Source organism: Schistocerca cancellata, chromosome 8, assembly GCF_023864275.1.
Source record: "Schistocerca cancellata isolate TAMUIC-IGC-003103 chromosome 8, iqSchCanc2.1, whole genome shotgun sequence".
In the NCBI taxonomy this organism is placed as follows: Eukaryota; Metazoa; Arthropoda; class Insecta; order Orthoptera; family Acrididae; genus Schistocerca; species Schistocerca cancellata.
The window spans coordinates 148810999-148883087 of NC_064633.1; positions in this window are offsets into that span (position 1 = coordinate 148810999).

Genomic DNA, 72089 nt, shown 5'->3' on the forward strand with positions numbered 1-72089 from the left:
GAGGAAGAATAATTTGTCCAAAGGTTTAAACAATTTGCTATCGTACTTAAAACTGACTGCGAGAAAAAATGCAAACCGCACATTTTCACAGTAGAGCATAGCACAGCAATTTCTTTCTCACAGTCGGTTTTAACAGGAAACTTGCACATTGCTGTTAAAAAAAGACATTTTCGAGAGTTTAATAAATTAAAGAGGTTAAGTCCACGTTTGACTGAATGGTCGTTATATTCTAGTGTAAAAATGTGAAGTAAATGTAAAAAAAAACTTAAATGTTTTTTGGCAACATTTCGCCTGTATATGTTACATATACATTGATATGTTATGTGTATTAAAAATACAGTCAGTGTCCGTCCGAGCATTCAGTAGCGTACCGTGTAAACATTTGGAGAAAAGCGGTCAAGTACTTTTCCACATATTTCATAACAACGTCGAACAATGACTTGTCTTCATGTAGTACTAACAGTTAACCGCTCCATCTCTCACTTATCAGTCGCTTTTTATGATGAACGATGATGAGTAAGCAAGCTAGTAATTTCACGATATGTCTGTTACATGGTGCTGTAGACGTATATGTGCCGCGCACGATTACCCGAGCGGTCTAAGGCGCTGCCGTCATGGACTGTGCGGCTGGTCCCGGCGGAGGTTCGAGTCCTCCCTCGGGCATGGATGTGTGTGTTTGTCTTTAGGATAATTTAGGTTACGTAGTGTGTAAGCTTAGCGACTGATGACCTTAGCAGTTAAGTCCCATAAGATTTCACACACATTTGAAAATTTTTGAGAGATGTATGAGTAGAAAATACAGGGTGAGTCACCTAACGTTACCGCTGGATATACTTCGTAAACCACATCAAATACTGACGAATCGATTCCACAGACCGAACGTGAGGAGAGGGGCTAGTGTAATTGGTTAATACGAACCATAAAAAAATGCACGAAAGTATGTTTTTTAACACAAACCTACGTTTTTTAAAATGGAACCACGTTAGTTTCGTTAGCACATCTGAACATATAATCAAATACGTAATCAGTGCCGTTTGTTGCATTGTAAAATATTAATTACATCCGGAGATATTGTAACCTCAAGTTGACGCTTGAGTACCACTCCTCCGCTGTTCGATCGTGTGTATCGGAGAGCACTGAATTACGTTGAGATCCAAAGGGAACGGTGATGGACCTTAGGTACAGAAGAGACTGGAACAGCACATTACGTCCACGTGCTAACACCTTTTTATTGGTCTTTTTCACTGACGCACATGTACTTTACCATGAGTGGTGAGATACACGTACACACGTGGTTTCCGTTTTTAATTACGGAGTGGAATACAGTGTGTCCTGACATGTCAGGCCAATAGATGTTCAATGTGGTGGCCATCATTTGCTGCACACAATAGCAATCTCTGGCGTAATGAGTGTCGTACACGCCGCAGTACATAAGGTGTAATGTCGCCGCAGGCTGCCACAATACGGTGTTTCATATCCTCTGGGGTTGTAGGCACATCACGGTACACATTCTCCTATAAAGTACCCCACAGAAAGAAGTCCAGAGGTGTAAAATCAGGAGAACGGGCTGGCCAATTTATGCGTCCTCCACGTCCTATGAAATGCCCGTCGAACATCCTGTCAAGGGTCAGCCTAGTGTTGCGGAATGAGCAGGTGCACCATCATCCTGATACCACATACGTCGACGCGTTTCCAGTGGTACATTTTCGAGCAACGTTGGCAGATCATTCTGTAGAATCACGATGTATGTTGCAGTGTTCTCCGATACACACGATCGAACAGCGGAGGAGTGGCACTCAAGCGTCAACTTTAGGTTACAATATCTCCGGATGTAATTAGCATTTTACAATGCAACAAACGGCACTGATTACGTATTTGTTTATATGTTCAGATGTGCTAACAAAACTTTTAAAAAAACGCAGGTTTATGTTAAAAAACATACTTCCGTGCATTTTTTATGGTTTCTATTATCCAATTACACTAGCCCCTCTCCTCACGTTCGGTCTGTGGAATCGATTCGTCAGTATTTGATGTGGTTTACGAAGTATATCCAGCGGTAACGTTAGGTGACTCACCCTGTATATACAGTGCGGGTATATAGGTGAATAATGACCGTGTCCTTTATTTTGCTGTATGTAGAATCTGAAAGCCTGCATTACAACTTCTAATTATATTTAAATAATGCCTCGATTCATTACATTCGTGCAGAAGTATAGTTTTTAGAGGTTTCTCTGACTCATCTGGTACTTGTGAAATTTTGCCACTAGAGCAACACATGCCAACCGATATTTCTTTCCATTTTAATGCATTGCAGTGCCTACATTATTGATTAAGCCCCCTATAATGACTAATTTATGATTAACATAGTCAGTTAATAAATCATAATCAAACGCAGCTTCTCCAAAATCCTCCCGCTTCCACATGTTAAGGTCCGACTCTATGTTTTTCATAAAATCTACATTTAAATGATGCCTTCATAGTGAATCTTTAATCGTCTTGGCAGCTGTAAGAAAAATTTGATAGTCAATTTAAAATCCGATGGGCATGTGACTGTTCAAATGTCTCTGTAGCTCTTAAGACCGCCTGATATTCCGCATCCAAGCTGCGGCGATCTTGAGACTGCTCTGTAGTTTGTCGGATTCGAGTAGTTTTTGCAACTTGAACTCTCTTAGAAGTATACGCTAAATCAGACTTGTGCGAGACTTACAGTTACAGTATTAAATATTGTTCTCGATCTTAACGTCCTATTTTATTGATGTAGCTCCACCAAAACTCTACGGCCCTTCAGGGCGGTGTGGTAAATCAATATAAAAAACCACACGCACGGTCACGGAATAATCTATGGACACTAAAGCGTCACCGGCCATCGCGCCGGCGTCGTCTTTATTCCATTCATGTATAGCGTATTTAAAAATGTTAACAACACTCAAAAAGATGCTATTTTCTAAATTAGCCTATTGGTCCAGTATCGAAGTCCTTTTTGTTTGCAAAATATGAAGTAGAAGATTTTATTTTTTTATCTTGTTTATATAGTTGAGAGTATGTAGAATCCAAGTTCTCTACCTCCAGAACCCTCGGAACAACGTTTTGTGGCCAAGAAACCAACAAATTTTGGCCCAGGTTTTCGTCTGTTACTACGAAACCTTGCATCCTACTCAGAATATTACCCTTACCTAAATGAAAGAGCGTTAAATTTTACTTCGAATGACCTACTTAAATGGCACAATTGGTGAAGTCTTTTGACTTTAATCAGTTGCCGAAATTCGTTAATTTTTACCAACTTGGTCAAAGTTATTGAATGACATGAAACTTCCAATGGGGCACTGCTCTCTAATGAGCACAAATGTGTTCTCTAAGTATATCTTTTCAATTTTCTTCATTCATGTGTATTTTCACTCTTTTTTATCCACGCCAGGAGTGGGTTGCTCAAATGGAAAGCAAATACACTCCTGGAAATTGAAATAAGACCACCATGAATTCATTGTCCCAGTAAGGGGAAACTTTATTGACACATTCCTGGGGTCAGATACATCACATGATCACACTGACAGAACCACAGGCACATAGACACAGGCAACAGAGCATGCACAATGTCGGCACTAGTACAGTGTATATCCACCTTTCGCAGCAATGCAGGCTGCTATTCTCCCATGGAGACGATCGTAGAGATGCTGGATGTAGTCCTGTGGAACGGCTTGCCATGCCATTTCCACCTGGCGCCTCAGTTGGACCAGCGTTCGTGCTGGACGTGCAGACCGCGTGAGACGACGCTTCATCCAGTCCCAAACATGCTCAATGGGGGACAGATCCGGAGATCTTGCTGGCCAGGGTAGTTGACTTACACCTTCTAGAGCACGTTGGGTGGCACGGGATACATGCGGACGTGCATTGTCCTGTTGGAACAGCAAGTTCCCTTGCCGGTCTAGGAATGGTAGAACGATGGGTTCGATGACGGTTTGGATGTACCGTGCACTATTCAGTGTCCCCTCGACGATCACCAGTGGTGTACGGCCAGTGTAGGAGATCGCTCCCCACACCATGATGCCGGGTGTTGGCCCTGTGTGCCTCGGTCGTATGCAGTCCTGATTGTGGCGCTCACCTGCACGGCGCCAAACACGCATACGACCATCATTGGCACCAAGGCAGAAGCGACTCTCATCGCTGAAGACGACACGTGTCCATTCGTCCCTCCATTCACGCCTGTCGCGACACCACTGGAGGCGGGCTGCACGATGTTGGGGCGTGAGCGGAAGACGGCCTAACGGTGTGCGGGACCGTAGCCCAGCTTCATGGAGACGGTTGCGAATGGTCCTCGCCGATACCCCAGGAGCAACAGTGTCCCTAATTTGCTGGGAAGTGGCGGTGCGGTCCCCTACGGCACTGCGTAGGATCCTACGGTCTTGGCGTGCATCCGTGCGTCGCTGCGGTCCGGTCCCAGGTCGACGGGCACGTGCACCTTCCGCCGACCACTGGCGACAACATCGATGTACTGTGGAGACCTCACGCCCCACGTGTTGAGCAATTCGGCGGTGCGTCCACCCGGCCTCCCGCATGTCCACTATACGCCCTCGCTCAAAGTCCGTCAACTGCACATACGGTTCACGTTCACGCTGTCGCGGCATGCTACCAGTGTTAAAGACTGCGATGGAGCTCCGTATGCCACGGAAAACTGGCTGACACTGACGGCGGCGGTGCACAAATGCTGCGCAGATAGCGCCATTCGACGGCCAACACCGCGGTTCCTGGTGTGTCCGCTGTGCCGTGCGTGTGATCATTGCTTGTACAGCCCTCTCGCAGTGTCCGGAGCAAGTATGGTGGGTCTGACACACCGGTGTCATTGTGTTCTTTTTTCCATTTCCAGGAGTGTATATAGTAATGGTCAATACGTATCTACGCATAAGTATTACAAAAGTTTGTAAAAATGAAGAAGTAAAAGAGCATGACAACATTAAGAAAACGATATAAATATCAGAGACTAACATTATATCTTAATTCCGCGAGGGGCCTTTGGGAGACTGGGGCTGGTCTCGGTCCAGCAGCTGGTCATCAGAGGCCATTGCGGCAACTTGCCAAACATCCTCGTCCTGGAAGATATCTACGGTTTCTTCCTTATCCTTGTGAAGCCAAATTTCTGGGGCGTTATCACAAGATATGCCACAACAGTATTTGCACATAGAGGAAGAGTTCAGTTCAGATTTGCGACATTCGACATCCACATACTGCCGTGCATCCTGTTTTGCATGTGCATAAAACGATCTTCAGTAGTGTTTGCGGTGCCGTGTCTTTGTCGTAACCACGGGTAACAAGCCTGAGAAGAGTTTCTTCCAGGCCCAGTGGCATGAATCAGATTTCTTTCCCAGGAAAGATTGCACTTCATTGTAGCATCACAATGAGTGCCACCTTGCTGCGTCCGATGTTGGCGGTAGCCTTTGTTTGGAAGATTTTCTCTGGGCAGACTTTACAAAGAGTTCGGACTGAGCTCGTCCTAAGTCACGCAGTTGGAATTCCCATATAGTGCTAACACCAGATTTTCTCCTGCCTGTGATATTACGTTTTGAGAGACTGAGAGTTTAACAAATCCAGCAGCTTGCACTCTGAGCTGTGGCTGTTTCTCCATAAAGTTTAGTAATTTCCCATTTTCTTCGCCATAAGAAAAAGAGGCGGTGGTATCATATCTTGTGAATGCATGATTGAAAAGGGAAAATGTTTGATCGAAATTTAAATAATTACTGGAGTACGACACTCCTGCAGATTTCCCTCTTCCCGGTTCATGGAACTACATGTTGCTGCATTTATTTTCTCGACCCGTGACGAGAACGAGCACGTCAGTGTCGCCGCTTACTGCTGCCACACTGTCAGACTCTGCAACTTGGGAAATGGCTATTTCCACAATTAATGAAACTGCATCTTCCTGTTGCACTTGAATACCGATATTCTCAAATTTCCTCATAAGGATCACCATCAAGTGGTTCTTGTTGCTCCTATTTGCGAGAAAATTCTCCTGTGCGACTCAGAAATTGTATCTTCATCGAAAATGATAACTGATAAGGAGCCTGGCATTTTTAAACGACGAAATCTTTCAGCAGACTTTGTTCCCTTTTGCGACTCATCCTTGGGAAGACAAAATTTCAGAAGTTTAAGATCTTGTTTCCCGATCAATGCGCTTGTCAGACTCCGTATCTGTGCAGGGTGCTACTGTCATGGTTCCTACCAAAGAATGGAATTTCTTCAACCCGTCAATCGTGCAGATGTTAAAATGGCGATACCAGAGATGAGCTGGATAAAACCTCCACTGGTTATGTTAGGATGCTCAAGTCGAAGAATCGAGGTCGTCTCAAATAGAAAAGGTTCGATGTATGGAACTGCGAATCCAGTTGCACTAAGAGTATTGACAACGAGTCTAGATGCGAATCTTCTGTACATGAATGTACTGAGCCCAGTCAATAGTGAAGATAGAAATGGCAGTGGCTTTACTGCAGAGATCACTGCATGTGCCATCGTAACGCATTTCTTTCCATTTATCTACAGTTCATCGTTCGTTTTTCAAAATCAACAACTCAAAGATATGTAGTAATGATTCGGGGATCACTGATTGGACGTCTGGCAAGAAATATTCAGGTTGGGGACATTTCAGTTTATCATAGACGTGTGTTCGGGTGTCCTCACGAAATACATCGGCAGCAGCGCGTACGGTTCTCAGACACTCTTCTCGTGGATCTGATAGTTTGCTGTTATAGAAACTAACATACAGTATCTTATAGCCTGTACTTTTGAAAGACATTACTGTGCTCTGTCAACAACCCCTATACAGGGTGAGTTGGTTGGTTGGTTGTTTGGGGAAGGAGACCAGACAGCGTGGTCATCGGTCTCATCGGATTAGGGAAGGAAGTCGGCCGTGCCCTTTCAGAGGAACCATCCCGGCATTTGCCTGGAATGATTTAGGGAAATCACGGAAAACCTAAATCAGGATGGCCGGACGCGGGATTGAACCGTCATCCTCCCGAATGCGACTCCAGTGTCTAACAACTGCGCCACCTCGCTCGGTACAGGGTGAGTCACCTAACATTACCGCTGGATATATTTCGTAAACCATATCAAATACTGACTAACCGATTCCACAGACCGAACGTGAGGAGAGGGGCTAGTGTAACTGTTTAATACAAACCATACGCCGGCCGTAGTGGCCGAGCGGTTAAAGGCGCTACAGTCTGGAACCGCACGACCGCTTCGGTCGCAGGTTCGAATCCTGCCTCGGGCATGGATGTGTGTGATGTCCTTAGGTTAGTTAGGTTTGAGTAGTTCTAAGTTCTAGGGGACTTATGACCACAGCAGTTGAGTCCCATAGTGCTCAGAGCCATTTGAACCATTTTTGAACAAACCATACAAAAATGCACGGAAGTATGTTTTTTAACACAAACCTACGTTTTTTATAAATGGAACCAGGTTAGTTTTGTTAGCACATCTGAACGTATAAACAAATACGTAATCAGTGCCGTTTGTTGCATTGTGAAATGTTAATTACATCCGGAGATATTGTAACCTAAAGTTGACGCTTGAAACCTCGGACGTTCAGTTGCGTGTTGTAACAAACAAGAGCCATGTTTACGATGACCGTGTTTACGAGTGTGGCTGTAGTGCACTGTTGTGGTTTGGTCTAGCTGTCACCGTGTCCGCATGTAGCGCTATTGTTATTCTGCATTCGTCTCCGCAGGCAGACCAACTGTAGTACACCGTGTTACCAGACGTCTGTGATAGTGTAGTGTTGTAGGAACTGTGACCATGGTGTATTCGAACTCTGAAAAGGCGGAGATGATACTCATCTACGGCGAGTGTCGACGAAATCCAGCTGAAGCCTGCAGGGTGTATGCAGAACGGTACCCGGACAGAGAGCATCCGACGTGCCGCACATTGCAAAACATCTACCGCCAACTGTATGCAACAGGTATGGTCGTAGCACGCAAACAGGTCTGTAACAGGCCCGTCACAGGAGAAGCGGGTGCAGTTGGTGTGTTAGCTGCTGTTGCCATGAACCCAAACATGAGTACACTGGACATTGCGAGTGCCGGTGGACTGAGTCAAAGTAGTGTCATGCGCATACTGCATCGTCTCCGCTTTCACCCGTTTCATGTGTCGCTACATCAGCAATTACATGGTGATGACTTTAATCATCGAGTGCAATTCTGTCAATGGGCATTAACAGGGAATGCGTTGCAGTTCTACCTGTTTACCGATGAAGCGGGTTTCACAAACCACGGGGCAGTGAATCTACGGAACATGCATTACTGGTCCGTGGACAATCCTCGCTGGCTCAGACAGGTAGAGCGACAGCGACCGTGGACTGTAAATGTATGGTGCGGAATCATTGGCGACCACCTCATTGGTCCTCACTTCGTTGCAGGGGCCCAAACAGCTGCAACATACATAGCGTTTCTACAGAATGATCTGCCAACGTTGCTCGAAAATGTCCCACTGCAAACGCGTCGACGAATGTGGTATCAGCATGATGATGCACCTGCAGATTCCGCAATTAACACTAGGCTGACCCTTGACAGGATGTTCGACGGGCGTTTCATAGGACGTGGAGGACGCATAAATTGGCCAGCCCATTCTCGTGATCTTACACCTCTGGACTTCTTTCTGTGGGGTACGTTAAAGGAGAATGTGTACCGTGATGTGCCTACAACCCCAGAGGATATTAAACAAAGTATTGTGGCAGCCTGCGGCGTCATTACACCAGATGTACTGCGGCGTGTACGACATTCATTACGCCAGAGATTGCAATTGTGTGCAGCAAATGATGCCCATCACTTTGAACATCTATTGGCCTGACATGTCGGGACACACTCTATTCCACTCAGTAATTGAAAACGGAAACCACGTGTGTACGTGTACCTCACCCCTTATGGTAATGTACATGTGCGTCAGTGAAAAAGACAAATAAAAAGGTGTTAGCAAGTAGACGTAATGTACTGTTCCAGTCTCTTCTGTACCTAAGGACCATCACCGTTCCCTTTGGATCCCTACGTAATTCGGTGCTCTCCGATACACACGATCGAACAGCGGAGGAGTGGTACTCAAGCGTCAACTTGAGGTTACAATATCTCCGGATGTAATAAACATTTTACAATGCAACAAACGGCACTGATTACGTATTTGTTTATATGTTCAGATGTGCTAACAAAACTAACGTGGTTCCATTTTAAATGGTTCAAATGGCTCTGAGCACTATGGGACTTAACATCTGTGGTCATCAGTCCCCTAGAACTTAGAACTACTTAAACCTAACTAACCTAAGGACATCACACACATCCATGCCCGAGGCAGGATTCGAACATGCGACCGTAGCAGTCGCGCGGTTCCGGACTGCGCGCCTAGAACCGCTAGACCACCGCGGCCGGCTAGGTTCCATTTAAAAAAACGTAGATTTGTGTTAAAAAACACACTTCCGTGCATTTTTGTATGGTTTGTATTAACCAATTACACTAGCCCCTCTCCTCACGTTCGTTCTGTGGAATCGATTCGTCAGTATTTGATGTGGTTTACGAAATATATCCAGCGGTAATGTTAGGTGACTCACCCTGTATTTTACCATGCTTCCGGAACTGTCCGATTTTTATGTTTCATACATCTGCCTCCCAGTCATTCGTGATTTGGTCATTTAACTGTGCAGCGCCTTTTGGTAAAGACGATTTAATCAATTCTAGGGTACTGAACCCCTTCCGACAAGCACTGCTCACTTCACCTTCAGCCAGACCAGTTAATAACTTACGATGTGCTGCGATTTTCCTATCCTTACTGGATTGCAGTAGTGTTTTCAGTCCCTTCTGTTTCACATTAACCACATCACCATCTGCCAAAATACCGTCGCCTACAAAAGAGCCCTCCGTATACTCTTGACCACTCATTTTATCTACACTGACCGTGAAACAAAAGTAAACTCAAACGAGGAACGAGAAATATGGAAGACACACGGAATTTTGTAAGCACAACACAGGAAAACTGGGCTCGGCTAACAGTGGAAACAATAACGAAGGAACGGAGGGGATGGCAGCCTGTGCTGTTTAAGACACGTCAACAGCGGGAGATGTATAGATACCTCTACACTCGAAGGTGAGGCAGATTTATGTCATCCTACTGGAAGTTTCAATTCATTGAATTACTTTGACATACAAAAAAACATCAAAATGGAATTACTTTAGCTTTCAGGTTTATGAACGCTTAATAGTGCCTGAAACTGAAAAAACTTGATGTTTTTGTAATATGAACTTTCATACTCTAGAACTTTGATAACTTGACATATTTTATTTGGAGTAGTCGTTTTTGAGCTACAGACATTGGAGCCGACTTTTCATCTAAGCTGATAAAAATTAAACGAATTTGACAACTGACTGCTGCCAAATGCGTGCACAGATCATGACCTTTAAGTGGGTTATGCGAAACAAAATTTAACGCTCTTTCATTTTGGCAAGGGCTACATTTTCAGTGGGATGCAGTTTCCGAGTAATAGGCGAAAACCTTAAAAATGTTCCCAAAATTTCTAGGTTTTTGTGGGCATAAAAAGTAGTACCAATTGTTTTGGAGGTCGAAAACGTCGATGCAACATAATCTCAAATATATACACAAAATAAAAAAGACAAAATGTTATACGTCCTTTCCTGCAAGCAAATTGCTTATTTGGTGACCGCGTTACTGTACTTTATGGTCTTCCTCAGGGTCCAAACTTACTCCACACCAAATACCATCGGAATCGTGTTAGGGGCAGAGTCGTCAAAAATTAAAACGATGAGCTACTTTTTCACATAATACTGTTGGTGTTAGAATGGAAGTATGGATTAAAAACGTTGAGAACTCAGCAAGTAGTGTGTTGATCACACTGTTTCATATGACGCAGAATATATCAACCAATAAAAGCATTTCGACAAATAATAAATATGTTCAAAAGAGAAAGAGTAAATAGCTTTTTCAGAGAGTAAAAATTTTTCCTTAATTTGCGTTATGTTCTTCAAATAATTAAGTATGTTATATTACAAACTTTTAAAGTAGCCTATCTTTTTCAACATGGTTCAAGCTACCTCATGCGAAGTTTCATGAATGTCGGATCAGCGATTTAGTAGTGAAAACGTTAGAGACAGAGCTACTTTCGCATTTATAGCATTAGTATGGAATTATGGATCGGCTTCGGTTAAAGACATTGAGGATTGCGTAAGCATTGTGTTCTAACTGTTACACACGGCTGTGCTCGCGTATCAGTAAAATGAAATGAGACGTGCGTATGGCTTTAATGGCTGGGAAACCACGAATCAGGTGTTCGGGAACTTTTATTGTACTCCACTTCGGTGACTTACACGTCAATTATTATAAAATGATAATGGGAATAACAAACATTCAGACGCGAGCAGGAAGAAAAAAATCCGACCCATGCGGAATTGAACCAGTGAATGCATCGTGGGGAATCTAATACGGTAACTGCACGACTACAGCGTATAGCGCAAATCATAGTGCAAAAAAAGTTATACTGATCTCAAGACAATTAGCGACTAAAAGGTGACGGGCTCGTCATTGATATTAGTATGGAAGTAGGGATTAAACACGTAGAGTATTATATAAGCACTTTATTCATTACGTTTAATCGTGTTATGTAGAATACACCAAATAATAAAAGCATTTTCACGAATATGCCAGCCGGCCGAGGTGGCCGAGGCACTACAGTCTGGAACCGCGTGACCGCTACGGTCGCAGGTTCGATTCCTGCCTTTGGCATGGATGTGTTTGATGTCCTTAGGTAAGTTAGGTTTAAGTAGTTCTAAGTTCTAGGGGACTGATGACCTTATAAATTAAGTCTCATAGTGCTCAGAGCCATTTGAACAATTTTGAACGAATATGACAAGGTTCAAAAGTCAAAGAGTAAATACCTTTTCCAAGGAGTAATTATTGTTGCTTATATCGCGTTATATCTTCAAATCAGTAAGTATGTTGTACTACCCACTTTCTAAAGTAGCTTAGGTTCCCCCTCAACGTTCAGGCTATCTCTGTACCAAATTTTATCAGAATCTGTTGGTCCGTTTAGTCGTGAAAGCGTAACAGAGTTGATTTCGCATTTGTAATATTAGTATGGATTATGGATTGTCATTATTTTTGAAGATATATACCTTGAAGTTGCAGGTACGCAGTGTAATATAACAACGCAGCGTCGCCAGAGAGTGCTCGGCATCACCGTTAATCGCTTCTTGAGCGCTCTTTGATATTGCAAATCTTTTCTCCATTTGCCGCCGCAGTGCTGCGACCGCTAGCGTGCGAGGAACACGTCGCCGCATCGGCGGCACGGCTCCAGCGGGTCGCAAGCGGCTGGCGGGACGCGAGATAAACCAATAAACTAGGCAGAATACTTTTCCCCGATATTACGGCCGCTCCCAGCCAATGGCGGCGCGCGATATTACGAGATGTGAGCCGCGACACGCATGCGCGTGGCTGGCGAGCGATGGATGCATCCGGCCCTCGTTCCTTACTGTGTGTGTCGTGTGTAACAACGAAATGAAAACAGCGGGCACGCACTCACAACGGCCGGAGGGAGCAGGTTTAATAAACGGCCGCCTGCAGAGATAAAACGGGCCAATACGTGAAGGAGAATATAAAACAATACAGCAGTTATGTAATTTCCAAGAAGGACAACGTCACTTCCGCAAAAGCTGTTGAGATAGAAGTATTTTTATGGTGTTCCTCACTAACGACCTGTTTCGGCTTTTGCGCCATTTTCAAGGTCACACTATCCTTGCTTTAAGCGCGCTCCAGATACATACCCTTAACGCTGTCGTATGATAAGTGGAAATAAGGAAGTACACTACTGGCCATTAAAATTGCTACACCAAGAAGAAATGCAGACGATAAACGGGTATTCATTGGACAAATATCTTATACTAGAACTGATATGTGATTACATTTTGACACAATTTGGGTGGATAGATTCTGAGAAATCAGTACCCAGAACAACCACCTCTGGCCGTAATAACTGCCTTCATACGCCTGGGCATTGAGTCAAACAGATGGCTCTGAGCACTATGGGACTTAATATCTATGGTCATCAGTCCCCTAGAACTTAGAACTACTTAAACCTAACTAACCTAAGGACAGCACACGACACCCAGCCATCACGAGGCAGAGAAAATCCCTGACCCCGCCGGGAATCGAACCCGGGAACCCGGGCGTGGGAAGCGCGAACGCTACCGCACGACCACGAGATGCGGGCGTGAGTCAAACAGAGCTTCGATGGCGTGTACAGGTACAGCTGCCCATGCAGCTTCAACACGATACCACAATTTACCAAGAGTAGTGACTGGCGTATTGTGACGAGCCAGTTGCTCGGCCACCATTCACCAGACGTTTTCAATTGGTGAGAGTTCTGGAGAATGTGCTGGCCAGGACAGCAGCCGAACGTTTTCTGTATCCAGAAAGGCCCGTACAGGACTTTCAACAGCCGGTCGTGCATTATCCTGCTGAAATCTACGGTTTCACAGGGATCGAATGAAGAGTAGAGTCACGGGTCGTAACACATCTGAAATGTAACGTCCACTGTTCAAAGTGCCGTCAATGCGAACAAGAGGTGACTGAGGCATGTAACCAATGGCACCCAATACCATCACGCCGGGTGATACGCCAGTATGGCGATGACGAATACACGCTTCCAATTGGCGTTCACCGCGATGTTGCCAAACACGGATGCGACCATTCGAAAAAATGACGTTTTGCCAATCGTGCACCCAGGTTCGTCGCTGAGTACACCATCGAAGGCGCTCCTGTCTGTGATGCAGCGTCAAGGGTAACCGCAGCCATGGTCTCCGAGCTGATAGTCCATGCTGCTGCAAACGTCGTCGAACTGTTCGTGCAGATGGTTGTTGTCATGCAAACGTCCCCATCTGTTGACTCAGGGTACGAGACGTGGCTGCACGAACCGTTACAGCCATGCGGATAACATGCCTGTCATCTCGACTGCTAGTGATACGAGGCCGTTGGGATCCAACACGGCGTTCCGTATTACCCTCCTGAACCCACCCATTCCATATTCTGCTAACAGTCGTTGGATCTTGACCAACGCGAGCAGCAATGTCGCGATACGATAAACCGCAATCGTGATTGTCTACAATCCGACCTTTATCAAAGTCGGAAACGTGTTGGTACGCATTTCTCCTCCCTACACGAGGCATTACAGCAACGTTTCACCAGCAACGCCGGTCAACTGCTTTTTGTGTATGAGAAGTCGGTGGGAAAATATCCTCATGTCAGCACGTCGTATATGTCGCCACCGGCGCCAACCTTGTGTGAATGCTCTGAAGAGCTAATCATTTGCGTATCACAGCATCTTCTTCCAGTCAGTTAAATTTCGCGTCAGTAGCACGTCATCTTCGTGATGCAGCAATTTTAATGGACAATAGTGTAGAATTACTTTATGTTCACATAATTTAGCAGACAGCCAGTAATTACTGTTTATTACTGCTTTGGATAACGCTAATTCACTAAGATATACTCCTTCTACTGACAGTGTATCTACAATTCTCATATGCCGGAAACGCAAAGGGGCCGGCCGTTGTGACCGAGCGGTTCTAGGCGCTTCAGTCTGGAACCGCGCGACCGCTACGGTCCGGCCACGGGCATGGATGTGTGTGATGTCCTTAGGTTTGTTAGGTTTAAGTAGTTCTAAGTTCTAGGGGACTGATGACCTCAGATGTTAAGTCCCATAGTGCTCAGGGCCATTTGAACCATTTTGAAAGGGAAATGATCTTCAACACTCACATATAATTATCTCTCAATTCACTATTATGTTATCTGGTACCTGTGCCTTGAAGACAGAAACTTTGTGTCAGACAGCCTTAGGATGGAAGACGAAGTGCACAATACAGTAGGTACTTGTGTTCAGTGTGTAGCACATGAAATCCCTCCGATTTTGGAACCCCGGTGTGTCAGTCATTGATGAATCTGTGATATCTCTCTGATGGCATTTCATCTTCTTTACGTTACCGTACGTTTCTGACTTGCGTTTCTATATCGAACGTCCATGGTAAATTGGAACTCATTAGGTTATACAGTGATGACTGTAATATGTGTTGTTCATGTTCTGATGGCCAGACAGGTGAACAACATACGTAATTTTACTTCAAGGCCATCCAGCCCATGTAGCAGGGAATAGTATCTCATTATCTTTCGGCACCTTTTAGAATCTTTTAGAATAAAATGTCATACTGGTTTATAATAAGATTTTCACATTATACTTGGCGCCGAGAATTGACGACGATAGGGGAATGTGGCATACATACTCTCCTTGTAAATGTTTCTTAATTCTAGTTATAAACTGATGTGAACGTTATTAAACGATAACATGTGTTAGTTGGATAAAATCACTGTATAATTGTTTTTTCCGATTGTTATGTGAAACTCTAAGTGCAGTTTGGCTTAAGTGTGGGGGCATTAACTGATCCCTCGACCGGAAGGGGTCAAGTAATTTGTAACACAGTCAGTAAGTTATACTGTTGTACTGTGTATGCTCTAGTGAAATGTCATTTTTCTAATATTTTTATTATTATGTACAATTGCGTCTGATGTTGCGGCTGATAGTCCTGAAATCAATCATAACAGAATAAAAGTAACTGAAGATATTTCTGCAACAGGGGCAATCCTAATCTAAACTCTTAACCTGTTTGTGCATTAGTGTGAAACAACAGTAAAACATCTTCATAAACGTGTCCCTTGAGAATGAGATTGTGTTTACATATTTCGTTATCTTGGACATCTATGCACAAGATTTTTTGATTTGATTTATGACGCACATCTATTGTTAGTATGTTCTGTCTGTCCCAGGAGCGTTTGAGAACGTTGCAAATCCACAAAATGTTTTGAGCTGTACAGCCATTGCTGAAATGATTTTGATCTTCTTGCAATTTGTTCATGCCATAGTGCCCCTCTGCAAGAAGTAATTCAAAATGTGTAAATGTGTTGTTGTAGGATACTACATTATAACCATTCTTCATGTTCATACGTGCACTATCTATGACTTGAGGACAATGGAAAAAATACGCTTGATGTGGAGAGTTCCAATACATTACTGCAAATTATTTGCCCTGGTTTCGCCATTTTCATTACTTGTGAATTCGATTCTTGGCATGAAGCGGTGCTGCAGATCCATTCCGTAACAATTCGTCTTCTTATAGATGTTAACGACCTGTTGGGCCTTCAGTTATCACCTCTAAGGATGATGTAATGCAGTTCTCTTGCCCTATTGCTTGCCAGCTTTACTCTACTTATCAGCTCCAGCATGAAGGGATTGCAGACTGGATTAGTTACCAACGACGTGGCACAGTAGTTAGCTCACTGGATTCGCGCTCGGGAGGACGACGGTTTAAACCCGCATCCGACAATCCTGATTTAAGTTTTCCGTGATTTCCCTAAATCTTTTTAGGCAAACGCTGGGACCTTTGAAAGGGCACGGCCGTTTTCCGACTCCCTTCCCTCTCCTTCCCTAATCCGATGGGACCTATGACCTCGCTGTTTGGTCCCCTCCCCCAAATCAACCAACTAGCCAACCGACTAATGGATTACTCTTGTAACCCCGTAATGGATACCACATTTCCTCAGAATGAAAAATATTTTATTTTACCTTATCAAAGACCTTCTCCAAATATACGAGTGGGACATATGTTTCAATGTTTTATCTAAATCTACCCTTTATTATTAGCCACAGTCCTAAAATTTGACTGGGGTGCATACACTTCCGCAAAATCAGTTTTGACTCCTCCCGAACTATCCTCAATTTTTGCTAACTCTCTTCTATAAAACTTCTCGTGTGAGTATTTTTAACAGAAAAAAATCCTACTGTATTTGGTTGTATTTTTCATACCTACATGCCAACGGCCTTGTCGTAATGGTAACACAAGTTCCCGTCGGGAGTTCAGCGCTGTCGGGCTTGGGTAATACTTGGATTTCTCACGTCTGGGTCTACCAAACGCTTGTTCGTAAGCGGGGAGCACTCAGACCTTGTCCGCCACCGGTAACTGAATTGCCATAGTGACAGATTGTCAATCCACTGGGCACGGGTTCGATTCCCGGCTTGGTCGAGGAATTTTTTCATCCCAGGGACTGGGTGTTGTGCTGTCCTCATCATCATCCTATCATCCTCATCGACTGCAGATCGCCGAAGTGGCGTCAAATTGAAAGACCGGCGCCTAGCCAACGGTCTGCCCGACGGGGTCCCTTGCCATAAGGTTAAATAAATAAACTCAGACCTTGTGAGGCCAATTGAGGAGCTACTTGACTGAGGAATAGCGGTTCCGGTCACGAATCAAACACCAGTAAGAGATCATTCCTTTCGCATTAGTGCAAAATTTCTTAGAACAGATATTCAAGGACTGAATTTCCTCCATCATCTCGATTATCTTCTTGTTTTTGTCTTTTGGACAATAACAAAAAGTATCCAAGGTTTGTATGCATTTTCTGACCTAATTTTCTGATTCCATTTACCAGTTGCCTGTTGCGTCCTTAAGTTCTGTGCTTTTCTTCTGTGCGCCGGAAATGTTTGTTAGTGTTGAAATGGGGTTGTCCTATTTTCCATGACGATTTTCAAGGAGTTTTGGCAATTAATTTGAATCAAGTTGCGAATCGATATAGTCATATTCTTTGTAAGACTGCGACGCCAGATATGTTGGTCAGAACAAGCCAGAGAGCAGTCAGTGTGTGTGTTGAGCAGACTGGAAATGTTAGCTTACAAAAGATGGAAGCTGTAATGGAGGCAGATTTATTTAAAAGGAATTTTGGAATATTACGTTTTGAGGGAAGTTATTGAGCGAATGAGATTATATTAATGCGAAAATGGCAAAAGCCAACTTGGAAAGTAATCCCATTTTTTATGGTTGTAAGTATGTAGTTTGCTATTGTCAGAACAATGCCATATCTAGCTGAGACTGGACACTCTGAGGTAGGGGCGCAGAAATGAAATAAAAATATTATTTAATATGATTATCTTTTATTTTGAGTACAATTACATCGAAATTTTAAAAGTAGTAGGCACACTATACTTTTCGGAATCTTTCATGTTTTTCAGCAAGTCTTTTTTCCCATTTACGTGTTTATAAAACTCCATGCAAGTCAGCTTGTAGCTGAACTGGGACTGTAAGACTGAGCCCAGTCCCTGGCAGCAGTCGATTTCTTTCATCAATCCACTGAGCAGAGATCAGCGAAAATAGTCGTTGTGTGCGAGAAGAGAAAACAAATACTCGCATAATTTTAGCAGTCCGCACTTGCGTTCAAGATTTTCTATTTCCTTCAGAAAGCAAATACGCCTTTCTTCCAGAGAGTGTTTAGAATTCCGTTCTTTCGAATCACGCTCAGTTTCTAAAATGCTCTTCAGATAAATGTATTCCCGTGTATTCCCGAAAACAATAGTTCCTGAAATCTTCACACCATTTTTACTCAGATATATAATAGTGTTTTCAATCATCAATTAATCTGTGGTTTCAGATAGCGTCGCCTACTCAAATACATGTACTTGAACCATGCTTGTAACAGTATTCTGTAAAATCGGAGCAAAACTTGGTGTCGAGGTGATGTTGGGAGAATGACTGTCCCGATACATCGGGGCAAATGGCGACCCTACGTACGGCTGAAGATTGCAGTAGAAATTTTAGAATGCAACATATGGTATTGTCTTATAGTTGAAAGAAGTATCAAGGAAGGCAACTTTATACAGAGACCTATTGAGAAATGTTTCGGTTAACTCTTCTACGTATGAGAACCTTATGAAGAAATGTATTGTTGTAATGTCTTAATGAAGCATAATTAAACTTGGAGTTTTTGTTCTCATTTATCAGCCGTTAATACTAGTTCCCCATCTTGGCACTCTCGCATTCCACATCGCGAGCTGTGTGCTAAGAACTGCTTTACATCGCAAATACGGGAACTGAAAGTAGATTTTTGACATTTACAGCATTATTCCTAATAGCAATAAGTTACAGAGGAGACGAGCGTTCCATGTGCACACTTAAGCAAATAAATTTAATTACCATCAAAGTTGGTGTCCACTGCAAGGCACAGTGATTACCATAGTGTATTTGTGAAAAAATGCCATTTCAATTTACAGGCTTAATACAAATAAAAGTTTTTTGTAAAGTGATACCTTGTGAATTTTCAAGTATTTTTGTCAGAAAATCGGATCGGATAATTTCCATGCTCACATGCTGTGTAATTGCAATAGTAAATATGACACGGTGATTGATGCAAGATTAAAGATAAAGATTAGCAATATTCAGACCCAACATTTTAATCTGAATCATTTTGTTGTGCAGTCAGATAGCATATGTAAATTTCATTGAAAGCGGATTGCTTTCTCGCAGACGAATTGTTTGATATACCGACTGGTCTGCATTTCGCTTCGTGTAGCGTGAGCTCCACACATTCACCTTCAGAATTAATTTTCCACATAGTTCTGTTGTCGTGTACCTAAATTTCCATAATTCCGTATCAAATTAAGTTTTACACACTTCTCAGATACCAATAGTGAGAAATTTTCAGTGTGTGTGTGGTATTTGCGTCACCGTATGTATGATTTATATCCTTTTACATGATTCTTTTTTTTTCAGGTATGGGTAACTTCCGTTCAGTGTAACCTCTCAGTTGCTGCTCACATTCATTATTTTGAATTTTTACCGTTTCTGTGGCAAGTATCTTATTAGTTATCCATGGTGGCCAATTTCCTGCCGTTTTCTGTACTAGCACCTTACCTCCACATTTTACATAATCCAATGTAATGCAGTTCTAACGGATTTTTACAAAAATAACACCCTGAAACATTAATCTTTCCCTTGTCTCTTCTTGCGTCACCCTCAGTAGGCGCACTTTCAGCACGTCTGAGTACCATGCAGATGCCCAGTTTTGAATTCCGAGAAGTAGAGGCTACAACTTCCCTAAAGTTGAAAATGGCTGAGAAACAGGTATTCTCATACCGAATGCAAACTGTGTCATAAAGCGGAGAATCTCATAGCGCACTGGAATTTATCTCAGAGTTACGTTTTTTCTCACTCCTCCACACGTTACAAAACATATGAAACAGAGGTTTCTTCAGCTCCCTTTACTGCCGTTTTCTGATTGTACGAGGCTTATTTTTTAATTAAGAACCGTTTTCAAATTAAAAAAGACGTGCTAAGATATCTCAATAATTTTATTTTTACATGAAAGCCTGTACCTAATCTACTTTTCTACATAATTTACGTCAATATTGAGGCACTTGTCATAACGTTGTAGTAGTTTTTGAATACCCTCCTCACAGAAGTCTGCCGCCTGACTTGTTAACCACTGCATCACCACTGTTTTGATTTAGTCATCGTCCTGAAGACGCTGACCGCCCTGGTGTTTCTTCAAGTTCAGGAATAGACGGTAGTCATTGGGCGCAAGATTGGCGCTGTACAGAGGATGATCTAGAGTTTCCCATCGAAAAGATGTGATGAGATCTTTGGTCTGATTCGCCACATGCGGCGGGCATTGTCTTGCAGCAAAACGATGCCCGTGCTCAACTTTCCACGTCTTTTGTTCTGAATTGAACGGCGCAGATTGTGCAATGTATTACAGTAAGCTGCTGCATTGATTGTCTCATCGCGAGGCAGAAATTCCACAAGCAATACTCCTCTTCTGTCCCAAAAAACTGTGCACATGATTTTCCTGGCATAAACTGTTTGCTTAAACTTCACTTTTCTGGGTGAATCTGATTGCTGCCATTCCATGGACTGTTGCTTTGATTCTGGTGTGACATAGTCCACCCATGTTTCATCACCCATAACAATTTGGCTTAAGAAATCATCACTGTTGTTGTGGTACCGCTGAAGGAAAGTCAATGCACTGTCTAAACGTTTAGTTTTGCGCACATCCGTCAACATTTTCGGGACCCAACGTGCGCACAATTTTCGGTAATTCAAGTGCTCGGTCACAATGCCATACAAAACACTGCGAGAAACATTAGGAAAGTCACCTGCAAGGAGGAACTCATAAAGCGTATGTTTTCTCTCATGTTAGTGTCCACTTCCTGCAGCAAACTTTCATTAACGATCAAAGGACGCCCACTCTGTTGTCATCATGCACATTTGTGTGGCCATCTTTAAATGCTCTCACCAAATTTCTTACCATTCCATCACTCATAATGCTTTTTCTCCGTAAATTGCACAAATCTCACAATGAATAGCGATCGCTTACAGGCCTTGTAACATTATGTGATTGTCTTATCATTTTAAATCATTCACTAATCGAGCAGTCGCTCGGCAACAGCTACAGTTAGCAAATAATGTTGCGAGAATGTAAAAGGTGAACGACCTGTGACGTAACTTGTTTATTGTCGAAGCGCCGTCAGAGATGCAGTGAGTTATTCACTTTGAAAACCGCGGCGCGAAAAACAGACAGAAGAAGAACACTTTTACACATTTTTTTTTTGAGGTACGAGATATTCTCGATGAACAGCTACTCATTCTTCTCTTGTCTCTTGTGTCGGACGCGCATGTCTTGCCGCCGTATTATTATTGTTAAAATTAATATTGTTCTACATAAAGTAAATGTGTAATACTAAAAGTGCCTAGCAGTAGATTTATTGTGTATGTGAAAACGTCAAAGGAATTGTTTTCATTAAGAGAAGTGCCAGTCAAAACGTCATCCATGTTAAATGCTTCATTGCAGTGTAAGTTCGTCTATTAATTGCCATAAATTCAGAGTCAAATGGAACTGGTATATGGACTATTTATTTAATATAGAATCTATGTCTCACTCCTTCATGAAGTTATTTAATTTTCTTTATGTTTCTGCCAAATAGAGAGTTCACAGTCACGAATTCTTTCGTCGAGTTCGGACGGAAGTTGCATGCGGCGAAATATTTTCTCCACGCCATATTCTACTGGTAAATGCATGATAAACTACGGTCCCTTAGGAAATTCATGTTGAGCTATCCAAAATAATTATATTTTGAATAGGCATTTACTCTCCTGTGCAATGCAACTTCCGACTGATCAGACGATCCAACAATAAATAGCCGCACACGGTCGGCGTTCGCAAATATGTTTCCACCGCTGATTATAGCTATATGTTACAGCACAAAAGTAACATATTGTTATAATTAGAGACTACGAACGGGGACATTTATAACTGTATGTTTATGTATACACATTACGGTAACATATCGTTATAGCCTTTACCACTAAGAAATCTTAAAACAGCTCGTACTTCACAGTCGGCGGGACTCAGGATTATCGGAGGCATCTTAAACACTCAGTACACAACGTAAACAAGGAAGAATCAGACTGTAACGGCGCCAGTGCGTAGACAACAGATGTAGGTAGCCCAGTGCGCATGCTCAGAACGCCGAGCACAGCGCTGCGGCGGCGGTGTGGCAAAACGGTGCTTAATTAAAAAACACGCCTCGTATTTCAAAAGTGGAGCTGCCATCAACCCCAGGGTGAAGATCGTCCACTGTGCGTGCTTTTGAACACAGATATGCAAAACTAACTTAATGATTTATTTCTTGTTTTCCACAACTACACTGCGCAACAAAATTAAAGGAACATTTTTCGATATACCGTAATAGTGTCTCATACTGACGCAGAATCTGAAATTTGACTCAAAGGTAACTATAAACTTCCTCTGTAGTGGTACAAAAGTGTGGCGCCTTTCGACGTAACAGCAAGGCGTCAAAAACATGTGACAGAAAGGCCACAGATCACAAGTTCTGTTGAGATATAAGGTGGGTTAGCGATATCGTACTAGCACCACATTTCACCACAGCTCTGCCCATCGCCACCGTGGACGTGTCAATCGAAGGAAACTTCGCCACATTCCTTCTTAGACAGTTCACAGTGCAACGAGCAATAGGAAGACTTTCTTAAGAACCTTTACCACTGTTGACAATGCCCAGGCGGTTAAATCCATTTTTAAGGACATCGTGGGCCTATAAACTCATTGAATGTCGTCACACCACTTTCGAGTGTATCGTGACCGCAATATTTCCTCTGGTGTCTAGGCTTGAAACGCTATAGACTTTTCAAAACTATTCAAGGAAATTTGAACGTGATCTGAAGCAGCAAAGGGTGTGTAATATCCCCACAGACAATACCCTTAATCATTTTCAATCAAACCATCCACATTCATTCACTTTGGAAAAGTTATCTGATCAGATTTTCTCGTAATATATGCGGCGACAGCTCGACGACGCCAAAGTATTTTCTAGTGCGTTTATTCTTTGAAATAACAGAGATGCATATATGCATTCTCCATGGTTGTTAGAGTGGTAACTAGGACAGCTTCTGGGGTATCTGTAGAGGGATTGACGTGTTTCTGAGAGATACATATTCTGCTTTTCTTCTCGCTAAAGCTAGCCAATTAACATTTGTGCCGCCAGCGGTTTGTTTGAAGAGAAAGAGACTGTAAACGGAAAATAAGTAAGGTGTGGAATCACCGGAGATCTGGATATGTAATGGAGATAGATGTAATACACAATTTCCTCCATAAATAAGGTTTTGACTTTTCTGTTCTGGAGTGAATGAACGAATGAGTTTTTTCGGAATCATTTGATGATCACGTTGGCCCTGTAATTAGTGGGGAAGTTTCAGCTGTGTCGAAGAGAGCCTGCAATCACTGAGTCTGTGTTAAATCGTCCAAAAATGCTTTGTACACATCTGGAATTCGCAATCTTTCGTAAAAGGAACAAATTGTCCAAACGATTGATTCTCCCGACTGACTGCAGTGTTTAACAGTAATAATAAATGTAAAGATCCTTACAGCAAGCCAGCCGCTGATTACCAAGACGAAGGACTCCACCAAAGATTTCACGTAATAAAATATTGTATTAAAAACTGTACATAGATACAGGAAAGAAAGAGAGAGAGCGAATGAAAATAGAGATAATACTAATAATCCTCCATTAGTCTAATTTTTCGCCTGTCTTATGACGGATCAGCCAAGAACGAGGAGGGCCTTACTTTACTGTATAGATTTATGTGTGAAGGTGAAGTGATCTTAAAGGCAACAGATACACGTCTATACAGACAAGACATTGCACAGAGATAGCGGCTAACTGCATTCATAATCTATTCTTAGATAAAGAGACGGCAACTTATTATCTGAACATTTAAAAAAAGGTTAAAGGTGTTCACGCTTTTTCAGGCTTGCTGTTTCGGCCCTCTTGTGGCGTGATCACGGGGGAGTACGACACTGACATATTCATGAATACTACGGCAAACGTGACACTCTCGCTGTCACCTGTGCACCTTTGCTGAATACTTTAAAACAGTATCTCTACAGAGATATACAGTCATTGATTCCTAGGTGTTAGTGTGACAGGCCACCATTTGGACAGCGTTGAGCTAAGCGGAGCTCCATCACTGAACTAATGACTGTTGGTCCCCTGCGAAGCCAAGGGTTGTTGAAAGAGGTGCCGATGAGGCTGCTCCCTGGGAATCAATGATTGCCTGTCTCTGTACTATAACATTTTTAAAGGACCCAACAATAATATACGGCTGGCACCGAGGGTATTGCCGAACTGGAAGTGTTACAGGGCCCCTTGGCCGTTTTATTTAAGCACACCTCTGTGATCACGCCCAGGATGGCGCGGAACTTGAGGGATGAAATAGATTAAACGACGTTTGCTGTTTCGAATCATGTTCAAATAATGTCGAATGGTTCTGCACAGTTCCTAGTGGCTCCACCCTGTACACGCGTGCAGAAATTGCGGTCGCACTGTGCTCCTAAGGGGTGCGATGACATTCAGTGCTGTTGCAAGCCCACGATGGGTTGAATCGTCCGGAACAGGGCAGGAGAGGGAGGGGGGGGGGGGCGTGTCGTTGTCGGAAGTGGCAGTGTCAAAGGTTGTCAAGAACATCGAGCTGTTGCTCATCACACTGCGACTGAGACATGTGTATCAACGCGCCAAGAGAAGGAGTCATTACGTTGGCGCCCTCTATGCTACCTTTTGATTTCTTTACGCGTTAATACAAGGCAGGGTGTGTCTTAAATGTTTTACTCGGCTATCCACAAGAAAACTACGTGTTTTCTATCCTGGTCTTCGCGGTAGAGACCTCCATCGCAGAGGCATAAAAATGGGTGAAAATGGGCCAGAAATGTGTGGTGACATCCCCATAGAGTGACAGGTCCCCGGTGGCGTTGTGCAGAGTTGTGCTGAAATTTGATGACAATGCGGTATCATAAACCTGCTTCACTCCTCGCGTGAACTCCCAAGCGCTGGCCTTTTTTATGTATTTGTCGATATCTTGCTGTCTGATGTGTCACTGAGCCCAAAGGTGACGTCAGAAGGCGTTTCGTTTGTAGTCACCTTCGATGCAAATTTCCAACATCTACGTCACAATATGAGACAGTTACAGGGCTTCGAAAAAGTGATCCTTTAAATGTGTTGCGTAGTGTAGACGAGGGCTAGTACAAATCCTTGCCTATCAAAAAAGATATTGAATTTAACTGATGAAGGAGAAAATATAAAAATTCAGTAAGTGAAGCAGGCAAAAACGAATATGAGCGGCTCAGAAATGAGATCGACAGGAAGTGCAAAACGGATAAGCAAGGATTGGTTCAGGACAAATATAAGGATGTAGAGGCTTACGAGTATACCACTGGCGGAAAGATAGACACTCCCTAGAGGAAAATTAAAGAGGCCTTCGGAGAAAAGAAAACCACTTGTATGAATATCAAGATCTCAGGTGAAAAACCAGTTTTAAGCAAAGAATGGAAGGCAGAAAAGTGGAAGAAGTATATAGAGTGTCTATACTAGGGCGATGTACTTTAGAGCAATATTATGGAAATGCAAGAGGACGGAGATGAAGATGAAACGGGAGATGCCATACCGCGCGAAGAGTTTAACATAGCACTGCAAGACCAAAGTCGAAACAAGGCCCCGGTAGTAGACAGCACTCCACTAGAACTACTGATAGCCTCTGGAGAGCCAGCCCTGACAAAACGCTACCATATGGTGAGCAAGATGTATGAGAGAGGCGAAATACCCTCAGACTTTAATAAGAATATAATAATTCGAATCCAAAAGAAATCAAGTGTTGACAGGTGTGAAAATAAGTCACTGCTGCAAATACTAATACGAATTCTTTACAGACGAATGGAAAAACTGATAGAAGTCGACCTTAGGTTGGATTCCATAGAAATGCTAGAACACGTGCAATACTGATCCTACGACTTATCTTAGAAGATATAGGAAGGGGAAAAGTACTTTTCTAGCATATGTATACTTACATAAAGCGTATGACTATTCTGACTGGAATACACTCTTTTAAACTCTGAAGGTGGCAGGGATCAAATACAGGGAACGAAAGACTATTTACAATTTGTACAGAAACTAGATGGCCGTTGTAAGAGTCGAGGATCACGCAAGGGGAGCAGTGGTTCAGAAGGGATTGAGACAGGGCTATAGCGTATCTCCGATGTTATTCAATCTGTATATTGAGCAAGTAGTAAAGGAAATAAAAGAACAATTTTGAGTAGTAATTAAAATACCTGGAGAAGAAATAAAAACTTTGAGGTTTCTTCATGACATTGTAATTCTGTCAGACACAACAAAGGACATGGAAGGGCAGCTTAACGGAATAGACAGTGTCTTGAAGGCGGATGTAAGATGAACACTAACAAAAGTAAAACGAGGATAATGGAATGTAGTCGAATTAAATAAGATGATGCTGAGAGAATTACATTAGAAAGGAGACACTTAAAGTAGTAGATGAGTTCTGCTATTTGGGCAGCAAAATAACTGATGATGGTCGAAGTAGAGAGGATACTGAATGTATACTGACAATGGCGAGGAAAGAAGAGAAACCTGTTAACATCGAGTATAGTTTAAGTGTCAGGAAGTCGGTTCTGAAAGTGTTTCTATGGAGTGTAGCCATGTATGGAACTGAAAATGGTCGATAAATAGTTTAGACAAGAAGAGAATAGAAGCTTTCGAAATGTGGTGCTACAGAAGAATGCTGAAGATCAGATAGGTAGATCACGTAACGAATGAGAAACTGATCAGATAGGTAGATCACGTAACGAATGAGAAGGTACTGAATACAACTGGAGAGAAAAGGATTTTGTGGCACAACTTGACTATAAGATGGGATCGGTTGGCAGGACCCGTTCAGAAGCATCAAGCGATCATCAGTTTAGTACTGGAGAGAACCGTGTAGGTTGAAAATCGTAGAGGGAGACCGAGGAATGAACACACGAGACGGAATCAGAAGGATGTAGGCTGTAGGAATTATTCGGAGACGAAGAAGCTTGCACAGAGTAGCTTGGAGAGTTGAAGACCACAACAACAACAACAACAACAGAGTAGTTTCTATGTATCATTCTCCTCTTCAGCTAAGGGGTTTTGAAAGCCTAATAATTATTCTGAAACCTTCGTGCTAATTATTAGTTGTATTTTCTCTGCAACAAATATGTGGGAGACGTTTAATATAACGTCTACAGCGTTAGATGTTCAGCAGACTATCGCAAATACAAAAATCATTTACTTGTTTATGACTCAGTTACATAATTATTTATTTATGTGACGTGAACGCTCAGTCATAGTGAATGGCATAAACTACTTTCTAACGGTCGTAACAAAAACATCAACATACAGTGTGAGTGTGTGTGTGTGTGTGTGTGTGTGTGTGTGTGTGTGTGTGGTGTGTGCTGCTTTCTTGCAAGTGTAATACCTGAAAACTCTTTAAAACAATGAAACAAGAGAGAGTGTTGGAAAAAAATATGCCTAACTGCTGCACATACGTTTATGGTTCTCGTTTCACGGTGGACGGTAATGAATATTGTTGTACCCTGTGTAGAACATTCAGTTTGTGTTACTTCGTTCCATTCACTTCTGTAAGGATGGTTAAGGTTTCAGTCAGCACGTCAGGATGCGCCAGTATCACCTCGGCGTCTCCTCTCTTGCAATAAAGGGCAGATTTTTTTCCGGACCGGATTAATATTTGAATGATAAGCGAGTGCGTTGCCGGCAGCGGAGTTAATAAACATTACAATAGATCTCGCCGCCTCGCCCCGACGCCCAGGAGTTAATAAAGCCGGCCTTAATACCGAATCGCCTTTTGTGACGACGGAATGCGATAAACCTTGATTCACTGAACTTAATTAGTGTCACAGGGCGGAGCTCTCATTGAGACAAATGTTCGTTTGCTGGTCCGGGAGTGCGGCCGCTCTTGCAACCTCGTCCGTCATAACCGCAAGCCACTTAACCAACTAATCCGAAATTCGGAGAAGCTCAGCAACGCTGCGTTGTAAGGTTTCAGACATTTTCATTCTCCGGAGTTATCATGTCCAGGGAGTCCCGTGAGAAATCCTAAGGGATTCAGAAAGTTCATTTCAAGCCTCAGAGTTTCCGCCCAATAATTTTGTTTCACCACAGTGCAGAAGAGTGCGGGTAGATGGGGAACAGTATTCATTTGGATAGATAAATATACTCTCTTTATTCGTTAAATATGATCTTTATACCTGTCATATGTTTTTTAAGGTCCGAATCTACTATATGTTTTAAATCTATAAAAATTAATTGAGAAAAGCTTAACTATATTAGCAAACTTATTTTAGAGCTATTGATCTCTGAATCGTTTTCTTCTTTCTTATGAACATGACTACTACTCAGTTCTTTATATTCTCCAACGAAACTGGAACTGTCGACCTAACTGTAGTAGTAGAATTAACTTAATTGGCTTTGTTTGAAATAGTAGTACTTTAAAATTTTAGTCCAGACTGATGGCAGCCCTCGTGTAATGCAGAAAAAAAATTATTCAATGAGATTAAATCTTGTTTCTGACAGACACATAGCACAAACGCAGATCAATAAATTGATTTCATTGATTCGAAAGTACATAGGTTTACGAGACAACACTGACTACGTAAACATAAACAACTCACGTAAAATGTAAACAATAGCTGTAAAACACATATCCGAACAGCGGCTGCAGCAGCTCTGAACAAACCATAACAAATGGTTTTTTTTTTCTTTATTGTAATTTTGCACCTCATACGAGGTGGACTGGCAGCGGAAAAGTTTACTCCGCTCTTCAGCCATAAGCAGTACAAGAAAAGAGAAAGGGAAGACAGAAAAGTAACAGACTGGTGGTTAAAAAACAGGAGATACAATAATAATTAAAAAACATGAAGCCGTTCACACTCGACGAAACAAACAAGAAAACTGTCAGCACTGTGCACAAACACTGACCAGTTAGACGACACAGGCGAACGAAGGAGCGTGGGCGGCGAAAAACACTGAGTCACAAACACGACGGCACAGGCACTAAACCGAGGGCGACGATCTCCGGCGCGCGAATGTTCACTATGCGTGTGCGAGTCCGGGGACCTGCCAAGAGAGGAGGAGGAGGAGGGGGAGTGGGAGAGCGAGAGGGGAGAGCAGAGATGCCACAGGCAGGGGAGAGAGGGGGGCGAGAGGAAGGGGAGGGGAATCCCGGGGGAAGGGGGGTGGAGGGAGGGGACGGGGGAAAAGGAAAGAGAAGGGAAGGGAAGAGAAGGGAGGGACGGTGCCTAAAGGAAAGGACATGGGAGGTGGGGGGTGGGGCAGGGTCAAAGTTGATAGGAGGGGTAGATGGAGGGGATGAGGACATCATCAGGGAGGGGGAGCTGGCGGAAGCCACCTTGGGAGAGGGTAAGGAGGGTGGAGAGACGGAGACCGGGTGGGACGTGCCAAAACAGGCGCGGCAGTGGGCGGGGGTGGGAGAGGATGGGGGAGACGAGCAGGTGAGGAGGATCGAGTTTGCGGGAGGTGTACAGGATCTGTATCCTTTCAAGGAAAAGGAGGAGGTGGGGAAAGGGGATGAGATTGTACAGGATCCGCGTGGGGGAGGGGAGACGGATGCGATAGGCGAGGCGGAGAACATGACGTTCAAGGATTTGGAGGGATTTATAAAAGTAGGGGGGGGCGGAGATCCAAGCTGGATGGGCATAACAAAGGATAGGGCGGATGAGGGACTTATAGGTGTGGAGGATGGTGGAGGGGTCCAGACCCCACGTACGGCCAGAGAGGAGCTTGAGGAGACTGAGGCGTGAGCGTGCCTTGGCTTGGATGGTCCCGAGGTGGGGAGTCCAGGAGAGGCGACGGTCGAGGGTGACGCCAAGGTACTTAAGGGTGGGAGTGAGGGCAATAGGACGGCCATGGTGAGATAGAAATCAAGGAGGCGGAAGGAAGGGGTGGTTTTGCCTACAATGATCGCCTGGGTTTTGGAAGGATTGACCTTGAGCAACCACTGGTTGCACCAAGCGGTGAACCGGTCAAGATGGGATTGGAGAAGGTGTTGGGAGCGTTGCAGGGTGGGGGCAAGGGCAAGGAAGGCGGTGTCATCGGCAAACTGGAGAAGGTGGACGGGGGGTGACGGCGGCGGCATGTCCGCCGTGTACAAAAGGTACAGAAGGGGGGAGAGGACGGAGCCTTGGGGCACACCGGCGGAGGGGAAAAAGGTGTAGGAATCAGTGTTATGGATGGTGACATAGGAAGGACGGCGGGAGAGAAAGGAGCCGATCAGACGGACGTAGTTACCATAACAAATCACAAATTGGGTTAGGATAGCAGGCGCGCCATTTAATGATCAGAGAACATTTCTAATTACTTACGCATAAAATGTTATGGATTTCAAATATGCACTAAATAATGTTCAGTGCATTTACAGGGTGATCCATTGATCGGGACCGGGCCCAATACCCCACGAAATAAGCGTCAAATGAAAAAACTACAAAGGATGGAACTTGTCTAGCTTGAAGGAGGAAACCAGATGGCGCTATGGTTGGCCCACTAGATGGCGCTCCCATAGGCCAAACGAATATCAACTGCGTTTTTTAAAGTAGGAACCACCATATTTATTACATATTCGTGTAGTTCGCTTTGTGATAGATGGCGCTATAATAGTCACAAACATATGGCTCACAAATTTAAACGAACAGTTGGTAACAGGTAGGTTTTTTAAATTAAAATACAGAACGTAGGTACGTTTGAACATTTTATTTCGGTTGTTCCAGTGTGATACATGTACCTTTGTGAACATATCATTTCTGAGAACGCATGCTGTTATAGCGTGATTACCTGTAAATACCACATTAATGCAATAAATGCCCAAAATGATGTCCGTCAACCTCAATGCATTTGGCAATACGTGTAACGTCATTCCTGTCAACAGCGAGTAGTTCGCCTCCCGTAATGTTCACACATGCATTGGCAATGCGCTGACGCATGTTGCCAGGCGTTGTCGGTGGATCACGATAGAAAATATCCTTCAACTTTCCCCACAGAAAGAAATCGGGGGACGTCAGATCCGGTGAACGTGCGGGCCATGGTATGGTGCATGGACGACCAATCCACCTGTCATGAAATGCTACTCAATACCTCTTCAACCGCACGCGAGTTAGGTGCAGAACATCCATCATATTGGAAGTACATAGCCAATCTGTCATGCAGTGAAACATCTTATAGTAACATCGGTAGAGCATTGCGTAGGAAATCAGCATACATTGCACCAATTAGATTGCCATCGATAAAATGATGGCCAATTATCCTTCCTCCCATAATGCCGCACCATACATTAACCCGCCACGGTCGCTGATGTTCCACTTACCGCAGCCATCGTGGATTTTTCGTTGCCCAAAAGTGCATATTATGCCGGTTTACTTTACCGCTGTTGGTGAATGACGCTTCGTCTTTAAATAGAACGCGTGCAAAAAATCTGTCATCGTGCTGTAATTTCTCTTGTGACCTGTGGCAGAACTGTACACGACGTTCAAAGTCGTCGCCATGCAATTCCTGGTGCATAGAAGCATGGTACGGGAGCAATCGATGTTGATGTAGCATTCTCAGCTACATTTTGAGATTCCCGATTCTCGCGCAGTGTGTCTGCTACTGATGTGCGGATTAGCCGCGACAGCAGCTAAAACAAAAAAACAAAAAAAAAGTTCAAATGTGTGTGTAATCTTATGGGACTTAACAGCTAAGGTCATCAGTCCCTAAGCTTACACACTACTTAACCTAAATCATCCTAAGGACAAACACACACACCCATGCCCAAGGGAGGACTCGAAGCTCTGCCGGGACCAGCCGCACAGCCTTAGCTAAAACACCTACTTGGGCATCATCATTTTTGCAGGTCTTAGTTGACGTTTCACATGTGGCTGAACACTTACTGTTTCCTTAAATAACGTAACTATCCAGGATACCGAGCAGCATACATAGCATACGCCCGTTGGGCAGTTTGATCACAATAGCCATACATCAACACATTATCGAACTTTTCCGCAATTGGTAAACGGTCCATTTTAACACGGGTAATGTATCACGAAGCAAATACCGTCCGCACTGGCGGAATGTTACGTGATACCACGTACTTACGCGTTTGTGACTATAACAGGGCCATCTGACACAAAGCCAGATAAGTGGTCCAACTAAAACATTCATATTTCTTTACGTACTAGACGAATATGTAATAAAAAAAATGGGTGCTTCTATTTTAAAAAACGCAGTTCAAATCCGTTTGACCTATGGCAGCGCCATCTAGCGGGCCAACCATAGCGCCATCTGGTTTACCCCTTCAAGCTAGACAAGTTTCGTTATTTGTAGGTTTTTTTTTTTTTGACGCTTATTTCGTGAGATATTTGACCCGGTCTCTATCAATGGACCACCATATATATATGAAGTCGATAATATCACAAAATTTTTAGTCACTTTTAATGTGATATTATCGACTTTACGCTGGGATTCGTTGGTGCAATTTGTAAAGAAAATGATGATTAATGACAGTGGCTTAATTTATTAGTAGCAGTTTGGCACCTATTTCCAACGAAAAGTGGTTTTTAAATAATGTTTTGGCACTTCTTGTAATTGATTAGAAGCAGTTGGCAACTTATTTGGAATGCCATGAAGATGTCTGTGATAGAGATGTTATGGTAAGTGTAAAGTATCATGATGGGACTATCTCTTACTTCCGTAGTTATATTTGTAGTTAGTACGTAAACAACAACACACTAGAATAGCTATTAGACTATCACCTAATATGTGAGTGAGTTAAAGAATGAAATTTAAAATACTAACTTGAAATAACCATACGAAATGAATGTATACAAGTGTTTGATACTCATCATGATAGACAATAAATGAGAGGTACTACGAAATACCATGTACAAGTCTCAAATAACAAATTTTTATTTATGTCGTTTTTTTATAAGCTCTGCTGCTAGAATTTTCGTTCTTTGCCTCCTTGGACGAGACCAATTTTTGTTCACATTGGTGCGTGGAATGATTTCGTTCGCGTACCGTCTGTTTATTGCCTTCACCTCTCATGAATGGGTGATGCAATTGACGAAGACACTATATGTATTAAACTCTGTTCCCGAAATTGAAGCTCGAAATATTAATACTCTGATGATCTCCCCGCACAGGAAAAGGAAGTCATGAATGTACAAAATTTTGTAACATAGTGTGAAAGCAACAGATGAACTCTCGGCGAAATAGTAATCAGCTACTGATGAGCGATTTATATCAGTAAGGCGAGAATGATACAATATTGGAGTAATTCTTGGCTACTAATTGTGTTATTTGCATCCAAGACTTAATAATAGATAAAAAGTGAAACGGTGGCTGATGGCTGTGCAAAGTAACTGTGTCGCACTGTCAATAAGCTAAGTGAATATGAAAGTACATATCACTTAACCAGTGATAGGACACTGCGGAAGCAAGCGTCAGTTGCATTCCCAAAAGGAATCTTCGCTTCGTCCAGCTAAGAATGCCAAATATCGTGAACTGTTGGTGATACACACGATCTTGAGGTCTCACAAGTGGACGGCATGCGCGTACCGGTACGCGCCAGTCAAAAAAATGGTTCAAATGGTTCTGAGCACTATGGGAATTAACATCTGTGGTCATCAGTCCCCTAGAACTTAGAACTACTTAAACCGAACTAACCTAAGGATAACACAAACATCCATCCCCGAGGCAGGATTCGAACTTGCGACCGTAGCGGTCGCGCGGTTCCAGACTGAAGCTCCTAGAACCGCTCGGCCACTCGGCCGGCGCACGCCAGTCTGTGTGGCAACATGGCACAGTTCAAACAGTCGACTTCTCGCTGTGGTGACGTAAGATTAAATTTTTGTTGGTGTTCTCTTCAGACGCTTATGTTCTTGACGTTCAACGGAAAACAAAAAGGTATTTCAAAATGACAGAGCGATGCACAAATCTACTGTTTGCTACACCTTTGTTTAGTTATATCTAGATAGAACATTCTCTAATGTAAATGACAGGACTATCTACAGTATTCCTAAATAATCTTTGATAAAGTAAGACTGTAATAGCCATGCAAGACTACAACTGCCTCCAGCGTAGAATCATGAGAACTCCTTGTAGGTAAATGCTGGTGCAAGTCACAACGACCGTCATCGGATAAGGAGAAAAATTAACTCTATCCTAAACTAAGTATATCTCGTCGTACTCGCAATTGTCTCGTGTGTGCAACAATTCTAGTACGAATCTATCTATTTTTTTATGTAATCCACCGAACGTGGATGTCGTCATAATCTCTTATACTCCTGTCCTGAACAATCTTAAGGTATCTTGTCCATTACTCCCGAATACACCTTCTGGGATTGTCCAGATTTGCGATGGTGAGTCCTGAGTCATGATGCCATCGTGCCGTAGTCCTATACAACTGATCCATCGCCTAGAACGTCACTCGCCCCCATCCAGTTGAAGACCCATTTAAAATTCACTTACTGGTTATGACTAATCAATATCCATCCGAAACTTTTCAAGAAAAGACCAGAACAGTAACCAAGATACTTGTGTTTTGGTGCTACACGTTGAGTAATCAAAAGAACTAAATGTATTGTAGAAGTATTACTTGTAAAAATCATGTGATGGATGTCATTCTTGGAAACTTAAAAGCTATTGAACCAGCTGACAATTTAATGAAGAACGGCATTATCTTTTTTCAATGTGAATTTGAACAGTGCGGGGATCTGGTAAAGATAATAGTGACAGACATTATTACTGGCACAGGTAAATTCATATTTCAACTTTTGGTCTACTTGAGATACGAAATATTTATCATTCTGGACATTTGGAATTAATGAAAGACTTTGGAGTTTTATGTAGTCAAGTAGATATCATTATTTCCTGGCCCCAATCAAATGGGGCTGTGTAATAGAATATTAGTAATTTTCTTTTCTCTTGTTTTAATAAAAATAATTAATTAAAATTTAATAAAACTTTTTAGTAAAAATGTTTTTCTTAGAAAAGATATGGTAGCTATTCGTGATGAAGAAAAGACTCACGTACAATAAAAATGCGTGAAGTCTGGAGTAATCAGCTCAGTAAATAAGTTATCTTGTAAAGAAAAATCCGTCTTTTGTCTGGCATACTTCACTTATTACTTCTCTCTTCACCTTTTCTACTCCTAGCCGCCATCTCTTAAAGATACATGTGTCAATGTAAGTTTCTTTAGGCAGAATGAGCACTCATTTTTGTTCAATCATTTTGTCATATTTTTTTTATTTTGTACCACTAATATCCTAGGTATGGTTCTGAGCGGTTTTACAGTGCAAGTGCGAGCGAGTTTGATTATATGAAGACGAATAACAGACTAGGACAATGACTGTTTAGCCACCACTACAGCTTAGCCACCACTACGGCTTAGCCACCACTACAGCTATCTCACCGAGATCGCTACGAACTGTAGTAATCAATCAGAACCTGCAGTTATTTCCGAAACATAATATTTCGTACAAATGAGATTTTCTATTGTTCGCCAATTTGACTCTCCGGTTGAGTTAAAATATCAATTGATATGTAATAAACAGTTTGCAGAATTAATATAGCGAGATAAATAGTAGCAGAATAGTTTACAAATTATCTCCTGCAAATGCGTGCTCTTGGACAACTTACGGTCTAAGAGAACGCAACCGTGATATACAGGTCAACGTATTAACATGTATGTAACATATATTTTCCTATATAAATAAATCTCCTTGTCCCAATAACAATCATTTTCGATGGAACCTTGATAATAATGAAACGAACATAGCTTTTTACGCACTCAAACCAAAAGAAGAAATATGTAATTTAGACACAATAATCACAAACAACCAACCCAAGACCCCGTAAGAAGTGCAGTGTTCATCTCAGCTATTATTACACTGTTTACAAATAATGCGGTACGTTTTTGCAGCATCCTATTTCCCTCCAAAAAGTGGGCAAACAATTATTGTCTTCTCAGCTGACGCTGTTAGCAGCTTCTGCTTCAGAGTCTTCCCTTCGCAAACCTTCTATTTCAATGACTGTTCTTGTGTTAGAGATTCCGTACACGGCGAACTGTTTTACTTTGCGTTTCCTCTTCTCTCCAGTTTGCTAATGGTTTAGGGAAAGATGAATGTTCCTGGCGATAGGTGGGAAGGCCTGGTTCCTGGTTTGGAGTAACTGGTTTCTGGTTCGGTACGTAAGGAGTTCCCTGTGGAGAAACTGACACCTGACTATATTCAATTTCTTCACTGATTGCAGTGGACATTTTTGGCACAAGAAGTTCCGTGACTACCGCAGGAATGAAATCCTCATCACTGAAAATTTGTTCGTCTTATGGCCATACTCCGTAACTTTTCAAAGCTTTCTCAAATGAAGCTACACTACTGTAGGCATCCGCAATGTGTTCTCCAATTGATATGTGTGATGACCTTCCCCGAATGTGAAACATGCAATTTGTCACACTCTTGAAAAATTGGCGATTTTAATGTAAAAATCCCGTGTCGAATGGCTGCATATTGTGGGTGTAGCGTGGGGGATGACTCAGCAGACACATTCCCCATTCTCTATATTTATCTATGATTGTAATGCTGACGTGCGTAGAATGGTTATCTAAAATGAATAAAGCTTTATTTTCTTTAGTTCAGCACTCTTGTTCCTTTAAGTCTTCCAGCCACTGATCAAAAAGTTCAACGTTCATGAAATCCGAATGAGTAGTGTGCAGAAGACTTTGTGCTTGAACTCTATCAATCATTTCACCCTTTCGCTTCCCTACTGCGCTCATACAACTGTCATTATGAGTCCTCTTTCAGCTGGTACTATTTTACAGATTAACTTCTTTCCTTTCTAGGCAGCTTATTTCGGTAATTTATTTGGTACCGTGAAAACACTTTTTTAATCCATATTGACAATCCAGTTAAGGGGCAAATTGTTGTCTTCGTAAATTTTCTCCAGGTTGTTGAAAAATCTTCCAACTTCAATTTTAATGAATCTTGCGGACATTACAATGATTTTATTTTCTAGTTGGTGAAGCGAAGGGTTTGTGCGTTTACAGAGTCCCCAGACTCCGTTGTTCCCGGCCATTGGTACGTCTTTATAAAACCTATGTTCAACACTGTTTCTTTCTGCATAATTGTATGCAAGCTTACATGGGACATTGAGTGTTAATCCACATAGTAGTGACTGAAGTTTAACAGAGTATTTAGCTAATTCCTGTTCCATTCGCTCTAAAAATTCTGATTGGTGCCTGCCTAGTAATACAGGAATGGTGTCAGCATTCAACCTCTTCCCGAGTGCAGCCTCATTCACACCAGACAGGCGGGTTTCACACTGTAGCCGCCTCTACTTAATTTCTTTCATGACATCCTCTGTAAATGTCTCGTTCCTGTAGCACTTTACTTTTGTAATTTGGAAATTTGTGGTAAGATCTTATGGGATGCAACTACTTAGGTCATCGTTTCCTAAGCCTACATACTACTTAATCTGACTTAAACTAACTTACGCTATGGACAAGACACACACACTCATGCCCGAGGGAGGACTCGAATCTCTGACGGGGGAAGCCAAACGGACCATGACAAGGCGTCTCAGGCCGCACGGCTACCCTGGGCGGCTGTACTTTTGTACGTTCCCACAATGAACAGCGTACTTAAATACAGAATACACTGAATAAATATGCATGTTAGACAATGAATCATCCTTAATTATATAATAGGTTTTATAAATATCTCGCAAACGTGTCTGCAATGACCACCTTGTGTATAAAGGAATGAGCGTCTACAACAACATCTGGTTCATTACGTGTCTTCCAAATCTCTCTCAGTCTTTCTTCTTCGCCATTCTCCTTCGTCACAAATTGGCCTAAATATATTCCACGAGATTTTCTTTTCATAAACCTTTATCTTTCTCTGTGATTTCTTGTGTATTCCCCGTAACATAGTTACACTGGTTCAGCATTAACGATAATACTAATAATTCCGTCTGGCTCGTCGTCCTTGTGCAAATCGTTCATTTGGGAGTCGTAAGATATCCAGTTTAACGTAAATTCGAATCAATTGCGGTTTCTGGGGAATCTTCACATCACTGAGAGATGAAGGTTACGTTGGAGGTAGATCAAAAAATTCTTCAGTTAACTGAGATTCGATCTAGCGACCTTTCGGTTTCCGGACGTGCCTTAGGAGTAGACCGTCAGGTCCAACAGTACTTCAGTAATCCTTGAATTCACTTGAAACGGTTTTCTCATATCTTGCCATTTAATTTTAATGATTTTATAATATTTACTTCAAAAATCTTTTAATTTCTTTTTTTTCCATGTAGAATTCTAAAGCACGAAGTCCAACGTTTGGTTAGAAATTTTACGCCGTTTGCAGTAAATATATTTGATTCCTCAGAGCCAGTCTGTTTTGTACACAGTGAAGTTGTCACTATTGTAGTTAGTTGGCTCCAAAATGGTGCAAATGGCTCTGAGCACTATGGGACTTAACACCTGAGGTCATTAGTCCCCTAGAACGTAGAACTACTTAAACGTAACTAACCTAAGGACATCACACACATCCATGCCCGAGGCAGGATTCGAACCTGCGACCGTAGTGGTCGCGCGGTTCCGGACTGAAGCGTCTAGAACCGCTCGGCCACTCCCGCCGGCGTAGTTAGTTTCACCCCCACATTTCTAAGTAGTCACCTTCACAGCACGAATTATTTAGTAAGTTTTGTAAACAATGGAAATGACAGCAGAATTATGCTTGAACAAATATCAAGAGAAATATTCCGAATAACTGTGTGAAACTAGGGCTTCCGAAGGAATACTCGAATATGTTTATCCATAATGTTATCCTGTACCGTTCTCCGAAACATGATATTCAACCTCTCACTGGGGTCTAGCTTTAGCACATAATTAATGCTTAGTATTTTCAGTTTCACTCCTTTTACCGAACGTTTACGCCATGCTTGCGAATAAAGTGAGCATCCAGAAATGGAAAGGCAGATGAAATGAAACTTGACGTGATGTAACGTTGCTGGAGTAATTACAATACTGAGTCAAATTTTCGAAAAATTTGATATTATGAGTTCACTCATCAGTTGACCTACTCTGGCCCAGATGCATGCACAGATTCGATTGGGGAGGGTGTCATTAGCCCTTTGTATCTTATCCTGACGCAAGACAGATAACAACTATTGTTACTTGATACTCTAGGTACTGGCAATAGAAAGGAGCTGACGTCCGTTCTGGTGCGACACGCATTTTATCGGGGACAGATAAGGGGATCTAGTTTGCTCCAATAGTAACTCAACATAAAGCAAACAGTTCGTAGAGACACGTCCCGCATGTGGACTAGCTTTCTCCCGTTGTGAAGTAACACCACGACATGGTCACGTGAGAGATAAAACATGAGAACGCAATACGTCAGAGACGTAACGTTGTGCCTTCAGAGTTCCCTCCCTCACTACCACCCGTTATCTGAATCTGTACACAATTTCCCCCACGCCATGACAAAGAAAGTAACATTGCCGTGGCTCTACAAAACATTAGAATGGGAACACTGTCCAGGACGCAGCTGTTCTCACCAAAGACGCTCACCCGGGTTAGCGCCGCCATTCATCACTAAACGCCAGGTGACACCATTCATTCATTAGCAGTCCACGCCACCCAGTCACGACACCGCTGCAAATGCTCTTTTGTGTTGTTGGGTTAACGGCAGCATACGCTCGGGGCGGTTATTCCCCACGCTGGGTGCGGCCATTTCCGACCAATAGTGCGAGATGGCACAACGTTTAGCAGGCAGTCCATTGCTTGTTCGCGGACGGTGGGCGCAGATGTGATTACGACGTGCTTGATGTACAATACGTCGATCCTCGTATGCGGTGTTTAGACGTGGTGGACCGGAACCTCGATGACGAGTATATCAACCCTCACTTTCCCGTGCAGTCCAGTATCACGCTCCCGTCACTTTACATGCCTCAATCTGGATACTTCATGGACCAGGCGACCAAACGGAGGCCCACAATAAGGCCACATCCAAACTCTGTCACGTGCTGATAACGCTGTCTCTTATGAATATGCGGCATCCGCGTGTCATCCACAGTGATCACTCAGTATAATATGCTGTTCGCATCCAGAATACACCCTACCAGGCATAGTAACCGCACTAAATATGTACATTAATAACGCGCACTGGTGGTCGTTCTGACTGTCAAACAGAAATGCAACTCTAATTATTCACACTGACATCCGATCATGTCTTCTAGGTGCTTCACTTATTTGTCAGGCAGTGTATTTAGTCAGCAACTTTCTTTTACACTATCTTCTTTGTGGCTACACTAAAATTTCCATAATTCTCCCAAGAATTTGAAGACGCCTGTTCGTCGGTCCCAAACGCTATATTTTGTGTTGTACCCACTTTATAACACTTCCTAACGTGCTGTCTGATCGTTCTCTTAGAAATCCTACATGCAATGCTGTACTAAATACAGACGAATCGTTTCTACTTCACCTTCTTATACCCCATCTACGTTCGTTAACTGCCCTGGTAAGAAACATTTGTGAGCCGGCCGCGGTGGTCTAGCGGTTCTGGCGCTGCAGTCGGGAACAGCGGGACTGCTACGGTCGCAGGTTCGAATCCTGCCTCGGGCATGGGTGTGTGTGATGTCCTTAGGTTAGTTAGGTTTAAGTAGTTCTAAGTTCTAGGGGACTTATGACCTAAGATGTTGAGTCCCATAGTGCTCAGACCCATTTGAGCCAAACATTTGTGAAGATGTAAAATACACTCCTGGAAATGGAAAAAAGAACACATTGACACCGGTGTGTCAGACCCACCATACTTACTCCGGACACTGCGAGAGGGCTGTACAAGCAATGATCACACGCACAGCACAGCGGACACACCAGGAACCGCGGTGTTGGCCGTGGCATACGGAGCTCCATCGCAGTCTTTAACACTGGTAGCATGCCGCGACAGCGTGGACGTGAACCGTATGTGCAGTTGACGGACTTTGAGCGAGGGCGTATAGTGGGCATGCGGGAGGCCGGGTGGACGTACCGCCGACTTGCTCAACACGTGGGGCGTGAGGTCTCCACAGTGCATCGATGTTGTCGCCAGTGGTCGGCGGAAGGTGCACGTGCCCGTCGACCTGGGACCGGACCGCAGCGACGCACGGATGCACGCCAAGACCGTAGGATCCTACGCAGTGCCGTAGGGGACCGCACCGCCACTTCCCAGCAAATTAGGGACACTGTTGCTCCTGGGGTATCGGCGAGGACCATTCGCAACCGTCTCCATGAAGCTGGGCTACGGTCCCGCACACCGTTAGGCCGTCTTCCGCTCACGCCCCAACATCGTGCAGCCCGCCTCCAGTGGTGTCGCGACAGGCGTGAATGGAGGGATGAATGGAGACGTGTCGTCTTCAGCGATGAGAGTCGCTTCTGCCTTGGTGCCAATGATGGTCGTATGCGTGTTTGGCGCCGTGCAGGTGAGCGCCACAATCAGGACTGCATACGACCGAGGCACACAGGGCCAACACCCGGCATCATGGTATGAGGAGCGATCTCCTACACTGGCCGTACACCACTGGTGATCGTCGAGGGGCACTGAATAGTGCACGGTACATCCAAACCGTCATCGAACCCATCGTTCTACCATTCCTAGACCGGCAAGGGAACTTGCTGTTCCAACAGGACAATGCACGTCCGCATGTATCCCGTGCCACCCAACGTGCTCTAGAAGGTGTAAGTCAACTACCCTGGCCAGCAAGATCTCCGGATCTGTCCCCCATTGAGCATGTTTGGGACTGGATGAAGCGTCGTCTCACGCGGTCTGCACGTCCAGCACGAACGCTGGTCCAACTGAGGCGCCAGGTGGAAATGGCATGGCAAGCCGTTCCACAGGGCTACATCCAGCATCTCTACGATCGTCTGCATGGGAGAATAGCAGCCTGCATTGCTGCGAAAGGTGGATATACACTGTACTAGTGCCGACATTGTGCATGCTCTGTTGCCTGTGTCTATGTGCCTGTGGTTCTGTCAGTGTGATCATGTGATGTATCTGACCCCAGGAATGTGTCAATAAAGTTTCCCCTTCCTGGGACAATGAATTCACGGTGTTCTTATTTCAATTTCCAGGAGTGTATGTTACGGGATTCCAACTTTTACTACGATTTACTCAGTGCGTTGCTGAGCTGCTGAAGACTACTTATACACTGATAAGCCATAACTTTATGACCACTGACCACCACGACGTTGGATGCCGCCTGGTGCCCTTGTGAGCACGTGATGCGGTAACAGAAGTATGTAAGCAGAGTAAACACGGACGGGGGATCACCCTAGTGAATATACGGGCTGCATATTGGGAAATCCATTGAGATAAGTGACTTTGACTAAGGGCAGATTATTATTACGAAGAGACTGTGAACAAGTATCTCGAAAACGGAAAAGCTGGTTCAGAGTTCACGTCCTGCTGTGGTGAGCATCTAGGGAAAGAGGTAGAACGACAGTGAAACTATCACTAGGCAATAAACAGTTAGACGTCCACGACTCTTCACAGAATGTGGGATTCGAAGGCTTGTCTGCTCTGTAAACTAGGACAGATTGTGATCTGTGGCATCTGTGCCGAAAGAGCTCAATGCGGGTTCACGCACAAGTGTTCCGGAACACAATGTTCATCGTACGTTGTTGAACGTGGCGTTCCACGTAGACCACCCCTACGTGTACACATGATGACACAACGACATCGTCATTTATGACTACAATGGGCACGGGACTATTGGGGTTCGACCATCGATCAAAGGAAACGTGTCGGCTCTTCGGGTGACTCACGTTAGTTAGATCGATGGTCGTCTCCACGCACTCCATCATCGAGGTGAACGACGGCTCGAAATGTGCAGTGCGCCACGGACGCAGGCTGATGGGAGCAGTATTACGAGGGTGGTTTGGGAAGTTCTCGGAATCACCGCGAGAGGTCAGCGCTAGCGCAATGAGTTGTTCACGTGATATTCACTGGACTGTTGCCTGTAAACATGTGCCACTTCAGTGCTCTTGGAAGAGAGCTGTGGCGGTGACGTGGTTCTGTTGTTGTTCCCGCGTAGTGATTTGCGAATATGATAGAAATCGAGATTCGAGAAGTGATTAAGTACTTCGTAAAGAAAGGTAAGGTAAAGGATATTCATGCCTATTTCCAGAAAACACGAGGAGACTCTGCTCCTTCATATTCAGCTGTTGCAAAGTGGACAAATGAATTTAAATTTGGTCGGGGGAGCTTAGATGATGATCCGCGCTGTGGTCGGCCAAGATATGTCACTACTCCAGAAGTCATTGCAAAAGTGCACAAAATGGTCATGGAGGACGGCCGATTGAAAGTGCGTGAAATTGTTCACACCTGAAGGATATCACCTGAAACGGAATATCACATTTTAACTGAAGAATTATAAATGAAAAAACTACTTGCTAGGCGGATGCCGCGACTCTTGACGCTGGATGAAAAACGCATGAGAATGGAAATGTCGGAATAATGTTTGGCCAGTTTTAGGAGAAACGAACAAGATTTTTCGCGCCGGTTAGTGACCACAGGTGAAACTTGGGTGCACTACTATACCCCAGAGACAAAAAAAGTCAATGCAGTGCAAACATGCTGATTCTCCGCACACCAAAGAAAGCAAAGATAATTCCTTCGGCGGGAAATGCCATGGCATCAGTGTTCTGGGATGCGGAGGGGATTCTGTTTGTAGAGTATCTCCCCGCTGCAACTGCAACAAAAAATACGCGAAAAAAGGCCAGGTTTAGCAAGGAAGAAATTCATCTTCCATCAAGACAATGCGCGCCCGCAGACATGTGCTGTCGCCATGGCAAAATTACACGAACTAAGGCATGAATTGTTGCCACACCCATCTTGTTCACCTGATATGGCTCTGTCAGACTTCCATTTCTTCCCAAAACTGCAAATTTTTCTTGGTGGACGAAGATTCACTTCAGATTTGATAGCCGGAGTTAACTATTTTGCAAGCCTGGAGGGAACTCATTTTCTAGATGGGACGAAGGCACTGGAACATTGTTGGCCCAAGTGCATTATTCTACAAGGAGACGAAGTTGAAAAATAAAAACAGTTTCCGTGATGTAATTACTTTTTTTCTATTCCGTTCCGAGAACTTTTCAAACTACCCTCGTATGCTATGTAAGACATTCTTCTGCGCTGGCACGGCACCTGTGGTAATAATAGAAGACTCGCTGACAGCTGCGAACCACCTGCATCCCTTCACGGTCCATCTCTTCCTCGACGGCGATGTCATCTTTCAGCAGTACAGCTGTCCGCGTCTCGGAGCCAGAACCCTGTTACAGTGGTTTTAGGAGCACTATACGTCTATGTCTCTGCGACCAAATTCGCCTAGTGTAAATCGTGTGGAACCCCAATTGGTCGTAATCGGGCGCCATCACTGCGTACGCAAGTCAGCGGACCGTTACTTAAGCGAATTACATGACCTGTGCGTAGACATCTAAAGCCACATATCTCAACAAACCTACTAACAAACTTTCGGATCCTTGCTACGTAGAATCGATGATGTATTTCGTTCTCAGACGGATAAACAAGCTATTAAGCATGTGGTCATAATGCTTTGGTTCATCAGTTTATATTAGTTGCTCTAAAAGGCAACCGAAATTCAATGTGGTACTTACATTCTTCAATTACTCAGATAGTGATCAAAATACACAGACGTTAATTGCACTTCTAATCTGTGAAGTAAACACCAAGAATCAATGCTCAAACAGAAACATCGTCTCACCAACTGAATTTGCTCTGTGTATCTGATAAATTATATTATTCAGAACATTGCTGTTGTTTCTATTACGTAGTGTGAACTAATCGTTCTCATTTTCTTGTGCAGTCTTCGTTCTTCTATGTCACAGAAAACAGTTTTCTCATGGTTCATCCAAGCTACGAACATCTAGTACTAATTCCCTTGAATTCAATGCAAACTTTTTCCGGTCTAATTTTTATTGTAAAATTAGATCGTACTGTTTGGTTCATGGTCCCTTCCTGGGTCGAGACATTATTCAGCCACCAAGCCGGCTAGTTGACCGTAGTGCAAAGGGAGTTGCAATTGGACTTCATTGATAGGATACAACGAGTTGTCCAGTTCCGCATTCAGCCTTACGACCAGGCAATGCCTCGGCCAGTGGCAGTATTAATTCCCTCAGCTGGCCATTTGCTGCAGTAAAAACTCTTTTTTTCTCAATATAGTTTTTATTCTTGAGGTACCGCATTCAGATTTACGACCAAGCTACAGCTGAGAGTGGTATTTAACTTAGTGCGGTTATCTGCCTCCTACAGACATTGCAGGGAATTTATTTCTTTAGTGCCCCCATCAAATCTGACTGTGCGAAAGAGCATAATATTGCTACATGTCATCTGATACGTAACTCAATTGCTGAATATTTCGAAGTGAAGACACTTCTAATTGATATGAGTTGTTAATTCAGTTTCATCTCACTGTCAACGTTTAATTGCAATAGCGTAATTTCATGTGCCCCTCTTGCTATATCTCAGACTTGAAATTCTCTTACCCGATCTTTAATTACCAAAAATAAAAAGTAAAAAGGGCTCTGAGCACTATGCGACTTAACATCTATGGTCATCAGTCCCCTAGAACTCAGAACTACATCAACCTAACTAACCTAAGGACAGCACACAACACCCAGTCATCACGAGGCAGAGAAAATCCCTGACCCCGCCGGAAATCGAACCCGGAACCCGGGCGCGGGAAGCGAGAACGCTCCTAGCTAGTTGAGGAATGCGCTAGATTCTATCAAATGATCTCAGTACAAAATATTTCACGTATCGTCGAAATAATGGGACCTAACTAAAAACAATCATCTGTTTTACATCCAATTATTACTGTTCGCTGCCCGTATAGCGAAAGCAGTAGCCTTCACCACACGCCACAAACAGGTGTTGTATTGCTACCCACGGTACACCGTCTATGACAGGTAAAACCCGAGCCTTGTCGAGCTTTTAACTTTATACCCTGAATTACTATCTGTCCAATGCATTATTCCTAGAGAACATTTAGCATCTAAATATTTTCAATATCCACGTGTTACGCAGGTAGGGATAAAATTATGATCTATATTCACTCAAATCACAACACACTTTACTGACATGGTTATCATTAGACTACGTTCTAGGCAGATATTTCCAATTACTGGAACCGATTAAGCAATTTATGCAAGAAACAGGAGGATCTTTCACTCCGTTTGATGCGCTCTTAGACATGACCATTTGTCACTGGTGTTGTTCAGCATCATTACAAGGAAGAGACAAACGTATTATTGATTTAGCGCAGTCTATATTCAGCTTTTAAAACAAATTAAGACTCTTTCGAAAGACATTGACACTGAAACATTTGCTCATTTCATGTGCCTGAAGAAAATTATTGAAAGCCTCCCATTAGTTGAAGTGCAAATACAAAATTATTTACGCAGAGTGTCTGTCCATGCTGAAGAAATACATGTCAGGTTTAGTAATTTAAGGGCACTTAAACCTTCAGTTTCGTTCTTCGAGAATCCTCTCCTTGGTGATGTTGTGGAAGTGGCTGTCGTATTTCACCGCCAATTATTAAGCATTCAGAAGCTGTACAGTTGCAGCTAATAGAGATTCAAGAGGACGAAGGAATAAGGCTCTGAAATGCAGCGCTTGTCCAAACGTTCAGTTTTGGAACAAACTTCCGGAAAAAATATACACTAAGAAGAGAGTGTGTCAAGACACTGATCTTTATTTTTGGGACAACTTATATGTTTGACTCTCTGTACTCAACACTCAGGTTTATGATATGTATATATCTTGTGCGAACTACGCTGACCAATTATCAGCCAAATTTCAAAAAGCTCAGAGCAGAAGTAGATATTCGAAACAGTATATCACAAACATAACTCTCAATTTATTGTAGTGTGATAAAGTAGTTCAATAATGTTATTTTTAAAATAGTACTTTTTCATTGATATTTATTATTAGTTCCTAAATAACGCAGCTCGCTTCGAAGCACTTCCGTACGGAGCGAGTGGAGGGAATCGTAGTTACCAGCGTGCGCTGCCTGCGCTTCAGCAGGTGGCCACAGTATAATGACAGTCCTACTCGGCGCGAAATCTGTTAGGGTCGATTGATTGCGTGGATACCAGGCCGTCCGAACTGCTATTTTTCTGAAACGATTTTCAATAAACTATTCAGTAGTAAACTCTGATTCTCGCACTTTTTAAAATTTAATTTGTCAGCTTTGTGATGAACCACCAATCATTCCGTTAATGGTCATAGTCGTTGCGATGTTTCAATAATACATAAATTAATGCAAGTAATTCTTGGTTTGCAGTGAAAAACAGGTGTCGCTATGAGTTTGTGTGTGGTGGCTGATAGGATAGATGTTGCTGCGGATTAAATTTAGGTACTATATTGAATTATTCTTTAAATTTGGAAGGATCCAGCTGTCTGTTTCCAATCTCGAGAAAACGGAATGTATGTAAAGCACTCCGGCACGAACTCGTGCGTCAGTGAAAAAGCTAGAATGTAATATTCATTAATTCTTCGTATCTTATGATACCGAAACAAAATCTTGGCAAATGATAGCGTGCAAAGACGAGAGTGTTTTGCCATATGATTAATATGCGAAACTTACATATCTACCGCCATTATCAGGAGACCGCAGATTTTTTTCAATCAAATAATGTAATTCTACATCTACATATACATCTACATCTACATTTATACTCCGCAAGCCACCCAACGGTGTGTGGCGGAGGGCACTTTACGTGCCACTGTCATTACCTCCCTTTCCTGTTCCAGTCGCGTATGGTTCGCGGGAAGAACGACTGTCTGAAAGCCTCTGTGCGCGCTCTAATCTCTCTAATTTTACATTCGTGATCTCCTCGGGAGGTATAAGTAGGGGGAAGCAATATATTCGATACCTCATCCAGAAACGCACCCTCTCTAAACCTGGCGAGCAAGCTACACCGCGATGCAGAGCGCCTCTCTTGCAGATTCTGCCACTTGAGTTTGTTAAACATCTCCGTAACGCTATCACGGTTACCAAATAACCCTGTGACGAAACGCGCCGCTCTTCTTTGGATCTTCTCTATCTCCTCCGTCAACCCGATCTGGTACGGATCCCACACTGATGCGCAATACTCAAGTATAGGTCGAACGAGTGTTTTGTAAGCCACCTCTTTTGTTGATGGAATACATTTTCTAAGGACTCTCCCAATGAATCTCAACCTGGTACCCGCCTTACCAACAATTAATTTTATATGATCATTCCACTTCAAATCGTTCCGCACGCATACTCCCAGATATTTTACAGAAGTAACTGCTACCAGTGTTTGTTCTGCTATCATATAATCATACAATAAAGGACCCTTCTTTCTACGTATTCGCAATACATTACATTTGTCTATGTTAAGCGTCAGTTGCCACTCCCTGCACCAAGTGCCTATCCGCTGCAGATCTTCCTGCATTTCGCTACAATTTTCTAATGCTGCAACTTCTCTGTGTATTACAGTATCATCCACGAAAAGCCGCATGGAACTTCCGACACTATCTACTAGGTCATTTATATATATTGTGAAAAGCAATGGTCCCATAACACTCCCCTGTGGCACGCCAGAAGTTACTTTAACGTCTGTAGACGTCTCTCCATGAGGGCCATCGGTAGCTGGTGTAACGAGAACTGCTGTGCGTTTTGTAACAATATAAGAGATGAAGTTACACGTTTATTTTTATACTGAGAATTGTCTGTTTTGTAAACTATTGACCTGACTTGTACGCAGTTGTTAGTTTAACAATACACTATTTCAGTATTCTGTCGCAATTTCAACTACATTATAATTTTAGTGGCTCTGAGCACTATGGGACTTAGAACTATTTAAACCTAACTAACCTAAGGACATCACACACATCCACGCCCGAGGCAGGATTCGAACCTGCGACCGTAACAGTCGCGCGGTTCCGGACTGAGCACCTAGAATGTTAGTGAGATGAATATTTCTAAACTCTACCGTGTTCTGGCAAAAGGAGTAGGTCTTAAAATAGCAACAAGAGAAGATAGGTATACCTCAGACCTCCTCACAGTCCTTCATGAATGGCTCCTCAACTACCTTTCTGGTATGGCTGACAGCTCCAGTCCTGTCGTGTAACATTTGCAGTAGCTTCTTTTGTCAGCATTTCAACATAAATGGCCATAAACATTTTGCTGTTTTATGTCACAGTACTTTTCACCTAGTTCCATATACTGTCAGTTGGATTGAAATGAGCTTGATACGGAGGAAGCCTGCTTAAACCATGCCCTTTACCGTTAGCCGTTTCGTCGACCTGGTAGCGTGTAGTTTTGACTTGTACAATGCAACAGGTTCCATTAGCTTCACCTTATACACTCTACGTTAAACCTTATCTCATGGACCATTTCATTGTACCCAGAGCAAAATATCAGCTTTCGTCCACTGCACTGTTGAAGCTTTCTGCGTCGCAGCAGCGTGGTATGGGTTTTTTCCATTACTATTGTCCAATTCCGAGGAATGTTTTGCAGCAGAACGTTGTCTTGTCATCCGGTGAACGTGTTCTTGTACGACACTTTTATAGCAAAACTCGTATTCCGATGTACTACACTGTTGTTATTAATGCAACACCAACACGAAACACTTGTTCACAATAACTGATGACTTTGCAACGACATCTGACAAAAGCTGATGCGTGTCATTATACGGCAATGTTTACTCATTGTGTGGCAACAGGAGCGCTTTACCCGCTGAACCGCTGGCGGCATGGTGGGGAAAGCGAGCTCGTCATTGATGCTACCTGGGCAACGGCGTCTCGTCCCCCTCCGGTCAGCCAAACGTCAAAAGCCGCAACTAATTATAAACGCACTATAGATAGTTCCAAGGATGTTCAAAAGATGGGTGTTCGCAACTTGAGTAGAATCTTACTTTTCTTCATATTTAGTGAACTTGTGGTATATCCACATTATGTCAAAATCGTTCGGAATTTTTCTACGGGATGACAATTTCCTATACAGGGTGAACAGTCATAAAAGCAACAAACACGAGCGACGGATTCGTGACTGGAAACGGAGGAATAAAAGGTCTGATGAACAAGTGTCTAGAAACGACAGTAAATCGTCCCAACGAACATTACAGAGCTGCATAGCATTGGCTTCATCACCGATGTTCAAACTGGCCTCCACATGACGCAATGCATGTTTTCACACGTCGCATCATGGATTCCCGCACTCTTTCGCACGTTCCGGCCTCTTTCGGAATAACGTCACATGCGTCGTACGCACGGTGTTGAATGGTCTGCACGTCAGAAATTGGTTCAGCACTCACAACGCTGGTAAGGTGCTCCCAGAGGTAAAAATACAGGTGGTTTAAGTCTGGTGATCTAGGAGGCCGTCTTACAGAGCCTCCACGGTAAAGATGGTGTTGAGGTGTCGGCGAATTGTAATGCGGAAGTGCGGTGGTGCTCCATCACACAGAAACCGCGTAACCTGCGAAAGGCACGCCCCGCAGGAAATCTAGGTATTTTCCTCCATCTAGGCGTTGTGAAATAAACATGGTCCAGGTATTTGGTCGCCAAGAATCGCTACCCTCATACAGATGCTGAACCGATGTTGATGAGACGCCTCAACCATTTCCCGAGCATTGTCTGTAACCCACAGATGACAATTATGCAGTTGTGGTAAAGTATGGTTAGTCGGTAAAGGAATTCGTGACAGAGATCCCAGATACCATCGACAAAATCTTACCCGTAGAGGGAAATCAGCAGCTGATAATCCTTGCACTCGTTGCAAGTGACAGGAAAACTAGCGGTTGTCGTGCAGGATACACATAATCCTTCTTTGTTTACACCATGTTGATGGACCACTTGCCAGGAGCTTGTGCTAGGGTTCGTCCCAATATCCAGTAGAACCTGATCTTCCAGATTCGGTACAAGCCCAGTCCACTGTCTCTCTGCACGTCCGTCTGTCTGAAAGGGACTGTAAAAGCACAATCGGCCAAAAAAGGGCTTGCAATATTATGTGACGTGGCTGGTGTCTGTGAGAGAACTTTATTTGGTACTGCCGTGCCGCCTCCCGCCCGTTTGCATCTTCTTGGCCGTACACAAACACCATTTCGGCTTGTTCTCAACTTGAGTACCGGAGCATTCTGCTGCTTACAGTACGCTCCGTCACACAGCCTGCAACTTACGTGGCACTAAAGGAACACATGGTATGAGGAACTGGTCAGAGGAACTTTCATTCGTCAGCACCGCCTACCGTAGCTACGATGCATTTCTACAAACATGTTGATAGGACCTTTTTTCCTGCAGTTCGTCACTTTTATTAATGTTTATCCCTGTATACAAATGCACAGACTGCACACAGTGCGCACATGCTTCTTTCGCTGTACAATAGAACGGTAGAAAGGGTTATTCAAAAATGATGGTGCGAAAGTAAAGCTAAGTTATTTTTCCGTTGGATTACATACGAGAACCACACTTAAATTCAGCAATACGACATTTTTGCGTTTTCTGTGCACGAGCTATCAGTCTCGGAGCGTTGCAGTCGAGGTTTTTTCATTCTGTTACTTAGGTCATACTCTACATTCTGTCGTCCTGCTTAAGCCTAATGCCAATGGCGTCCTGTACATTTATATGAAACTAATTACCAGGCTTCTTTGTCGCTCCACATAGAGTGGTAACATCAGACAGTTTAGTTAACAGTCTCCTTTCGTCTGGAAACATTAGAATGGTTATACCTTTATATTAACATCGAATTTAACTTTAATAGAATGAAAAAAATAGCGATGCGACGCTTTACTCTGTATGTTTTCTGTTTACATATTTATTTGTCTATTCCATCCAGTATATGAGATATTTTCTTCCAAATCGACTCCAGTATTTATTCTGTTTCAGTCGTAATTTTATCGTAGTATTGAGATCATTTTTACGGGTCAAGGATGCTCTCTTTGAGCGTGTAAATCGCTGCTGCCGACGTTTCGTCCACTTGTCACTAACGAGGTAAAGCACGAACAGTTTACCGTTAATTCACTTAGTTTCACGACCGGAATGAAAGCAATAAACTCGCAAATTGGCGAAGACACACATTTTTAACTGTCTTTACAGTGCAAATAACGAAAAGTTGAGGAAAAATCATCCAACAGTGTGGCCAAGGTCTTTTATTTCTTCAATTAAACTTTTCTGTAGACTAAAAAGTCCGCTAAAGAGAAAAAGGGTGCAAGGAAACTAGACCGAGATGGAAGAAATTTTATAAGCTTTGAGCTAGAGAGGTTTTCTGATGTTAATGATCTTTCCAGCTTAAATGAGAAGAGTTGAATCTTGTTCAAAGGTAAACTTAAGGAAATTTTTCACCTAATGGAGGGACACGCCATTTATTAAAAGGTGAAGATCGTAATTAGTTTCCTCTGTTCCATTAAAAAGGTTATATTTCGGTCAAACGGTCTCATATTCCACAATGGCGGGAGGGTTCTCTGTACATCAGGTTCTAGCAGATTATGTTATCTATTCTCTGTCATGGGATAATTAGTTATAACAGTCCTCTCGTAAGAGATTGTGCAATTTAACTTCGTCAATTGGCGCGTTATGGCTAGGAAACTGGTTTCAGCTTCTGGGCAAACTACAGTATGCTTCGCTTACAGAAGACACTTCAGTCGAACACACAGTATAGTACCATACTGCAGGCACATTTAATTCACAATTAGATCTTTTAAGGTTACTTACAAGTTTGGGTATTTCCCCGAAAGCCTGCAGATCAGTACGGATAGGGATCAATGACCTTGCAGTTTGGTCCCTCCCCCCCCCCCCCCCTATTAAACCAACCAACCAGTACAGAACTAGTGGACGCCACATCATGCACCATTCGCCGCATGCAGTTCATATTATGTCATCTCTTTCCATAATGGATTGTAAAGTGTTTCTGGACTGCTAACAACGGTCCCTCTAGGTTTACATGATATCACTCAGAACGACTTCTTTCGCAGTATAATCACTGTTCCATAAAAATCTCCAAATGCGTTTCTAACGACGAGTATGTGAGTTATATGGGCAGACGAAAATGTCACGTGTGGTGAAACGTATTGACGTCGTCTAACACGGCACAGCACTGCGAACTGATATACCAACAAAAATTGAATCTACTTTACTTTTGCGTCACCGTTTTTTTTTAAACATACCACAAATTCAGAGAAAACAAGATCATATCTCTTTAATTTATTCATAATACGCCATACTCGTTTTGAGGTCAGCGTCCAGGGAATGGATCGAACATTCTGTTGCTACGCTACCTTCCTTGTGAAATGCACTTGGCATGCCGGATGGTCAACAGTGTTTCTGAGGTCATCAGGCAAACTATTAGTCTCGCCTTGTTAAGTTGTCTCTTTGTAGCATGGTAGAACGTGTAGCTGGTGCCGGCCGCAGTGGCCGAGCGGTTCTAGGCGCTACAGTCTGGAACCGCGCGACCGCTACGGTCGCAGTTTCGAATCCTGCCTCGGGCATGGATGTGTATGATGTCCTTAGGTTAGTTAGGTTTAAGTAGTTCTACGTTCTAGGGGACTGATGACCTCAGAAGTTAAGTCCCATAGTACTCAGAGCCATTTGAACCATTTGTAGGTGGTACTACCCGGAGCTGTGACCCGTGACGCAACAACTCACGAACGCGTCGCCACGTACTTGAAAGTTGAAGTTTCTTAGATTTTCTGCGCTCAGCGACTGGGTGTTGTGTTGTCCTTATCATCATAATTTCATCCCCATCGACACGCAAGTCACCGAAGCGGCGTGAACTCGAAAGACTTGCACCAGGCGAACGGTCTACCCGACGGGAGGCCCTAGCCACATAAGGATTTATATTTATTACCTTGGCGCGTGTAGGAGACTGGGTTACTAGTCTAGGCAGCACTAAGCTACCGTCTTCAGATCAACAGTCTACTGATTATGAAATCAGGCTGAGCGATAAACTGCACTTTTGTTTACGTACCATCGTAATGGACTCACAATAAAAAGAGAGTTGTTGTTGTTGTGATCTTCAGTCCTGAGACTGGTTTGATGCAGCTCTCAGTAAAGCTGCATGCCCTCGGGAAAAATTACGGCCGTAGTTTCCCCTTGCTTTCAACCGTTCGCAGTACCAGCACAGCAAGGCCGTTTTGGTTATTGTTACAAGGCCAGATCAGTCAATCATCCAGACTGTTGCCCCTGCAACTACTGAAAAGGCTGCTGCCCCTCTTCAGGAACCACACGTTTGTCTGGCCTCTCAACAGATACCCCTCCGTTGTGGTTGTACCTACGGTACGGCTATTTGTATCGCTGAGGCACGCAAGCCTCCCCACCAACGGCAAGGTCCATGGTTAAAAAATGTAGCTGTGTCCTAATACCAAGACAGAGTCACACACGTATGGAACGTCAGAAGTGCCACATGGGTCTGGGATGGCTACCAGGTACAAGGAGTATGTAGTTGTGGATCCGAAGATGGCAGCTTAGTCCTGTTGAAACTAGTAATCCAATATTCCACACGCGATCAAGACAGTAAGAAACATCAGATCGGAAGCTTTCCTACACTAAAGTCATTGATCGGTCTCCAGCCTACAAAACTCCGTGGTGATCTGTTGCAGTAGCGCACGTTTTCACATGTTAAGTTTTACGGGCTCACACACACACAAACACACACACACACACACACACACACTGCCGTTCTTATCATACAGCTGAATAAAAAACCATATTTACAAAATGGTAAAAAAGACTCAATTAAGTGAAAGGGCTGCTTTTCAATACAGAGGTATTAAATATCTGTTGCTAATGCAAATCTTCCTAATATTAATTTACAAACGCCTCATATGCCGTAACCTTAGTCTAACTTACTAAACAACTTCAGTTTAATCATTGTGTTCGACATGAAGCTGTACTTGATGTAACTGGAGAATGACACCACCTATTACGGCTTAACACAAAAAGTGCACAAACCACCCCTAATTAAAACTTTAGTGTAGGGAGAATTGGCAGAAAAAATTGTATTGCAATATCATGAATAACAGTTGTTTTTCCTACCCGTAAATATTTATCAAAAGATATACCATAAATAGCTGCGAGTCATAGTCTGTTTTTCTGTAATGCCAAAATACTTCTTTTCACAGCTGCTACATGGTTACTGGTTTTAAAGCTTTATTTCTCGGAAGTTTTAATTAATAGATCTGAAAAATAGCCTTTGTAGAACTGTAACACAGTGTGATTGTGAATCACATGTTAGTTTCTAATGGTTAAATCCAATGAAGTTTCGTACGTTGTGGAGCCGACGTTTTGCTCTCGCTGTTCGCTGAGAAAAAGGTGTCTGGACATTAGAACTGCAGATTAGTGCTTCCCGCCAATATGGCAATGAGCTGTCTCATATATTAAATGACTTCAACTGGAAATTCGAATAATAACCACTACGGCTTTGTCTCACTGTCCGGACTAAAAAACAACTGCTAAAACACTAAAGGTGGGATATGCAACAGGTATGTGATTGGCTATCATATAAGAAACACACAGTTTTTAACCGCGTCAGTGAACGCCACGCAATGAATAATTTACATGTCGTGGCGTTATTTATTTACTGTTTTCACTTTCATCAGTACTTGGCCCTCACATTAAATAATTCTGACAATCGCTGCACCGTTATTATATGAGTTCATCGTACAAAAAACCTGATGTAAAAATAACATGGTACATTTTTTTCCGATTTTGCTATATCGTTGGATTTCGTTTCGCGTGGAGCGGAAGCCAAGTGTCTAGAGTGCAGGCAAGTTCGATAATAGTGATAAGTTCGATAATAGTGATAAGTTTTATACTGTGCCTTACAAAACAACAAGTCAACGATAATACAGGACAGAATCTATACCGGCGCTATTGACTTTGATAGCACAGAGCAGCGAGCTGGACCAACTAACCAGCAGTTGCGTGAACCGTTGCAGTGATGATGTGAAAAGAGACGATCAGAGAAACAATATAGCTTTGAATGTCATCTAATTTAGAACAGAATGGAAGAAAATATGGCTAAACTCTGGTAGTAAGCGTCTTAGTGGATAAGACTGAAACGTAACATTCTATCGATATTTGCTACAGTAGTATTGTAAATAAAAACAAGAGTGATGACAATTCCTAGCTTAAATACACAGTAGTTTTTCTTCCGTGACGTAAAAGTGTACGGCAGAAGTTTCGCAAAATAATTAAGTACTAAAATCACTAAAGTTATACAGTCCGTCGCCTGGTAATGTCTGCACTCCTTCCACATCCGAAGCCGAGATGTACTGTATAATTCAGTACATAGTACTGTATAATTCAGTACTATCTGCTATGTTGACAACGAGGCGATCACCCGTATGCACGAAGCTACAAAAGCACATGTCCTCCTTTTCTCTTATGTTGTACTTTTCCGCATCCCGTCAGCGCTCTGCAGTGACGTGTGCCAAAGCTTCGAACATTAGTTCCTGTAGGTCTGGCACCTTAACTGTCTTGATATCTCTCAAGAAAAATCCCTTAACTTGACTTCAGACCAGTTATATTGGGTTCATATTGCCGTGTTACGCTGACAATTAGAAAAATGCAACATTTGTACGGAATGCTCGAAATGGTGAAAACTTTTGTTTTCCATTTTTCGACAACACGTATCTCTCTGAATCGTGTGAGACCATATATCTGGTATAGAATAAATAAAGAGTATTTGGCTTCTCCTTTGTCCCAAAAATGTAATGTGTAAAGTCTTCTTAATTGAAACTATCTTCATTAACAATCTTTCATAAAATATCGATAGTTAAAAATTTGTATTTTCATAGAAAACTGGAATTTTGCATGTGATATGAAATTAGAAACATTTTTCAAAACAATGAGAATTATATATGTGTTAATTATCATTTATTAGATGAATTTTATATTTAAATGATATAAGTATTCGAACTGAACGAAAAAAATCCATAGGAGAGACCAAACCTTGATTCGAACCGAATCACCGTTAGCGATTTAGCGACATATCTCTTTTACAAGGACCACTTAATTGTAGTGCATAAAGCTACTTGTAGACTTTCAAAGCGGGTTTTCTCTGTAAACCTGTGAAAATGTTAAGCATTATCTGTTTCTCGACACATATTAACGGTGTTCTACGAGCGTGTTTCACTGCGGAGTGGAAAGCAACCTCAGACATTTTCAGATTACGTATTAACAGCTCGACAAGCTGAGCACAATTAGCGTTTACGGAGAGTGTGACTATACATGACGTTTGAAATATAACCCACATAGCCAAAGCATGATTAAGAAAACGTTGATGGCTGTTAAAATATAAGAATACTTTTAAGTTTCATTTACAGTTTTTTAGTAAGAGATTCAGTCCTGAGACTGGTTTGATGCAGCTCTCCATGCTACTCTATCCTGTGCAAGTTTCTTCATCTCCCAGTACCCACTGTCACCTACATCCTTCTGTATCTGTTTAGTGTATTCATCTCTTGGTCTACCTCTACGATTATTACCCTCCACGCTGCCCTCCAATACTAAATTGGTGATCCCTTGATGCCTCAGAACATGTCCTACCAACCGATCCCTTCTTCTGGTCAAGTTGTGCCACAAACTTCTCTTCTCTCCAATCCTATTCAATACTTCCGCATTAGTTATGTGATCTACCCATCTAATCTTCAACATTCTTCTGTAGCACCACATTTCGGAAGCTTCTATTCTATTCTTCTCTAAACTATTTATCGTCCATGTTTCACTTAAATACATGGCTAAGCCGGCCGAAGTGGCCGAGCGGTTCTAGGCGCTACAGTCTGGAACCGCGCGACCGCTACGGTCGCAGGTTCGAATCCTGCATCGGGCATGGATGTGTGTGATGTCCTTGGGTTAGTTAGGTTTAGGTAGTTCTAAGTTCTAGGCGACTGCTGACCTCAGATTTTGAGTCCCATAGCGCTCAGAGCCATTTGAGCCATACATGGCTACACACCATACAAATACTCTCAGAAACGACTTCCTGACACTTAAATCAATACTCGATGTTAACAAATTTCTCTTCTTCAGAAACGCTTTCCTTGCCATTGTCAGTCTACATTGTATATCCTCTCTAATTCGACCATCATCAGTTATTTTGCTCCACAAGTAGCAAAACTCCTTGACTACTTTAACCGTCTCATTTCCTACTCTAATACCCTCAGCATCACCCGACTTAATTCTACTACATTCCATTATCCTTGTTTTGCTTTTGTTGATGTCCATCTTATATCCTCCTTTCAAGACACTATCCATTCCATTCAACTGCTCTTCCAAGTCCTTTGCTGTCTCTGAGAGAATTACAATGTCATCGGCGAACCTCAAAGTTTTTATTTCTTCTTCATGGATTTTAATACCTATTCCGAATTTTTCTTTTGTTACCTTTACTGCTTGCTCAATATACAGATTGAACAACTTCGGGGAGAGGCTACAACCGTGTCTCACTCCCGTCCCAACCACTGCTTCCCTTTGATGTCCCTCGACTCTTATAACTGCCATCTGGTTTCTGTACAAATTGTAAATAGCTTTTCGCTCCCTGTATTTTACCCCTGCCACCTTCAGAATTTGAAAGAGAGTATTCCAGTCAACGTTGTCAAAAGCTTTCTCTAAGTCTACAAATGCTAGGAACGTAGATTTGTCTTTCCTTAATCTAGCTTCTAAGATAAGTCGTAGGGTAAGTATTGCCTCACGTGTTCCAATATTTCTACGGAATCCTAACTGATCTTCCCCAAGGTCGGCTTCTACTAGTTTTTCCATTCGTCTGTAGAGAATTCGTGTTAGTATTTTGCAGCTGTGACTTATTAAACAGATAGTTCGGTAATTTTCACATCTGTCAACATGAAGTCTGAGGGTATTTCGCCTGTCTCATATATCTTGCTCACCAGATGGTAGAGTTTTGTCAGGACTGGCTCTCCCAAGGCTGTCAGTAGTTCTAATTGAATGTTGTCTACTCCCGGAGCTGTTTTGCGACTCAGGTCTTTCAGTGCTCTGTCAAACCCTTCAAGCAGTATCATATCTCCCATTTCATCTTCATCTACATCCTCTTCCATTTCCATAATATTGTTATCAAGAACATCGCCCTTGTATAGACCCTCTATATACTCCTTCCACCTTTCCGCTTTCCCTTCTTTGCTTAGAACTGGGTTTCCATCTGAGCTGTTGATGTTCATACAAGTGGCTCTCTTTTCTCCAAAGGTCTCTTTAATTTTCCTGTAGGCAGTATATATCTTACCCCTATCTTAAGAGATATCTAACACATAAACGGGACCTGCTTCCAAGAGCGAAAGTACACCGCGCATTGTGATACAGCTGCTGGCCAGTCATCGCGTTTGTGCTTGTTTACATCATCAGATTTATTCTTACGGTGAACGAAGCATATAGTCAAGTCGGCGTAAGTCGACCCCTGATAGTTGCAGCGGGTTGGGCGCAGCGGTTTCGCTTGCTTATCGCATCCAGTCACGTAAGCCTCAGTGTCATAACAGCTCTATAGAATGTTCGTTTGGCCTGCCGCTATCGTGGCTTCCCAGCTAAAACAGGCCACAGCGATGCTACCTGCCGGGATCTTCTTACGCTAGTTCCACCATGACTTTGTCTACTCTGGCACAAAAGACTGCATAGTGTTCTCTTTCTATTTACACTGTCCGCTCATCCGCTACAGTCCACTGGTTCTTCTCTTTTCTTCTCTGACAATTATCTATGCTACTGCCCCACTTTTCTTTAATGAAAGCACGAACAGTTAGTGATTTGAGTAGTTCCCACAAGTATAACTCATACTAAAATTACAACTATACGTCCAACAATGACGTCATCATCAGTCTCCGAAAATGTCTTTGTTTCTCTCATGCTCTTCTTCCAAGAACTGCTTTAATTGAATCACTTATCTAAATTATCGCTTCTTTTATTCCACTCTACTCGTCGCTAGCTGAACGAAACTCCTTCTTCCTGTAGTTAGCAAACGCGAACTCCCACAAACTTCTCTTCTCTCGTACGCATGTGTAAACCACCAAATGTCTCTGAGTACTGTGCCATCGAACCTGCAGTTACACTAATATTACATAGAATCTATATTAACTTGAGCTAAAAACAAAGGAGAAACATATATTTGCTGGTAAAATTTCTGTTTTTAGGACTTTGTATGTATGATAAAATTTGACCTGTTTTATATTGAATCAATATAAAAATCATTATCATAACTGGAAGGATACTATACTCATTTACAATGGCTAAAAATCTCCATTATAGTACAAGGTCAAATAATAAAGAAAGGAGACTCCAATTAATTAAAATCAGATTTATACGCGTATGGAATATTGCCCACTCCGCTCTATTTTCAGATTCACAACTAGCATTCTGGTGCATTCCATTTTTTGTTCCTAGACAGAACCGTTACGTACTGCACAACGCAATCTAAGAAATCACCATCGTCAGTGATCTTAGAAACTTCTCCAAAATGGTGAAAACCATTAGAATGCACCCTAAATATGAAAAGCTCCTTCTTCTTCAAAGAGGCGCCTTAATGTGGTAAAGTCTTTAGCATCTGTTGGCGCATAGACGGGATTATAAACCTCTGAGTAACGAGGGCAGTATCTGTTTCCAGTGTCGCAAAAGATAACACTGGACCGTTGTCATTCTCAGCTGTTGGCAGGAGACATTTTTTTGATGATGATGATGTTTGGTTTGTGGGGCGCTCAACTGCGTGGTTATCAGCGCCCTACAATTATCCAATCTTTGCTCAGTCCAATTTCGCCACTTTCCTGGATGATGATGAAATGATGAGGACAACACAAACACCCAGTCATCTCGAGGCAGGTGAAAATCCCTGACCCCGCCGGGAATCGAACCCGGAACCCCGTGCTCGGGAAGCGAGAACGCTACCGCGAGACCACGAGCGGCGGACCATTTTTTTTTTTTTTTTTTTTTTTTTTTTTTTTTTTTTTTTTTTTTTTTTTTTTTTCATCAGAGGCTTTGTGAAGACCGGCCACTCTGAGGTCGTAAAATTCTGGGAGTCTGTCGTCTCGGCTTCTCTTTCGGACATTAGCTGTTGCAGTTAGATGGGAAATTCGGAAGGTGCTACGGTTATCGCATTCGGCTGCTGACACTTGCCAGCTGCAGTGCGTTAGAAAATAGTTGTGACTTTAGAAAGCTCAGTGCGGAAGGAGTGGAAGGGAGGGTAGCTGCCAGCATGAGCTGGGCGCATCAGCAGCTGACTGCCTGAAACTGCAAGCCGCGCTCGCTGGCCGATCTGCAGTCTTTCTCGAACTATTGTAAAGAAACTATCAGCTGAAATCATGTGATTTTCGCACATATTATAGGTTAACATTTCATCTGCACGATGAACAGCGTGGCATTTAGTTAATGCTAGCAATTGTTGTGATATTTCGACATTAGGCAAACTACTTCAAGAAATTCTTAGAGTTTTCAGTGAAAAGGGCCGCTATGAATTTGCGTTTAGTGCATTTTAGGTCGTATGTTTCTTTGTGTGAAATGTAGAAAACATACTGAATTATTCTTGAAACTTGAAGTGATCTGTCTGCAGTCTCGAGAAAATGGAATTTATGTAAACCACTCCATCATGAAAGCACGCGCCAGCGAAAAGGCCAGAAAGACATAGTCATAAATCTCAAGCAGCTCATAAACCGATCGAGATATCGGAACAAGACTTTTCAAAAATGATAGCACACAAAGAGCAGAGTATTTTGCTATATGATTAATATGCGAACTTCCATATCTACCGCGATAATCGAGCAACTATACACGTTTTTCAGTGCAATAATGTAATTTTTAAGGACCATGCATATCCGGTGAAACGAGAACTGCTGTGGGTTTTGTGACAATATAAATGGAGAAGTTATGCGTTTATTTTATTCTGAGAATTGATTGTTTCATGAACTATTGACCTGACTTGTCCTCAGCTACTGGTTTAATAACATACCATTTCATGATTTTGTCGCAATTCCAACTGCATTAGATGAAGGCTGATTAAACTATACAATTTAGCGTCAGCTAGTCTGTCACCCTGGAACTGTGGCGTTTTTTGGTCGTAGAGCACTGCAAGTTCCATTAACTTCACCTTATACGTTCTGTGTTCAACTTTGTCCAGTGGAACATTTCTTCGTACCCAGAACCAAATATCCACTTACATCTACTACGTTGTTGTAGCGTTATCCATCACAATAGAGTGGTATGGCGCAATGTCCGTTATTATTTTCGAATTTGTAGAAACATTTTGCAGCAGAACATTATTTTCACAGCCAGTATACTTGTTCCTCAACCTCCATTTTAAATGTGAATATTGTGTTTTCAGACGTACTGTACTGTTATTATTAATGCAGCACTAACACGAAACACTCGTTCACAATACCTGACGACTATTGAAATACTTCAACACCAGAAGATATGACTTTACAGCAACAGCTAATGAACGTATGTGCCTCTGATGCGCGACACATCTTTACTGCTCCTTGTAGGTGGTCTTATTGCAATTTTTGTTTCAGATAAATTCATTCATTTGGTGAATGTTGTAGACGTCGTTCCTGAGAACCTTGTGCAGGTGACTTAGCTCATGGGTTTCTCACGAGGCCCACGAGAAAGACAGGCCGCGGTGCGTACGTCACGAAGGTAGTCCTGAACTCGCTCGCACGCTCAGCTCAGCAGACAAAATGCGTTTCTAGACCTGTTAACTCGTAGCTGGGCGTGTAAGTACTAACGAGAATTGCATCTTCCACTGGAATCTGCTTTTATGAAGTCTTACTGATAACTACAGCAAAATTTAATTGAAGATCAATACTCTATATAATTGGTATAACGGCATGTTTATAGCGTTTAGTCTCTTCTGCTTAACAGTTCTCATTACATGCTGGAAGTGGTGCCTTATGCAACTGATAATCATTTTAGCATGATTTTATTTTATTGTACGACAGTACAGCCGTAACAAATTATAAATAGGCCCATGGACTTCGCATCATTATAGGACTAATGACAGTGAGATTTCATAACAGCTGATTCCAGCAGAAGATTCAGTTTTCGTTGGGTACGGACACGCCTAGTTACGAGCTAACAGGTGTAGAAACGTAGTTTGTCTGCTGTTTTGAGCGAGCGACCGAGCGCAGGCCTTCGTGACGTACGCGCCGCGGCCCTCTTTCTCGTGTTTCGGACAGGAGTGCTGCAGCAGCCTGTTGACTGCTGCAACCAGCATTCAACATCGTCATGTGGTAGGAACACTTCGCAACTATATAACACCCAACCTCCTCCACCACCATTTATCACCTCTACCGAACTCATGGTTGGTGAAATATTCTCTCCGGATGTCTCCAAAGCTTTCTCCCAACAGTATCTTCAACGTACAGGAGGTTAAATTTTGCTTCCGGAGTAACGACACGTTATCCACCAGTCTGAAACACCTATTTCTTTAGTAATTTACTAACCTTGTCTGTTTCATTTTAAATGTCAACTTTACTTACAGAAATCTGCAATTCATTCTTAGATGGAACCGTATTTTTGTGATGGTTTTTTTCAGCGATGTCAATGTTCCTGTTTCAGATATATAAATATTTTAATGGGAATATTTTCCCTTGTGTGTCGTAACCCCTGTCAACCTGCTCAGTTTTTTAATAAATCGGTTTAGAACGCCCTGAAAGTAGGGACGAATTCGCTTCTGTTACACGGTGAAGACTGAGACCGGAAATCATAATCAATTTTCCAGTCGACACGACACGAGGTTGACGCACTCTAGACATTTAAGCGGAGTGACTCTCCACCAAACAAAAAGCCATGCAGCAGCTACACACCTACCATCGCTAACATTGGTCACGACAGGGAAGTAATGTGTACGTACCAGTCGGTTGTAGGGGAATAAGGGGGAACGGTGGGGTGACGTGTACTCACCGCCGAATCGAAGCTGTTATCAAAGCTGCCAATAATAATACATGATAATCTAATGATGTCTTCTGTGAGTGAGTAATTTTGTCTGTTGATTCATACACGCTTAGAACACTGGGCTTTCAGCAGCGTCAAATAGTTAAGAAGCAACAAGCTTTCGACAAAGCACGTTTTGGCCATCGTCAGATGAAATGACTGCTGATGAGCTGCCGGTACGCCCTTGTACAATTAAGCTGCCGTCTGTTACGTGACTGGTGGGTTGGGTTGGGTTGTTTTGGGGAAGGAGACCAGACAGCGAGGTCATCGGTCTCATCGGATTAGGGAAGGAGGGGGAAGGAAGTCGGCCGTGCCCTTTGAAATGAACCACCCCGGCATTTGCCTGGAGAGATTTAGGGAAATCACGGAAAATCTAAATCAGGATGGCCGGACGCGGGATTGAACTGTCGTGACTGGTGGCATAGATGCTTATGCGTGTATGTTGAATCAGCGCTCATTGTTGTCCGTTTCGCCGGCCGCGGTGGTCTAGCGGTTCTGGCGCCGCAGTCCGGAACCGCGGGGCTGCTATGGTCGCAGGTTCGAATCCTGCCTCGGGCATGGGTGTGTGTGATGTCCTTAGGTTAGTTAGGTTTAAGTAGTTCTAAGTTCTAGGGGACTTATGACCTAAGATGTTGAGTCCCATAGTGCTCAGAGCCATTTTTTTGTTGTCCGTTTCAACCTCGTAGTCGCTGGATAGCACGTTGTGCTGAGTTGTAGGCTACCGCCTCTGTTAAGGGTACTGTCAGTCATTTTTATTTTGATGGTTTCTTTAATTAGACAGTCCCAGAAGCTGTTAGTGCAAGGTACCCAAACAGAGATTTCGTCAAATCTGATCTGGTGACCGTTTTCTAGAACATGTTCAGCTGTAGTGGATTTTTCGGAGTAGCGTAGGCGATAAAAGCTCTCAGCCTTTTTTCCACAGTGCCCACTCTTTGTCCGACGTAAGACTGATCACACTCGCAAGACATCTTGCAGACACAAGGTTTTCTGAGACATGCCGCATCTGTAATTCGTCTCAGTAATTGCCGGATTCTTTGCGGATGCCAGTTTGTTAATTTTCAGCGAACGGCCTATCTTGCCGACCATTTAGCCACAGAAAGGCAAAAGACCAAATTTCCTTTCCTGCCCCTTTTTGCTTCAGATAAATTCATTTATTTGGTGAACATTGTAGGCGTCGTTCCTGTAGACCTCGTGCAGGTGGCTTAGCTCATAGGTGCCTGAGGCAATCTGGTTGTTGCTCGATCTACGAGGGCATTTGTTAGCAGTTCTTTCTCTGCCTGTGTGGGCCACTGTGGAATAATCCCGCTTCAGCACCTATGGTTTTTTAAGTTCCGATTGGTGGCGGAGCTATACGTTGTCTTCCAAATGGTGTCTGTACCGGAGATGCGGACCAAGCAGAAAAATGTCATTGAAATCCTTTTGGCGGAAAACCAGAGCATCGAAGATATTCATAGGTGCTTGCACAATGTCCACGCAGACTTTGCAGCTAAGAAAAACACGGTGAGTACTTGGGCGAGCTGTCTGTCATAATCGGATTAAGATCGCGCACTCCTGTCTCCTGTCCGATTTCCCGCATGCCGGCCAGCCGCACACAGCTGTGATTCCTGCAATGTTGGAACGTGTGCATACTCTCATTCGAGGTGATGAAGATTAACAGTCAGACACATCACTGATCAACTGGTTGTTGATGTTCACCTGTTGGGGTAGTCAAAGGTGTGTGACCGCTGGATTCCTTGCCGCCTAACGGAAGACCATAAAGTCCAACGAAGGGCCATCTGTGCGGAACTGCTTGCGTGTTATTAGGCTGATCTTCACAGACTTTTGTTGAACGTCACAGGCAGTGAAAACCTGGTTCATCACCTAGAACCGGCACCAAAACGTCAATCCATGTTGTGGCCCACACCACCTCTCCTCCAAAGAGAAAGTTGAAAGCCGCCCTCTTAGCCTTTAAAGTCACGGCGACGGCCTTGTGGGAAACTGAAGGCGTTATTCTGTTTGACGTTCTCCCTTATGGTGCTGCGTAATGTACTGTGCTACCCTCAGGAAATGGAAGAGACGACTTCGGCGCGTTCGACGCCAGAAACACGCAAACGAACTTCTCCTTCTCCGTGTCCAAGCTAGAACTCACGCAAGTCTGTGCACAGAGAAGAGCTCAGAAACTTTTACTGGACTGTTCTTCTTCATCCACCTTTCAGCCCGGATCTCGCACCTTCCGATTTCCATCTGTTTGTCCCAGTGAACGACGCCCTCCGCGGGAAGCAGTATGTGGATGATGGGTAACTTATTGGTGCAGCAAGACGCTGACTCCGACATCGAGCAGTAGAGTGGTACAATACGAGCATACAGACCCTCCCAGTAAGGTGATGTGATGCCGTCGCATTGAAGGGAGATTACGTTGAGAAACAGAGTTTTGTAGCCCACAGAGCGGGGAATAATATGCTGTAGTGGAATCCTGAATAAAACAAACCTGCGTCCATAAGAAACATACGAGGGTTGGAACTTCAATAGTGCCAACTGTTTATTCACAACCGATACAAAAGAGTTACACGTTTGCACCTGTTACTGTCTTTCAAAATAGTCACCAGCGTTGTATAGAACACGTTGCCAGCGATGTGGAAGGCGTAGTATACCGTTAGCAGTGCCTGTTCTGTTTATGGTGCGAATGGAGCGGTCTACTGCCAGTCGAATCTCTGGAACAGTTCTGAAGCGAATGCCACGAATTGGTTCCTTCATCTTCGGAATCAAACCAAAATCACAAAGACTTAAGTCCGGGGAGTATGGTGGATGGTACAGTACTTTACAGCCCATCGACCGAGAGGAGCAGCCACGGCTTGTGCTGTATGCGCCTGCGCATTGTCGCGAAAAATGATGGGTGGGTTGCGCAGGAAGTGTGTCGCTGCTTCTTACGCAAAGCTGGTCGCAGATGATGCTCCAAAAAACGAACAGTACTACTGTGCATTGACGGTCTGCCGTGGAGAAACGTAATGTGTTAGGATAACACCATCACAGCCGTACACGAGAATCACCATAACTTTAGACCGCTTCATTCGCACAATCAGCTGAACAAGTTCTGCTAACGGTATACTACGCCTTCAACATCGTTTGCCTCGGGTTCTACACAACGCTGGTGATTACTTTGAAGGACAGTAACAGGTGCAAACATGTAACTCTTGAGCCGTGTTCGGCTCGCGTTGGTACCGTTCATAGCTTGGCATCTTGTAATAGCGATAGTGGCGTCTCGTTTTCTTAGTGTGTTCTTTGGCACCAGTACGTTTCCTCGCCTTGTCTGCCCATGACTGGCAGCAGCAGCGTTTATCGATAGTGCGTACTATGCTACTATCTTTGGAGTGGCCTCTAGAATTTCCGGGTCGTGTGTCGAGCTAGTTGAGTTGGGACAGAGTAGCTGTGAGGGCCGGACAGGCAGTACTCTCTCTACCACTGGCGACACACATGCACTGTCCGACGGAAGGATGTGGTCGCGAGAGTGCACTACCACGTCCGAGGACCAGATTCAGCATGTTTTAGTTGAATGGACCGTGATATTCGAGCAGTGCAACTTTCAGCTATGTGTGTGTGTGTGTGTGGGGGGGGGGGGGGGGGGGGGGGTGTCGTTCGGCCGGTCGTGGCAGCGGACGACGTGCAGTTGGTCTTCTGGCTTCTCTGTGTTTGTGTCGACGTATAATCCGTCCGTTGTGTCACAGTGACTCGTTTTAGTTTGTGAGTTGTTGATGGAATTGTTTTCACCGATCCGTGTGTATGTTGTGGTTTTGAATGAGCAGTTGTTTTAATGCTGTCTGCGTACTGCATTTGGAGAAAGGCGAACGGACATCAGTTCGGCTTCGGACGGAGCAGCGAGGAGGTCGGCAGCGCGAGGGGCAGGCCAGGACTGCTGGCGGCGTGCAGTCACTGTCGGACCGAGGGGCTGTAGCCGACGACCGAACCCAGGACGTTTGAAGTTGAGTGAACCGTGTGCAGTGCTCAAACCTTCACTGTTTGAGATCTCGCTGTTGTTTGCGTGTTGCTGCTCCCAGTGTCAGTGAGACCAACAGCAACAAGTGGAGTCTGTCTGATTGGAGGAAGCTGTTAGTCGCCTTGTACTCCTTGATGTTATTTTGGATTAACTATTATTCTTATTAGTGAAGTGTAACCAGCGGTATTTTCTGCCTTGTAGCCGCTAACGCCACAGTCACCTGCCCTGGAGGTTAGCATACTTTCCAGGCAGTATAGCTTTCCTCGTCGTGTTGATGCAGTCCGACACGGCGTGTACTTCAACAGCCTCTTGAATTGTACTGTCCATATGTTTTTGGGAGGTCTACCTTGGTTCTAGTGTTTCCTTCGACCTTGGGTGTGATTCTGAAGACGTGGTGCTGTCCGTCTCTTCGTCCTTGCCTAAAAATATGCCATCGTAGTACCGGTGATCGGACGTGTGGCGGATTGGTTAATCGGTTGGTCGGCTCTTAAACTACCCCTAGTGTGAGTTGCCATCCTGTGCAACTCTTGGCTGCCTGTCTCACCGCTTACATATCTGTAGTCACCTTCCTCAGGTCGAGCCAGGGAGCACTGTCTGCAGATCACTCCGTCTTGTTTGAGCAAGTTGTCATAATTGTTTAAAATTTACCCAAATGTTTTAAAATGTTATTGCCTTCCCCACTTGTAATTCCGGCCTTCAGCCGTTCAAATGGTTCAAATAGCTCTGAGCACTTTGGGACTTAACATCTGAGGCCATCAGTGCCCTAGCCTTAGAACTACTTAAACCTAACTAAGGACATCGCATCCATGCCTGAGGTGGGATTCGAACCTGCGACCGTAGCAGCAGCGCGAATCCGGACTGAAGCGTCTAGAACCGTTCGGTCACAACTGCCGGCATTCAGCTGTTAACTGTTTGTAACATTGCTTGTGGCTTTCAGCCGACAAATAGTTTCAGTACTATCTTGATAAGGCCTTCAGCTGTCGCTATAACTTGTTACAATTATTAAGATGGTTCATAGGGATTTGGAATTTGAACATGTAATTGTCCACCTTATTGGTAATTGGTTGAGTATTTTTTGAAATTGCTTCTGGCCTTCAACCGACGAATAATTTTGAACCTTCTTAATCAGGCCTTCAGCCGTTGATTATGTTTAATATTGCTTGTGGCCCTCAACCGACAAAAACTTGCAATTCTTCTAATAAGGCTTTCAGCTGCCAGTGTAGTTAAATCTTTTAAAAATGATTGTTTTTAAAAATAAAGTTTATGTTTGTTTTGTGCAACCAATGGTAACTGATTAGGTCCCGTCCACACCTTTCCTGCTTTCCCTAAGTCCCACGTCTCAACTCTTTTGTATAGGTTATGAATAAATAGTTGCCACTATTTACGTTTCAGCCCTCGAATATTGCATAATTTATTGTACCATTATTTGTAACATCATGCGCTTCTTTGCCAGCTGACGATGGCTGATAGTGTGCAAGTATCGTATGCGTAGGCTTTCAGGATGCCTTGGCCTCAGCCAAGGCATCCATCTCGTTTACAGTGGCCTACGACATGGAGGCAGGGCAACGAATCCTCTTTTACTGCTTCACCTACATAAGCAGTCATTCGACCTGGCAAAAACCAAGGAGTGATTGTTCGAAATCTCGTGACATTGTAACAACGTGACTCTGTTGGCCGCCAGAGAACATTTTGTTCAAGTTACGTATACGAACTATTGAGGGAACTCAGCATGATGCGGCGAGCAATGAATGTCGTGGACTTGAGGGGTTACTAAATATTGCTTGGGAAATTATGTCATTTGGGCACAGAGACACTCGCCCACATTTGAATACGTAAACGCACGCGCGTAAGCAACGGGCTCCTAAACTGCGCAAGAAACGGCGTCTAACCCGGTCGGACGACTCCTTAATACGTATGCAGGGCGACAATCAAGAAACGACCGAGGAAAACGGCCACCTTACAGAGGGTTCCGAGACTCCATCCAGAACGCGCCTTCTCAACAGCAGCATACGTCAAGAGCGATCTGAAAAACTTGACAACGCACGGCCACCAGGAGTCCACTGCCACATCCATGTAGTGCAGGGCTTCACAACATACGTGCTCGCGGAGCAAGTTGTGAGCAGCAAGGCGCGAGCACGGAGCAGCGCGAGCACGCTACCCCCACTACCGGACCAGAGCGGAAAGTGGGGAGAGTCACGTGGGGCACACAACAGCTGCCGCCAGTCAATGTAAATCCGGGGTCACCTGCAGGGATATCACTCACGAATTATTACTGCGACAAATGAAACAAATAAAGGACAATGTACACATGCCACATAATTTTATTAGCTTAGTGTATGCCTCTACATTCGCATTAATTTGTGAACTGTTACCAATAAAAGGTGTCACTGAAGTGTGGGATTCTCGGTTATATTGTACTTTTTGCCCTTTACAATTGCGTCTATGTTCGGAGTAATTGTTCTTGAGCATTTTAGGCGCAGCGTGCAGTTTAAATTTCGATCAGACAATGCGTTTCTCAGGTGCGTCTTGTTACATTTCATTGGAGACAACAGTTATTCACAAACATACGTGGAACCGAACATTGATATTATTGTAGCTGCAAGTTTGTGCAAACGAGGAAATCTATCCTGAGGGAAGTGTCTGTAGAATTCCAAAATATTTTTCTTGTTCTGAAATTTGTCTCTGTATTCTCTGTCACACTGCAGGTCAATAATTTCTTGCTGCAGCTCAGGACTAATCTCTTAAATATTCGCTGAATATGGAGAGAACAGATCAAAATCACTGTCTAGTGCTGTCAGATCTGATCAACTAAACTATGTGAATAACGTTCACAGTCTTTGTGAACATCTTGCATGGATGATAATTTAGGAAAATAAGCTAGGTTTCCTGTTTCCAGCTGACTCACCCAAAGTGTCAATTTCATTTTAAAAGCTCGTATTCGATCTATGAAATGAGTAATTAGCCGATCTTTACCTTTACCTTGGCTAGTTAAATCTGCTAAGAACGCGAGATCACATTCAAACGTGCTCGCGGATTTCCTCTCCCTCCCCTCCCTCCCTACTCCGTGACCTTGCACCTGCTCGCGAGCACGTGCCTGAGCAGACGCGAGTACTCGCGCTCAAAACCGGCCAGTTGTTAAGCCCTGATGTAGTGAAAGGAGAGTCATGGACAGACGGGGCTGCCGAGCCCCAGCCGACGGGAAACTTGTCCCAATGAGATAGGGCTGATGCTTGTGAAGGGACCCACAGACAGTCGCAACAGACGGTCCTGCAGAAGCGACGACCCTCTTAAGTTAAACTTATAACCAATGACGGTGGGCAGGACGGGGTCACTACAATAGCAAACGGCATAAGCTCCCAAGGCCGCTACACATGCGACGGAACGAAGGCAATCATATCGGCTTGCTTCTATCAGTATCAATAACGTACGGTCGCAGATTAAGATTTCATTTCTCAAAGACGTGCTACGAGCAGCGGACATAGTCATCTTCCTCCCACAAGAAGTATACGTCGATGTATTTCCTGTCATGTACGGGTACGTATCCTACCTATCACACGCCTCTGAAACTGGCAGCGGCATAGCAATACTTCTTACAGAAGGCATCACGGTAGAGGATGTACGGTACCTACCGTCTGCACGGGGATAAGCAATGGCAGTACTTGATGTACGACTCATCAACAGATATGTACCGTCCGGTACAGACAGGAGGCGAGAACGTTCCCGCTTCTTCGCAAACGAAATTGCCCCGCTCTTCCAAGGTCGACACAACCGATTAACCCCAAATGGCTCAGAGCACTATGAGACTTAACATCTGAGGTCTTTAGTCCCCTAGAACTTAGAACTACTTAACCCTAACTAACCTAAGAACATCTGCCCGAGGAAGGATTCGAACCTGTGACCGTAGCGGTTG